We start from the raw sequence: 69,838 nt of genomic DNA, 5'->3' as shown, positions 1-69,838 counted from the left end.
GCATCGGGCCATCACGTCAAGGGCATCATTGGGGTGGCCTGGGGTGGAAATGTACAGCTGAGTATCATCAGCGTACTGATGGAAGTCCACCCCAAAGCCACGAATGATCTCCCCCAGTGGCTTCACATAAATATTGAACAAAAGGGGAGAGAGGACCGACCCTTGTGGCACCCCACAAGTTAGGGGCCTTGGGGTCGACATCTGTCCCCCTGCCAATACAGACTGCGTACGGTCGGTGAGGAAGGAGGAGAACCACCGCATAACAGTGCCTCCCACTCCCAACTCCCCCAGACGCCGCAGCATGATACCGTGGTCCACGGTATCAAAAGCCGCTGAGAGGTTCAAAAGAACTAGGACAGAGGAATAACCCCTGCCCGGGCCCTCCAGAGATCATTCACCAGCGTGACCAATGCCGTTTCCGTGCTGTATCCCGGCCTGAAGCCCAACTGGAGCGGGTCCAGATAGACCACAGTTGGAATACTGCACCCAGTTTTGGTCACCTTGACACAAAAAAGATGTTGAGACCCTAGAAAAAGTGCAGAGAAGATTTAACAAAGATGAGTAGGGGTTGGGAGGCTAAACATATAAGAACAATTGAAGGAACTGGAAATGTCTGATCAAATTAAGAGAAGGACTAGGACTGACATGATGGTAGTCTTCCAATATATAAGGAGCTGTCACAAGGAAGAAGAGGTTAACCTATTCTCCAAAGCACCTGTAGGCAGGACAAGAAGTAAGGATGGAAACTTACCAAGGAGAGATCTAATCTAGAACTAAGAAATTTCCTGACAGTGAAAATAATTAATTAGTGGGAAGGCTTGTCCCCAGAAGTTGCAGTAGGTAGGTACTCCATTACTGGAGGCTTTTAAGAAGAGATTGGATATCCATTTGTCTGGAATGGTATTCTGTCTCCTGCTTGAGCAGGGGGTTGGACTAGAAGACCTCTAGGTTTTCTTCTAACTCTGTTATTCTGTTATGCTGTAGCTGGATCATGTTCTGCTTGCTCTTAAGATCTATAGCTAAAAGCCAGCTCATAAAAGCCCATATTTGTAATTTGATGATATAAAAACTGAGAGGAGGGAGGGATAGGACACCATATTTCATTAAAAATTCGATCTCTGTTAGTGGATCCATACAAGCAAATCTCCACTTAATGCAGAGCCATCTAGTGATGAATGGATGTCTACAGCATTTACTTGATAACATGTCTTCATACTGTAATCTTTCTCTATTTTGAAGCAGTAAAACAAATATTAATTCTACAAAGTGGAAAGAGTGATTGTGTGAATTTCCTCTTACAACTACATCAATCCATCAAAGATTCTTGGGGAAAGAATATTTTTGTTCTTTTTTTTTTGCCTGTCTCAAACCGCTCTTTATACTATTCATTTTTAAAGTTTCAGTAGGTTGAGAGGATGACTTCTGGGAAACATCTAGTTCAGGTTGTCAGCTGCTTTGACTCCATTCTGCCATCACATATAAACTACAAATGCTGATATAGCAGAAGAACACAACACTGCATCCACATATGCATTTGCGTAGGGGGGAGAAGTATATTATGTTGTAACCTTTCATAGACCTAGAAGCATTACCTAAATTTCTATACAAATAATAAGAGCACCAGCACTTTGTGATAGCCCACCACTGATACCTGTTTTGGATTCACCTGTCCTAGGGAACCTTGAGTAGCACCTTGGTTTTTCAGCCTAATTGCCACTAAAATTACTTGACTGTAATTATACTGAGAGTTTCAGGCAGTCATTAGACTGCCAAGTTGCTCCTGCTGATCTATACTATGAAAAATGGAACTGAAATAAATGCTTGTGCTCTGAACATAGTAGACATTCAATAGGAGAAGCCAGCTTCTTAGTTCGTTCTTTATTGCCATTGCTATCCTTTGGAAACCAATATAGGCACCCTAGATCCTATGCAATACATGTTGAACGCTTCATTGGCTTACAGCAACCTACCTCATTCTGGGGCACTTCAGATGCAGTGAATTACAACTCTGATTGTGCAAGCTCTAATCCAAACAACTGAAACACAGCAGATTGATGAAGATCAGAAAAAGGGAAATGCAGTATAATGATTTATACTATTTTTGACCATGTGCTTACAGAAATATCAAAGTAAGGCAAGCAAGTTACTGACTGTGGTAAGGACACCAAAATATGCCTTAGTATTTGCCAAACCTTTTAGCAGTTTTACTTTAATGAATTCTAAATGAGAATCTTCAAAGTAAATGAACAATAACAATGTGATTAGCAGCCAGATGTTTCTACTGGCAAATTCCTCAGCTGTGAGATAACTTGCTCATAATTAAAGTACTTCTTAAATGCTCCTCAAATTGGTTCTTTTAGAACTACATTAGAGAAACTAAACTCAGATGCTTCCAGATGGAGGATTGTATTATTTAACTTTCATCATTAACTTTATCATTAACTCAAGTTTCCCTCTGTAGAAGCTGGGTATGAAAAACTGTTCAGAAAGTACAAGTGGGTTACAAATACAAGAGGGTTACAAAAAAAAGGCATAACATCAAATATTATCACTAAAGCCACATGAAGAATCCCTATTAATCTTAAATATAACTCTTGAGACTTTATTAATGCCTGCACTTTACTCTTGTATACAATATGTATCAGAAGATGTGTACATATTCCAAACATCATAGGAAGAACCAACATATGAATTTAGAATGCTTTCTTTTCAGTATAAAGAAATGAAGTTGGGCTGCAGATGTGATTGATTGCTTGATTATGTGGCATCAAGTCATTTTTGACTCCTAGCAACCACAAAGATGGATTTTCTCCATAACAACATATCCCTAATCTGTTCTTTCAAGTCTCCTAGCTGTGCATCTATCACCATTTTAACTGAACTCATCACATTGATTACATATTAACTAACTTTTTATATGGTAATGTTTTATTTCATTTAGGTATTAGTTATACCACTGCTGCAATCATTTAGTTATTAATTACACTACTGCTGCAATCAAAACAACTCTTCGTGGCTTATTGTCTCAGTTTTGAGGAAACCAATAAAAGCTGGTCAGGGAACATTGACTAAAATGTAAATACTTATTTTGAGATGTATATCCCTGAAAAATACATGTATCCATATATTTAAGTTATATCCTATCAAATAGATGTGTACAAATTGGAAAAGGGAGCTCTTATTTGATTTGGAAATATGAGTCCCTGAGCTCCTGAGTCATGTCAGACAAATGCTTATTTATCTCAATGAAGAACAAAACTACTCTATGGGATGATTTCACTTAAGGTACTTTGAAAATTGAAAGGTGAAAACATCTCTCTCTGTGTTATGGAAAACTGGATACTGGAATTGGAAACTGTCCCTCTGTTATTTGTTTGTTTGTTTGTTCATATTCTATGCGTCCCATCTCAGTGAATGACTCTGGGTAGCTAACAGTTCAGAAAATATATTATGATATTACTTGTTAAGATGTCACCCATAAAAGAAACAGACACTGTGTAGACCTAAAACTACTTTTATTAGAATAGCTATAATAGAATCTTGCAAGCCTGAATGTGCTTCCCTTCCTTCTTTTCTCATCCTCATGTGAAATGGGAGGGAAGGCTGTATGAGGCATTTTCATAAACTGTTTTCTTGCCTGGGCTCATGCCTCATTTCTCTGAATGTTGCCTTGGCCATGGACCTTATCTATGTCCTTCAAGGCTATCCTCTATATTTGTTACACCCTCCAAGAGACTTGTGAAAGAGAGTAATGGACAAACAGAAACATTGGATCTGGTTGTGGTTCATAGGTACTGTACTCTCTCTCCCATTCTGAGGAGCAATTTGCAGAAATCTCTGTGGTGCTACCACTGTTTGCTACAAGCGGCATTATATGTTTTCTTGTGAAATTCTATTTCTCAGTTATTATATATTAATCACAGGAGACTTAGCCGATTGACTGGCAGAAAGAGAAGTACTTTTCAGGCAACGACTACCATTTCATTACCTTTTACTGAAAGAAATCTGTATGCCCTCCATCTTTGAAAATTTATCTTTCATGCAATGTTTCATTTAGTGGTTTCGCATATTTGCTTCATGTTGTTTTAAGTATTGCTTTAATCTCATAATTAAAATACTTCATTTCTGTTTCTTACAGTTTTAAAAAAAATGTTTTGGTGATACTTGGGGTATTATTTTCTTTTCATTAAGGTATCATTTTAATCTCATAATTCAACTATTTCATTTTTATTTTTATAGTTTTTAAGCAAAATTTAGGTGGTGTTTGTGTGAAAAATAGTATAGAAATAATATCAGCAAATTTACGAATACACATCCAGGCATGCCATTAAGAGAGAAACACTATGGGAGATTTAGAGACCATTATCATGTGGCACCAATATCCTATTATTTGAACGTATATTGTAATTTTTTGATCAACTAAGGCAGGGGTGTCAAACTGCCGGCCCATGGGCTGGATGCGTCATGGCAAAACCACGCCCACTCCATTGCCAGCAATGGAAAAAAAGTCACAATATGTCAGGACACATCATGTGATGTTGCGAGTTTGACACCCCTGAACTAAGGATACTTAGCTAAATTAGTCTTTATTCCAATTCAGCTGGATTCATAGTTTATCTGAAAATAATTATGTACAAATGAAATTCTCCAAATCAGGGCATTCAAACTGGTATCCTCTCCTATTAACTTCAACTTACATCAACCCCAGCATGGCACTTGGCAAATGATTCCTGCACAATATTCATTAATGTTTATCATGTTTGGATAGTGTTATCTCTCTAAGAAGAAGCATCAGAGAACAAAACTCACAATAAGATCACATCATATTTATGTATGCAAACATATCTATAATCTTTATTTTCTAGACACCAAAGACAGAACCCACAATAATTACAAATCCGAGTGACTAAGAGATTCACATTTTGTGCATTTCTTCAGTCCACCTTGAAGCAGACAAGCTTATTCTTCCGCTGGTGTCTGTTTTCCAACTTCTCGAGACTTCACTCTCAATTTGTTCACTTGTGATTCTGCAATATCAGCCCTTTCTTCAGCTTCTTCCAGCTCATGCTGAATTTTGCGGAATTTGCTGAGGTTAAGATTGGATTGCTCCTCCTGAGAATGAAAAAGGTATGGTTAAAAAACAAGTCTACTTGTGATGTATACGGCATGCAAAAAGGTAATAGCTTCTGTGGTGAAGATGAAAGAATGGAATCTCCACTGTGCAATTTTAGCTAAATGAAAAGTTCACTTTGCCTTTCACAAATTGGGAACATTTAGTATACAAATTCTTGGTGAATCAACTGAATCTAATCTGTGTTTAATTCTATAAAAAAATTCGTTTACAAAGCTTTTAAGGTGTATTCTAGGCAGATGATTTTTTAAAAAAAAATGCCATACATTATCTTATTGGCAATTAATCTTGATTAGCATTTATTTAGCAGATTTATATAGCTGCCCATCTCACAAAGTGCTGAGCAATACGCAAACATAATGATTATTTAATGACATATTCAAATGTAAGTAAAAAAGAAAACATTAAAACTCAAGATTGCGGGAGAACAATGGTCACTTGATGTTATACAGCCCCTTTGCTGGCTCACCATGAGATTCCCCAAGGCTTCTGGAAAAGCTGCTTTTTCAGAGCCTTCTGAAAGGCTAAACAGGGATTGGGCCAACTTCACCTCAGAACACAATTATGTTCCTGAGGGCAGGGGGCACAGCTGAAAAGGCACACTGTCTGGGTCCTGCCAGATGGAATTCCTTAGTAGAAAGGACCCACAGCATATCTCTCCTACTTGACCTGAACAACACCTGGAAGAGGTAAACCCTGTGATGGAAAGTGCAGCGGAAGAAGGAGTGGTGGGAATGTCGGCAATAGCTCCACAGCTTCCCAGGGACGAGGCAGCACATTTCAGAGAGGGGCCCAAAACAAGAGACTGCACAGTCCTTAACTGGATGAGGGAGGGAGGAAAAGATTCAGAGTAGCCACAGCCTACAATGTCCCAGAGTATATACTGTATATATCAGTTTAGAAGATTATAGCTTAAGTCTGGCAGGTTCCTCTCTATTAGGTGTAAGCAAATAAAGAATTGGACTCAATAGAATCTCACTGTGTCATTAGGCCCGAGAGTAACTCACTGACCTGGTCCATGCCAAGTGGGGTTTTAAAGGTCAGAACCAGCACCTTGAATTGTACCTGGAAGCAGACTGATAGACAGTGTAGCTTGTGGAACAGAGGTTGTAATGTGCACTATTATAGGGGTGCACATAGCTGTCTGTGCAGCTACATTCTGCCCAGTTGAAGCTTCTGGATGCTCTTCAAGTGCAGCCCCATGTTCTAGAGATGACCAGGGCATGAGTAACTGTGAGTAAAGCCTCATGATCCAGGAAGGGACATAACTTGTGCAAAGACCCTCCAGGCCGCAATTGCCACCTATTCCTTGAGCAGGAGTTGTGAGTCTAGAAAATTTTCCAGATGGTGCACCGGGTCTGCCTGGGGCAGTGCCACCCCATTCAGTACCAAAGATGATAAAATCCCAGATATCAAAGGCCCAAACACCCAGAACTACTCAAATTCATTGGAAATACAATTATTGCTCCATTACAAATGCATTACGTACAGCTTCTTCATATTGCCTCTTGTATGCTTTCACTTTCATTTGCAGCTTGTCCACGAGATCCTGGAGCCTCAGAACATTCTTCCGATCTTCCTCAGACTAAACAGAATTATGGCAACAAGTGAGTTTCTATCATTTGAATCCTTTTAAATGATTTATAGCAAAACACTTCTGCAAATGTTGCCAACAAAACTGTAAGGACTTGTCAGCTAGTGGTCAGCAGTCAACAATGATTTATATCATCTCCCCTCCAAAAATGTCTAAGGTGATGATTAAAACAACATTATCAACCAGATAGGAGTCAATATGATGTACAAGGAGTTACTATTTAGTGTCTTTGTTGTATTGTAAATGGGGAAAGGAGAAGGTAAAAGGGTGAATTAAATCTTATATATTTCAAAATATTCAGGGATTTCAAAATTTTCAACTAAAATTATGTTCCAGTTTTGGAAAGATTAAATTATAAATAAACATATCAAATATAAATCATGAGAAAAGCCACTTCTCTTTTCCAAATATTCTTTGTTTTCAGGTGGGTTAATAAATAACCTCACTCCATAGTTATCACCCTTACCTGGTAACTTAGTTCCTTCACTCGTCTCTCATATTTACGTACACCCTTGATGGCCTCAACTCCACGCTTCTGCTCATTCTCGACCTCAGCTTCGAGTTCACGTACCTAAAGAAAAACAGGTTAAAATTAATCATCAACTATGACCTATACATGCAACCTTATATACAAGTCTATAAATATATACAGAGATGAATACACACTCTTTGCTCTAATTTCTGAAGTTGCTTTTTGCCTCCTCTCATTGCCAATTGTTCTGCCTCATCAAGGCGGTGCTGCAGATCTTTTACAGTCTGTTCTAGATTCTTCTTCATTCTCTCTAGATGGGCACTGGTGTCTTGCTCTTTCTTAAGTTCTTCTGCCATCATGGCTGCCTGTTAATAAAGATACTATGTTCCAGACTTACTGCTATAAGTGCATATGGGGGCAGATTTCAGAAGAAGGCTTCGATTAACTCACATCAGTAATGGATTTTTTTGCTTTCTCTTCAGCATTGCGGGCCTCCTGAATAGTGTCGTCCATTTCACCCTGGATCTGGGAAATATCTGTTTCCAGCTTCTTCTTGGTGTTGATCAGGCTGGTGTTCTATTTAGGCAAAAAATACTGATAGTTTCCAATAAATATGAAATGATTAATTTATTTTAAAAAACCATGAAAATATTCCACTTTTCCCCTTTACAATAGAGAAATGCTTATGCAGTCTTGTCTGGTGGTTGCAGGAGGATACAAATAATTAGATTCTTACTTGTGTGTGGAGGAGCTGCACACGTTCACTGGCATCCAGAAGCTCCTGTTCAGCCACTTTTCTGGACCTCTCTGTCTGTTCCAGAGCTGCCCGGAGCTCCTCAATCTCAGCCTGCATCAGGTTTGCTCTGCGTTCAATCATGGATACTTGTTCCTTCAAATCTTCTTGGCCTCTCAAAGCATCATCCAAATGCAGTTGTGTGTCCTATGAAATGAATTATTTTAAGGTATAACTCTTGAAATCTTAACAATTGCAGTGATTTCCTGAACCTGCTTTCTTGAACCTGCATGGAATATACCTTGAGCAGTCCTTGTGTGTTCCTGAGGTTCTTTAGTGCTTCAGCACCTTGGCGGTTGGCATGGCTCAGTTGAATCTCCATTTCATTCAGATCTCCCTCCATCTTCTTCTTAAGCCGCAGGGCATCATTCCTGCTCCTAATCTCAGCATCCAGCGTGCTCTGCATGGACTCTACCACTCTCAGGTGATTCCTCTTCATTTGATCAATTTCTTCATCTTTCTCTGCAATTCTTCTGTCGATGTCAGATTTCACCTGGTTGAGCTCCATTTGGATACGGAGGAGTTTGCCTTCTTCGTGTTCCAGAGAAGCCTTAATAAAATCAAGTTTATCAGCTGTTATTAAAGAGTCATCTGAATACCTGCATTGTCCATATTTGTCTAACTTTGGTTTTCTAAAACATATTTTAGAGTGCTTTAAAATGCATTAAAGAATTTGAGATTTTGTTTTCTATAAGCATAATAACATGATTACCTCAGCCTCCTCCAGGGCTGCCTGGAGTTCACATTTCTCTTGCTCAATCTGCTTCTTCACTTTTTCCAGTTCATGGATGGCCTTTCCTCCCTCAGCAATCTGTTCCGTTAGGTCAGATATCTCCTCTGTTAATTTCACACAAAATAAAGAGGGGAAGACGGGCACCGTTTATTAACAGTTTTAGGCTAAATGTTTGGGGAAAGAATATTTCCTTGGCTCTTCCAAACTCATCCATTTGCAACTGATCTGTTAATACTGCATGAGCAGACAACATTTCTACATATGTATATCCTAATAATGAGGATAATGCCTATATGAGATTATCTTATCATGCTTGTCACTTGTTCTTCCATCGAAGGTGGTAGAACCATTACATAATCAATTTTTCTCACTTTTGTATCTTCAGTGTCCTAAACTGAAGGTTACAGTAAGAAGCTTATAGACTTATGCTGAAGCTTATAGACTTACGCTGGAGGTTCTTATTTTCACGCTTCAGAGTTTCCAGGTGATCCAAGGATTCTTCATACGCGTTCTTCATCTTGAAGAGCTCTGTGCTCAGCGATCGAGATTCCTTCTGGGAAGCTTCCAGTTCAGACTGAGCTTCCTCAAATTTCTGTTTCCAGTCTGCCAGAATCTGTAAAGGGTCAATGAGTCATCAGTGTCATACAAATTTGATAAATAAAATAATAAATTTAATTGGCCCAACATCTTGGTGCGAAGTGTTCTTTTTTAATCATCAGGAGCAAAATACCTTATCAAAGTTCTTCTGCTTCTTATCTAGAGCTGCACAAGCTGCATTGGACCTTTCCACATCAATCATCAGGTCCTCTACTTCATTCTGCAACCTCTGCTTGGTCTTCTCCAGGGAAGCACATTTGGAATTCACAGCTTCTACATGTTCCTCAGCTTCCTGCAGACGCTGAGCAAGCTTTTTCCTGGAGCAATGAAGGACTAAATATTAGTAACGAATTTGCTTAGAAAATATGAGAGGAAGAAAAGTTCGCAGTCACAGGATATGCACAAAGAAGACACACACTTCTCTATTATCAGCATGGAAACTATTTCATTTTCTACCTTTTTAAGAGTTTTGAAAATCAATTCTGTAGTATGCAAATCATCTCATGAAGCACTAATTTGTCATGCAGGACAGATTGAAAAACTTTTGAAAATGAGAATGGTTATTACTGAATGGTGAACTTTAAAATAGTTTAAATAATTAAGATTATTTTTTATTTTTTATATTGTATTATTGTTAACATTATTTCAGACGTAAGTATCTTATGCAGATATGCAACATTTGAATTCCCAATGATTGATAGCAAATTATAAAATATTTGAGCTGTTTCCATGAAATGTATTGTTTTAATGAGATATAAGATAATAATTGTGATTATCATTTATACTTCCATATTCTCATTTGATGTCTCATGAATCCACATAGAAATCCCTCACCAGATCCAAATACCAAATCATATGCTGTTTAAACTTTAATTATAGGAATAAATTAAAACTAAAGACATTTTGTTCTAAATAGATAATCAGCATAAAACTTGGATTTGGATTTCTTATTAAATTTTCAAAAAGTAAATTATATTTATATGGGTTTTTGCAATGAATTACTATTTTAATTTACAGAAAGGTCATGAAATTATTGCATAAAACGTTTTACAGAGATTTGCTCACTCTATACAGATAGTTTTTCTTGTTTAAATACAATGCTTGAAAAAATGGGAAATGAGAGATACAAATGACTTCTTTCCATAAGAAGTATTATTTGGATTAATTATTTTCCAAGATTTTGAGTGGTTTACAACAATCCTGCAGTCTCAGCCATTATTTTTTCTTGCATTGTTGCAATTTAAGCTAAGAGAATATCTGCAAAAATACTGGAGTGTCACTTCTTGTTTTCTTTTTGCTACAAGCTGAGCCTCCTCTGTAGAGAGAAAATAGCTTATGTTTCCTGCGCAATGTAATCCACTCTCAGAGATATGGCTAAAATTACTTTCTCATATGGTAATTGTAGCTCATTTGTCCTTGTAATTTATTTTTACTACAAAACTACTCCACGTACTTGGCCTCCTCTAACTCTTCAGTGCGCTGAATTGCATCAGTCTCATATTTGGTTCTCCACTGGGCAACTTCGCTGTTGGCTTTGGACATGGCACGCTGTAGCTCAGCTTTGGCTTCCTGCTCTTCCTCAAATTGTTCCCGGAGTAAATCACAGTCATGACGAGCCGATTGCAAACCATGAGCCAGTGCATTTTTAGCCTAGAGATATGAAGATAACTTAAAAACTTTTCCAAAATCTAATGGTGGCATTATTAACAGCTCCCACCTGTACCGCTTTTCTTTTCAGGATTGTTTTTTGTTTTTTAGCTTTTAGAATGTAAATCTTTCAATTGTTCATTTTTTAAAATATGGAGTTGCACCTATTACTAGCAATTCTGGTATGTAACAGAGAAATAGAAAAAGAGCACCTTTATCAAGGTGTTGGAAGCTGCTGAAGGATGCGAATAGTGCATATTTCTAATCTGTAAATCTTGACCTAATACACACCTTTATTTCCTCTTCAAGTTGCCTCTTCAATTCTTCAATCTGCTGGGTGAAGCCTTGCTTGCCTCTTGAGAATTGGGAAATGAGAGAGTCTTTTTCTTCCACTTGGCGGGCAAGTTCACCTGAAAAGCAGAAAACAGAAGGGAGGCAGTTGACATGACTGAGCTAACTGTTAAAGAAAGTATTGATGAATAGGAACAATTGAAAAATGTTAAATACATGACATTTTGATATTAGTTATGTTTTAGGTCAGTGGTGGCGAACCTATGGCATGGGTGCCAGAGGCGGCACTCAGAGCCCTCTCTGTGGGCACACGCACCGTCGCCCCAGTCCTAGGCCTTCAGCTGGGTTTTATAAAACCTTTTCGCTTTAGGCCTCCGCCACCGTGTACAAAAAAAAAGTCAGTCAATTTCAACTTCTCGCGGGAAAAAAAAAGATCTTGCAAAGTTGGAATTGATCGATTGAACTTTTTAGTCCCACCCAGTCTGCCATTACCACCACAGCCACACCCACCCAATGGGCCACATCCACCCAATGGGCCACACCCACCCGGCACCCGACGATGCATAGGTGGGTTTTGGGTTGCAGTTTGGGCACTCGGTCTCTAAAAGGTTTGCCATTACTGTTTTAGGTTATTTATAATATCTTACTAAATGACACACTTGTCACCTGAAATACAAATTGGGGGAGGGCGACATCTTGTATTTCCCAGATAATTTCTGTGATATCTCTGATGTTAGTAGAATTTCTCATCACAGATGAAGTTGTGAAACATATTATATTTCAAATTTCACTAGTCAATGTTGTATTCCTTGGATGTTAGCATTAGTTGCAAAGAAATGGTTCTTCTGAGCAGTTACAGGCAAACTCAAATATGATCAGTGGCATGTAGAATAAATCATTTCTAAAAGAGTTCACCCTTTCTTCTTACCTGCTTCTGTCTGCAAGCGAGCTTTCTGAGTAGAAAGGTCATTAATTGTACGCTGCTGCTCTTCTGCCTTTGCTTTAATCTCACTCAGCTGATCTTCCAAGGACCGGGCTAATTTCTCAAGAGTTGACTGAAATCAGAAAATGGAAATATACTGAAATATTTTGCAAACTAATAAATGAGAACTTTATCTGAGAATCTGGAAGGTAATGTGGAACTGCACTATGTAGGTACCATAGAATGTAGCAATTCATATGCTGATGGGTGAGAATTGCATATACTACATACAAATCATCATTCTTTTCTAGGCAGGATAGGCTGTCCTTCAAAAATGTAGGTGCCAAGTCATAATAGGCTTTATGGGTTGCAACTCACACTTTGAATTTTACTCAGAAGCCAATGCACTGCTTGTAAAACAGGTGCTAAGAGTGATACCCTTGAATGTGGTCAGGTATGGAGATGCATGAGTATGCTGCTTCTCAATATATGCCCCTTATTATGGAATACTCTGTATTTAGAGATGCCACACTTCCAAGAGGATACAATAATTCTTACATTTTTTTCTCTAATATAGGAAAATATCTATACCTTGGTTTTGGAGACAGATTCCATATTGCTTGCAAGATCATCAGTTTCCATCTTCAGTTCACTCTTCTCCTTCTCCAGCTTCTGCTTCACTCGCTGCAGGTTATCAATTTGTTCCCCAAGTTCAGCTGCACTGTCTGCGTGTTTCTTACGGAGGGCAGCTGCCGTGGCTTCATGCTGCAATGTGGCCTCTTCAAGGTCCCGGCGCATTTTCTGAAATTCTGACTCACGTTTCTTGTTCATCTCAATCTGAGCTGCAGTTGCCCCACCAGCTTCTTCCAGACGCTCACTGATCTCTTCAAGTTCCCTGGAGAGATCAGCCCGCTGTTTCTCTGCTTTGGCGCGAGATGCCCGTTCTGCCTCAATCTCCTCTTCCAGTTCCTCAATACGAGCCTAGAAAAAGAGAGGCAACCATGAGCCCTGAAACTGGCTTCCAGAGAGCTTAATTCTCCATTCATGAAGGAACCACTGTATGACAAACCTGCAGCTCCTTGATCTTCTTCTGAAGCTGGGAGCCCAGGGCCTGCTCATCTTCAATCCTGCTCTGGAGTTGACTGGTTTCAAAGTCTTTCCTTTTTATAACAAAAGATAATGATTAAACGTTAGTAAGACTCCACTTAGCACAAAGGTCCATCAAAATAGGCATTACTACTTACTTCTTCAGCTTTTCATCTAGCTGTTGCTTATCATTTTCCAAATCCATTGTAGTTTCCTGAGCTAGCTTCAAATCCCCTTCTAGCTTCCTCTTAGCTCTTTCAAGGTCCATGCGAAGCTTCTTTTCTTGCTCCAGAGACCCTTCAAGCTGAACACAAAGAGACCAGAGACCAGAGTGATTGTCCCATCAAAGCAGTACCTCCACCTCAGCCCAATTCTTCTCTGGAGATGATAGGGTACTTACATCATCCACCTGCTGCTCCAGCTTGGTCTTTGCTTTGGTCAGAGTGTTCACTTTGTCCTCCTCTGCCTGCAGATCATCCAAGGTCTGTTGATGGGCCTCTTGCAGGGCTTTCTTCTCCTTGGTCAGTTTGGCAATGGACTCGTCCAAGACCGCCATCTCTTCGGTAAGGTTTTTCACCTTTAGAAGTTGAACAGACAGGGTTAAGATGCTCTATGTATTCTGAAATGGCAATAGTAGGTAGCAATTTAATTTTGGTATATTTTTGGCCAGTACCTTGTTTTCTGTAGCATGCTTCTCCTTTTCCACCTTGGCCAGTGTCAGCTCAAGATCATCAATGTCTTTCTTCAGTTCTGAGCATTCGTCCTCCAGTTTCCTCTTCTTGGCTGTCAACTCAGCATTCATTTCTTCTTCATCTTCAGCCCGCTCAGTCAGCTCCTTAATTTTAGCTTCCAGCTGGATTTTGGTTTTGATTAGCTGGTCACATCTCTCCTCAGCATCCGCCAAGCCATCAGATTCCTGTAAATACCAAAAAAAAGGGTTAGTAAAAATATTTTGTCTTTTCATTTCCTTAATGATCAAAGCAAGAGTTCTAAATCATGACATATATGTTCCTACTGACAAGGAAAATGCCCTGTAACTAATACTAGCTTGTTGTTACATAAGTGAATACACATTTTTTTAATAAAAAAACTGTGAGTATTTCAAATGAATAACCCCAATATACATTCTTGGTTTCAGCTCTCTTTGAGTTTTATAATGTTTATAGGCTTGGAATCCCTTATTGAAAAACTATCTACATGATTCCTACTTTCTTTCTGAGATCAACCCTCCTGACTAAATCATTGTGGGATGAAAGTTCAGATTTTCATCTCCTGTACAAATATAATAAAAGGCTATCATCTTAGACATATCCAGGACACTACAAAAAAAATGGTTGATTCGGTTTTCCGAGCAGTGCCTCATTTAATCTTTTATGTTTAACTAACTGGGTGCTAGGAGATATAGTAGGAAGTAATAAAATATGGATATCTGTACAGGTTTCAGATATGTTCTGATTATTATTGCTTTGACCTTTACTAACAAAACTATTCACAAAATGGAATGATGCAGGTGAGCAAAAGTAGATCACTAAAATGGAACATGATGAAGGTGGAACATGAGAAAAGTCTTGAAGTATGGCTGGAGAGGAGAGGAAGGAAGATATGCATGGAAGCAGGAGGCATTATTGAGAAGCAATGGAGAGAACAATGAAACCAAAAAGAAGGGTGAGGCAAAAGTTTTTAAAACTTTTTTTTTTAAAAAAATAGTGCTTTCTTCTTAGTTTCTATTTGTAGCTTAATATCCATTAGCTAAATTCTGTATAAAAATAACTGAATAATTTTCTGCAGTTTTATCTCATAGGTAATCTGTACAAACAGACCTCAGAATAAGATTATTAGTACAAAAGGTTCTAATATCATCAACATTCTTACAGATTGGACTTGGAGCTGCAAGTCGTTTTTTTCCTGCATCAGGGCCACCATTTTTTCTTCCAATTCCTTCCGCTTAGCTTCCGATTTCACAAGGTCTTCCTGTGTTTTTTCAAATTCTTCCTTCATGTTGGCCATTTCCTTCTCTGACTCCGCGCTCTTCAGCAGGGGCTTGATCTTGAAGTACAATTTCATCCAAGGCCAGTGCTTCACATTCATGAATGAACGAACATTGTACTGAATACTGAAGATGGATTCTCTGGAAGGAGGGCAAAGAAAAATTTAAGCATGATTCTACTATCAGCTTGAGGTAGTGCTGATGCATTTGTGATATATTGTCATGTTGTGCACATGTAGCCTCTTCAAAGTAATGTCACTGTGAGCCTTATTATAGAAAAACTCTACCTCCTTTCCATCATTTTTGTGAACTCTGTTCTCATCAGATAGCCACGGCACACAGCTTGAGTACGTGTAATAAGCTGAGCCAACTTGTCATCTCTCATTTCTTCTAGAAGACCAAGAAGGCCAGCTTTGAAGAACACCTTGAGGGGGAAGAAAATGCAAAGTTGTGGTCTTTTCATATAAACCCAATTTTCAGACTTTTGGGGACAGACAGTAACTTTACCTTGGTGTGACCAAACTTATATTGAGTATGGTCCACATCAATAGATCCAAGAAGTTTCTCAGAAGCCTTCTTGCTGTCAATGAATTGTCCCTCTGGGATAGCACTTGCATTTAATATTCTATATCTGTTGGAAGAAGCATAGTTTATATTTTTAAAAACATTAAAAGATTCTAGCTTCAAGGAAAATGAGAGATACAAATATGGGAGGCACAAAATATAGGCTAACATTTAGCAGACTGACCTCTGTTTAAAGTCACCATAAATGAGCCTGCTAGGGAATCCCTTTCTGCAAATTCTGATGCCTTCCAGCACTCCATTACATCTCAGTTGGTGCAAGACAAGCTCGTGTTCCATGGCACCTTAAACAACATTGGATGTATTGGCACTATAGAATTGAACTCAAATATACTAATGCTGCTTCATGCATAATTGAACTATCTAATGCTTACCAGGAGTTTTAGTTTCATTGGGGATGAGGCACCGCACAAAGTGAGGGTGAGTGCTCTTCAGATTGCTCATCAGCTTGTTTAAATTCTCCTGTAGGATCAGAAATATTTGTGACATCTGAAGTAGATCTCATGACTCCCAATCCCAAAGAGCCAACTTTAAATGATCTATTAGATTTCTATTTCAGAGAAGAGCAACTAAGATGATCAAAGGCCTGCAGACTAAAACATATGAAGAACAGCTTCAGGACTTGGGTTTGGCTAGTCTGAAGAAAAGAAGAAATAGGGGAGACATGATAGCAGTATTCCAGTATTTCAGGGGCTGCCATAAAGAAGAAGGGGTCACATTATTCACCAAAGCACCAGAGGGCAGGACAAGAAACAATGGTTGGAAACTGATCAAAGAGAGAAGCAACCTGGAATTAATGAGAAACTTCCTAACAGTGAGGACAATTAACCAGTGGAACAGCTTGGCTTCAGAAATCATGGGTGCTCCATCACTGAAGGTTTTTAAGAAGAGACTAGACAGTCACCTGTTCTATTCTATTCTATTCTTCTATTCTATTCCATTCCATTCCATTCCATTCTTCGATGCCATCTTTCTCCTACAGCTTAACTAGGTTCATAGCAGTTTTGCCTCAGGTTTGATCACCATAATAATCCCTATGAAGTAGATTAGGTTGAGAAACTAGAGACCAGCTCCAATCCACCAATGAATTGGAACCTGGTTCTTTCTATAGTTCAACATCTTAACAATCATATGGGACTCCGTGATTTGAGGGAACGATGAAAGGGAAAATTTGAAACAAAATCAAGCAATATTGACTATCCCTTTTCATGCTTTGATACTGTGTAGTTTTGGATCTCTGAATCATTCTTTCAGAGAAAGGAACTCAGGAATAATTTTTTTAAAAAATATTTAAAATAGGTTTTTATCAGATTGTGCAAGTAATAAAATTGTCCTTACCCTAAACAGAGCAGAGACAGTCTGGAAAGAAGACCCCTTCTTCTTTCCAGCTTTCTTACTGCCACCCTCTAAGGAAGAAAATGTAAATATATATTATGCAATTAAGATGTTGTTGACAAAATACAGCATGTTTATTTATTTAGACTTGAAAGGTATGCTCTTTGGATAAGTACTTACCGGCATCTGCAGGGCGATCAGCAAAGAGTAACGCTAAAGTCTTCATGGATGATTTCTGGTACAGCTGAATGACACTTTCATTCAATGGGTCCTTGTTTTTTTCCAGCCAGCCGGTAATGTTGTAGTCCACAGTGCCAGCATAGTGCACAAGGGAGAAATGAGCTTCTGCTTTACCTTTCCCAGGCTTAGGCTTTTCAAAGTTCTTGCATTTGCCAAGGTGCTGGTCATAGAGCTTGTTCTTGAAAGAGACATCTGTTGCCTTAGGGAACATGCACTCTTCTTCCAGGATGGAGAAAATGCCCATGGGCTGGAGAGAGCAAGGCAGATAGATCACTGCAAAAAATACTCTTCATTGTAACAGAAATTAAACTTTTCATACTCAGCATTAAGGAATTGTTACCGTAGCAAGATGGAATTAACCATTCATTAATTTTACAGATGTGTGTTCTATTTCAGGTTTAGAAAACATATAATCTTTATTTTTTTTAAAGACCTTTTCTATGAGTTCGATGCAGGCAGCCAGGTCCATCCCAAAGTCAATGAACTCCCATTCAATTCCTTCTTTCTTGTACTCCTCTTGCTCCAGGACAAACATGTGGTGGTTGAAAAACTGTTGCAGTTTCTCATTGGTGAAGTTGATGCAGAGCTGCTCCAAGCTGTTGTACTTAGGAGAGAGAAAAAGGAAGAATTTGTTTCAAAATCACACAATGTATTGGATAATGTTGGTGTCCAAATATTTAATTGTAAAGTATTTTTCATCTGATTGTCTAGATAATACCAAACTGTTGCAATTTCTCATTGGTGAAGTTGATGCAGAGCTGCTCCAAGCTGTTAAACTAGACAATGCAAAGTATTTTGAAAATAACAATTACCTTTACCTGTGTTCCTTTCTCTAGACTTTCTTAAATATTTAAGGTTTGTGTGAATGTACAAATATCTAAGCTCCTTCTTGAATCAGTTCTGCTCATAATATTCTTCACTGTTCAATCCATTATTCCCAATATACTCTAACATCCCTGCCTTCAGTATTTTGAAATACTATATCTTTGCCATAGCTGACTTGAATTTATGATCCACACTCTTCCTGCCAAAAACTTCTACAGTTTCTTCTCTGTGCCAGATATTTCTATTTAAATCATCCTTCCAATCAACAACTCAGAAATTATTTGTCTGCTTAAGTGCCTTTGCATTCAGAAAATTTCACTGTACTTCATTCATTAACCGCTCAAATATTTTACAATATAAACATCACATCTCTACTCTCCAACACTATGCCATCAAGGCCCAGTTTCCTTACATCAAAGATCTCAAATCCAGCAATGTCCAACACTCCTATGAAATGCTGTCTAGATTGTTTCGTGTCCAACTGCTGGTTGATTCGAATAACCATCCATAGAAACATCTTCTCAAAAACAGACTTAGCCAAAGCACCAACGCTATTGTACACCTGTATAGAACAAAAGGGACTATATCAGCATACAGTTGGGCCAGTGATCCATTGTCTATGAATCCTTTTTCTTGCTAATCCTTACCTGCTGAACAGTTTGACCTTTGGTGACAAATTCATTGCCAACTTTGACTCGGGGATAGCACAGAGCTTTCAGCAAATCTGCTGAGTTGAGGTTCATGAGATAGGCAGCCTTATCCGCAACTGAGCACAAAAATAAGAGGAAAGATTTGCAAGCAAATTGTATGCTCTCTACCGTATATTGGAAAAGCTATGTGCAAACAAACACTGTTCATATATTGTTGTATACTTGAACTATATATATATATATACACACACACACACTTGAAAAAATAATCGAACACCAGGATAAATACAAACAAACTTTTTTAATAAACTTAGCTTTCATTGGCTAACTGTCAACATCATCAGTTGTATGAAGTTATTAGAGATGCAAAAGGATGTTTCACTTAAATGACTAACAACACAAATATATACTGCTCAAAATATAGCTTCCTCCATAGCCTTAGGAACATATTCTTATGCATTAAACTTCAGCTGTTCGAATTAAAACAGCTGAACTTCAAGAGAGGTTTTTTGTTTGATTTGGTTTGGGCAGGTAATTCCATCACCAACTGTGAAAATACCTTCCGTGCCGTCAGGTTCAGCCTGTTCCTCTCTCTGCTTCTGCTTGAACTTCATGTTCCCGTAGTGCATGACGGCACCCGTCAGCTTATAAATGGCTGTCTTTTCCTCAGCATTGAATCCCAGGATATCAATGGCACTCTGGCGATTGAATGAAGATAAGTAACTATTCTTCATATTACTTCAGCCTAGAGTACACAAATAGATTTTTAAATATTTATATTTACATCTGTAGCCATCAGCTCTTCTTGATCATTTATGCTGGCAACAGAGATTTCTCCTTGGCTTACAAACTGAAAGTCATACGGGTTCGTGCTGATCAGGAGCATCTCTGAATGAAAAATAAAACTTGCTTTATTCAATACAGAAATCATTTATGGCAACAATAACGTCAAAGGTAGCGTATTGTCACAGGAAGAGTAAAAGATGCTTTTTACCGATCAGTTCTGGCTTCTGGTTGGACATGATCTGATAAAAGATATGGTAGCTCCTTTCAGCCTTGAGCTGGAAGGTAACCCTGGACTTCTCCAGCAGATCTGGCAAGAAAGGAGAAACAAGCAAGCAATAAAGAATGTGAGAAAAAAAGAGGGGAAGAGAAGAGAAAAAAAAGAGATGGGGTGGTAAAAACCCTTTACATGCAAGCACAATCTCTTACATGTCTCAATGTCAGCAGAAGCCAGCTTGCCTGTGGCACCAAAATGGATTCTAATGAATTTGCCCTTTGAAGAAGAAAAGGGATATCATCAAAAATTGAAGACTGCATCTTCTGTGTATTTCTACATAATGCCAAGAGTCAACATGAAACTTACAAAACGTGAGGAATTGTCATTCCTGACGGTTTTAGCATTTCCAAAAGCCTCCAGTAAGGGGTTGGCACTAATGATTTGATCTTCAAGGGTGCCCTGAAAAATAGTATTACTGTCAGATTCTGTATCATCAATCCTTCAAAAACGTCATGTAATCTCAGGTCATTCTTTTCTGGCAGACAAGCTACCTGTATTTTGCCTGGTTGGGCTGCTTCTTCTTTTTTCTTGTCAGGAGCAGCTGCAACTGTTGCAAAGTACTGGATTACACGTTTTGTGTTCACAGTCTTTCCAGCACCAGATTCTCCACTGTTGACCAAAGGGGTAAACAAAGTGTAAAGAGGCAGTTCATCCTCTCCACAACTGAAATTTGAGCTCCCATAACTGAAGAGTAAGAAAGCTAGGAGATCAAAGGAATATATAACCCATGTGACATGGCCACCCTTTTGACACTTATGAGGTTTATCTATAGAAATATGTTGTATATTTACTGGTATAACAGTAAAAGCATAAAACAAGATATTTGTAGGAGCAAGCAACCAAGATCAAGCTCTATGCTCTGGAAGTCTACAAGTATCCTAAGAAATTGTTTAACAATTTGGAGTACTCTGCCATAATGCCAATACAGAGCTTAGTAAGGAAATGAACTTACGTGATCAGGACGGACTGATTCTCACGATCTGGAAAGAACCATAAAAAAATCATTATAGTTCCCTGTGAACTTCCATGAATTGAGTGGGAGTTCATGTGACATTAAAACTGTCCTCTTAAGCACTACATCACCTAAAGAAAAAATAGCCTGGAAAAATCAAACATCTATTTGTTGAATATTGTAAATGTGCAATGATGATAAAATATGTGAATATTATGCAATGAAAAATGTCATGAATGAAAGTTAACTGTACAGATGGAATATTTCCTAATCAGCCAAGTTGGGGAATTTCTATAAAGCATTCCTTTTTCTCTGCAGTTATAGAGAAATAGAATATGAAGCTATAGACCATAGGCTTTATTATTCTCTATAAAGTGGCAGTTTCATGAGTTTTCTTGTACATAATTCCGCATACATGTACAAAGAATATCACGTGTAAACAGTGCTTTTTTTGTTAAAAAAAAAAAAAAGGTGCCAGAACTCACACATATCATACAACCCGCCTTGCCTACCCTACAAGGTTCCATCCCAAAAAGGTGCCGGAACTCCGTTCTGGGCGTTCTATGACAAAAAAAAGCCCTGTGTGTGAATATTACACTTTGGGTGCACAAGATATTATATTCAAGACTTATCCCTATATGCAAATGATTGAATCAATTAATCTTTTGAAATCATAAATATAATAAACCACAAATTAATAAAACTGGCTGTAATTTTAAAAAACAGAATGCCACAGAAAAAGCAAAAAGTTTGTTAAAATTAATCAAGCATTAGCATCTTGTCTGTCTGTACCCCAAGGGTATTTAACTGATGCTGGGGAAAAATTAAGAACTGGACATATAAAAGCTGCATATGTTCAGAGATCTGGCAGAAACATCAAGCCTCAGCTTCATCTTTAAGGTTTTCAGAAAGTGAAATACCTTAGGAAAAAAACTTGTTGCACAAACTAATGGTAAAGCAGAAAACGGAATCCAAGTCTAAAATTTGCTCTTAGCTTCAGAGGAGAAATTTAACCCATCCTGTTTTCATTGGCATATACATTCAGTATTGTTTATCTTTTTTCTTTTTTTCCACAACGTATTTCATATTTTTTTCTCTTAAAAAAAATAAAGGAAGCAGTTAAGCTGAAAGAAATGATTAATTTGTATAACTCCAAATGATTAAGCACATTAAGCGTCTGACCTAAAAATTACATTGTGTAAGAAGGCCACTGACGTTTTTCATAAAAATATACTCCTTCTTTCTAAACTACTCATTTACTCACCAGTTAACATGAACTGATATGCATTATCAGAGATGGAGAAGATGTGAGGAGGAGCCTCTTGACGCTTTTTGCCTCTGTAGGCAGTTACCACTTCTGGATTGTACACTGGAAGCCACTTGTAGGGATTAACAGTGACACAGAAGAGACCTGAGTAAGTCTGCAAAAAGTAAAACATAATTTGCTTAATCTACTTTAACTTTTGCTGACAATTTCTTCAAAAGTGTCTTCAATAAAATATTTATTTAAAAATCTATAACATAAATAAATATATAAATATATAACATCTGTTTCCTTGAAACATCAGGAAAAGAAGACATAATTTAGAAACAAGCACTGTGGTTACTTTAAATTTAAAGAGCAGGTTTACTAATGAATTAATTAACAGTAAACAGGAGAACTTAACATAAGTTATTTGATGTAAGGAGATAAATCAGGGGTCCTCAATCCCCGATCCGTGGACTGGTACCGGGCCGCGGCATGCCAGCAACTGTCCCACACAAATAAGCAAAGCCCATCCTTGGGATGCAGGCAGCACACAAAACTATACATTCTCTGGTCCATGGAAAAACCTTTCTCCATGGAACCGGTCCCTGGTGCCCAAAAGGTTGGGGACCTCTGAGATAAAGGATTCTTAGGACGTCTTAAAACCAGTCCCAACATAAAAGGATAGAAAACTACCACCACAGAATATGCTTACGTAGATCATCCAGGCTGCATAACGCTCTTTGAGATTATACAGGACAGCAGGTTCATGGAGATGAGTCATCATGGCCATGTCCTCAATTTTGTCATATTTGGGAGGATTCATGGAAAAGGTCTGATCCTCTTTCACAGTTACAGACTAGGAAGAAAAGAACAGACCTACCTATATCAACTTAGAAAATGGAAAGAAGGAAACTGTGGTAATTGCACTTTATTGCCTCTGTTCAACCCACAAGATCTTGCACAATGAACGTGCTTTGGGTCCTTTCTATGAAACAATGTCATCTAGTGGGACCTTTTGTCACAGTGCCTGTCCTATGGAACTTAATTCCCCCTGAGTTTCAGACTTTGCTTTAGGGTTCTGGCTGTGGGCCAGAACTCAAGATGAACCCATCAGAAATGGAAGTGTTTCGAAGGAATTAAACACTGAACTATATAATTTCCTTTCTGGATGTTGATGAGGGTTTGCTTATAAGAGTTGAGAAACTATAACAATTAGTCAAAAAAACAAACAGATGTAGATATTTTACTTACTTCCCCAGCTTCAGTCTTGACGGTAGCTTTCCCTCCTTCCCTGCTCTGGACAGTGCCTTTGACATAAGCGACCTTAGGATCCACCACAAAAACTGCATTCTTGGCATCAAAGGGCTTATTTTGGGCCTCAATTCTTTCCTTTTCTGGCTTTCGAAGAAAAGGGGCAGCTGGCCCAAATGTTGCCATTTCAGCGTCTGAAGACATAGCTGCGATTTATGTTGTGCAGTTCAACAAGGAAGAAAACTAAAGAAAAGAAACACACAAACCAATTCATGAAAATGTGGAAATCCTTATTAACTTTCCTTGTGGACATTTTTCACAACATGGAATTTGTATCTGTTCTTCCTTTGATGTGAACCAAGGCATCTTATTATATGGAAGTTGAAGATTTTACTGTTTATACAAATATTGAATTTCATATCATAAATCTTTTCATGACCATGAGATAGGTTCCATTATCCATGACACTGGATTATGTAAACCACTGGTGCTGAAAGAGCAGCTAGAATTCATCCAACAAATTATTTGATGAATGTAAATTTTGCTTGTAATTTTGAATTGCCAAGGTAATTGAAAGACAGAATATAAATTAATCAAATAAATATATACTTGAAACATTTAGGTAAGAAAAATATGGAAACATATTAAAACAGAGATACTAAATTTAAGAAATAAGCATACTGTAATCTATCTTGACAATGCTCATTTGGACAGAGTTTTATTTTATTTTTTAAAAAAATGAAATGTCCTAATTGTTACAAAAGTTTATTTTATTTTATTAGTCTCCATATTTAGATTATTATTAAATTATTTACTGTTTTCCATTGGTGTTATGCCTAAACAATTGGACTTTGAAATTTATTAAAGTCCAATTCAATAACTTAAGTTTCTGTCTCTGGAAGTTCACTTAAATTTGGGTGTTGCAGCCTGCTTGGCTAAAGTAGAATGTCTGAACTATTGGAATTTGAAACATATTTGAATTATTATTATTGCACTATTACTTCCATCTGGTGGGTCAATAGTAGTCCAACACTGGAAAACACTTTAAAACAATTCTGTGTTTCCTCTTGAGATGTTATTGCTCACCATAGTTAATTTTCAGCACAAATAGGATCTTAAGGGAAATTTCATGTCAAAATCTTTTGTACATTCCATATCCTTCAAATGATTTCATGCATCCGCGTGTTAAATCTTATCAAGATCCAGACTTTGGACCTCCATCATAGAGGTGCTTTGTGGATTTGATCAATGGCTTTGTAGAAATTCAGATAACCCTTTAGAAAGTTTGGTACCAGTATCTTTGAGGTCACTACCTTACTTGACTTGTAATGGAATGCAGCCTCAATGCAATCTATGACATAGTATACACAGTACACAACCCAAAGGAAGCATTTTCCTCCCTGAATTGCATGCATATCAGTCCCTAGTATTTATTTATCATGAATCTGGCTGTCCCCAGCAATGTAATCAATCGATATCTTACCTTGTGTGGTACTATGGATTTAAATGCAGACTCAAGCTGGCCAGTTACTGCAAAGTAAAAATGATAGATCCTTTACAAAATGTCCAGTATGTAGCTTAAATGGATGAAGTAGATTTTAATTCCCTAGTGACATAGGCAGCTCTGTTCAGTTGTGCCAAAACCAACAGGAATGAGTTGAGATGTGAAGAATTAGGGTGAGTTCCTATTCCTTTTACACCCTCTTACCTTTAAGCTGTTGGTTCAAGGACCTAAGAGGCTGGTCCCAAGTCTTCTTATATATGAAGTGATTTGCATGCACAGAACCCTCCTCTTCTTTTTAAGGTCAAAACTGTTTCAGTAATCTTAGCAACTCTTAGCAAGATTCTCATACATATTTGACGCAAATAGATATAATTAGACATATCAACACCATCAGTCTATAAATAATTTGACAAGGGGAGTGGATTCTGGATATTGTGCTTTGATTCTGTTATCAGTTGAAACATTGCAAGAAATCATTCCTGATCTTTATAAAGTGTAATTTAGAGACAAGAGACTGAATTGACGGACCTCCAGCACTGGATTGGAAGTGTATGTTCCTAGAAAAGGAGCAGGCGACTAGCAAAAATATTAAACATTAAAAAGATGGACCTTGTTATAAATATAGGTAGAAGGGAACATGAAGGCAGGACACATGAAATGAAGATAAAAGAAAGACTGGCCCTACAGCAAAGTTATAGTGACAGATTAAAGAACACTGGCATTAAAATAGTAAGTGTGAATGGCCTACAAAAGCATGTGGAAAAAATAAAGGAAACACCAGAAAAAGTGTCTTGAACTAATACAAAAATATTTTGCTTCATTTATGAAAGAAAGAAAGAAAGAAAGAAAGAAAGAGAGAGAGAGAGAGAGAGAGAGAGAGAGAGAGAGAGAGAGAGAGAGAGAGAGAGAGAAAGAAAGAAAGAAAGAAAGAAAGAAAGAAAGAAAGAAAGAAAGAAAGAAAGAAAGAAAGAAAGAAAGCAGACTAAGTGAAAATGCTATGTAAAAAGAAGAGAGTAAATTTTGATGGACGTTAATGTATTCCATAAGTCTGATGTTTCTCAATGAGCAGCTATAGCTATAGTCTCAAAATTAAAGAAGGTAACCTGGTACACGTTTGAGATTATGTATTTTTTGAAAAAATTCCCCATCTTCAGATTTCCTTCATGTCTGCAGTAAACATAGCGAACCGTAAAAGTTCTGGGTTCTAGAAAAACTTCAGAAATAAATTTCTTTAACTAGGGGCCATTACGTTTGACCCAGTTAAGGACAGAAAAGAAGTCCAAGATTTCTCTCTAGCTGTCATCCAAAGTAACTGCCCCTTTTGGCAGGGTAATTCTGACTTTGACTGATGGGACCTTAGGGGAAATTTGTGGAATCACATTTCATATTTGGCACAAACTTAATTTACAGAAGTGTTTGGCATTCCAAGAATCTGAAAGCTGAGGACCAGAAATTCAGCTGGTGTAGGACAGTATTACACTAATGGCCTTCTCAGGTGTGATCTCTTTATAATTAATAACAAAGGGATTTTTGATTGTTCAAATATATATGGAGCACCATACAAATTGCATCCCTTTTGTTTTCCTCAGAAAACTAGCCTTTTCACCCTAAACTATTTATTACTCAAAATGGTTTGCTAAATGGCAGTCTTGAAAATACAACTTTACATTTTCACCATAAGAGAATGGCCTTGATAGAGATGAGAAACTATCCCTTTTGCAAACTACAATTTGGCATTCAAAAAAGAAATAGAAGTTCTTTCTTCTCATCCAACAGGGTTAGGACTTTGATAACACCATTGCAGCTGCCATCTTCTTCTTCTTTTTTTTATACACATATATACCTCAGCACATGCCCATGGTTGCTAGTTCAAAACCCATCAAAAACTTTATGTGTGTGTGTGTGTATGTATGTATGTGTGTGTGTGTATATGTGTATATATGTATGTATGTATGTATGTATGTATGTATGTATGTATGTATGTATGTATATTCAATAATATACTGTCCTCGAACTCCGGGAGGAATATAAACCAATGGTAACAACACCAGGGAGGAGAAGATGGACAAGGAAGGGAGGGAGAGAAGTTGTGGAATTGGAGTGCAAACAAGGGGAGGCGGGACAATGATGGCAATTACGGTCGGTCAGGACGAATGGCCCTATCACATGGTGAATGAGTAAGAAACTAGGTTAGCAAGGTTTATAAGAGATCTCTCCACCCCCAACACTTTACTCTGAAGACGCTGACAGTGGATCAGTGAAAGCTAAGTTTGTTTTAGTATTGTAAATAGTTGCTTTTATTGTTTTAAATTTTTTAACATAAACAGCTGATTTATATTCCTCCCGTAGTTCGAGGACAGTATATTATTGAACAGATATGCTCGGGATTCGGATTTTTACAGTCATTAAGGATATATATATATATATATACTATTCATTTCTTTCACCTACTTAACTTTTTCTAGCTAGTTAATGCCTTTTTTTAAAAAAAAAAATTAAGTGCAGGGTTTCAGCATTTCAACATTTCTCCTGTCCCCTGTCACCCTGCACTTCTTCAAAGGCCTTAGCTAGCATGAGTAAGCCAAGTGAATGAAGGGAATAGTAATTTAAACAAAATATATTTTGCTGGTTTTGAACTAACAACCTCGGTTAGCCACAGTGCTTTTCAAAATACTAATAGGAAAAGAAAGATCTTAGGAGCTCTTAGACAAAAGAAAGTATTATACTGTCTCAAGTATATTCTCCTCCCTGCAAAAAAGTCAATGAACTGCTAACTTTAGCTTGTAAAGAAGTGATCCAGCTAAAATAGAAGATTTTCATGGTGACCTAGATGGGGGAAGGAGTAGAGCAGGCATGTCAAACTGCCGGCCTGCAGGCCGGATGCATCATACTGAAACCACGCCTACCCCATTGCCAGGAATGGGGAAAAAGTCGTGATATGTCGCACGACATCACATGATGTCGCACATTTGACATGCCTGGAGTAGAGAATTGATAGAAGGGAATATTTGTAGCACAGTGTTAAACTGAGGGACCCTTGGTGCTCTCTGAACTTGGGTGTTTTCTTGCAGATGTTTCATTCATTAACTAGTTGGATAATGAAATGTCTGCAAGAAAACAACCAAGCACAGAGAGCACTAAGGATCCCACAAGTAGAGAATTGTTGTAGGAGCCCCTAAAAATGATCTCCAACATGAGCCTGAAAACTCTGAAGACTAAATCTCTGGTCCCAGTGACCAAACCAGATTGGATCCTGCAGCATTATCCTGGGACATGTATATTTCCCTTCATTCATGAGAATTGTTTCTCTTATATTTGAGTATGTATGAGAGAGACTTGCCACTAGAAATAAGTAAGGCATTTTCTGAATTTCTGGTATGCCAAGCCCAAAAGGTTTGCCATAACTGGGATAGGGCAACAGGCAAGATGGATAAGCCCAGTATTGGCAGTGTTGCCTATTGGACTCCTGTATAATGCACTTTTCATGGGACTGCCCTTGAAGAATATTCTTCTGAGTGTGCTTCTGGGTGCAATTCAAGGTCCTGGATGTCACCATTAAAATCCTTTATGACTTAGGAGTGGGCTACTTACAGGACTGTCTCTCCCCAGTTGTTTCCACCCATCCTATCCAATCTGGCAGGAACTGGATGCTGACAGCTAGGATACTGTCAGCTAGGGAGTGTCAGCTGAGGGGCACTCCAGAGGGACAGCCTTTTCTGTCATGGCACTTGCCCTTTGGGAACATCCTTCCCCCTGAGATTAGATTGGCCCCATCCCTATTGGCCTTGCATAAGGCCTTGAGAACTTGACTTAGTGCACAAGCTGAGGACCTTGGATGCGGGTCACAGCCTGTCTCCTGGTTGTATGGATGACAGATTAGATTGTACCTAGCTGCTATGTGTTTTTATTCTTGGTTTTTTTACAATATGTTTCTTGCATTTTTATTTGTGTTATGAATATTTTGAATGTAAACTTTAAACGAACTCTTTGAGTATATATTCTCAGTCAATTCATTCTTGATTAAGCCACAATGTCTCCAGTATTGCAGCACCACCTGTGATAGTTCATATAAACAAAAGTGAGGAGGAATTTGGTAGCGTCTCTTCAGACTAAATTTAATTGAAATCAGAAGATTTCATGAATTGCAGCTCACTTCATCAGATCCATGGAATGAATAAACTGATGTAAGATTTAAACTGGGATGGGACAGAGTGGGAAGGGAGGAAAAGTTAGGGTGATTATGCAGATTATATGTGAGACATACAGGTAGTCCTCAACTTAGGACAACAATTGAGCCCAAAATTGCTAAGTGAGAAATTTGTTAGGTGAATTTTGCCCCATTTTACATATGTTCTTGCCACATTTGTAAAGTGAATCACTGCAGATTTTAAATTAGTAAAAAGGTTGTTAAGTGAATCTGGTTTCCCCATTGACTTTTCTGGTCAATGCAGGGATCACCGCCGCCGCCTCCTACTTCCCTGTGTGGTTGGGCGATCAAGGGGCTCGGAGTAGCAGGAGCCACCATGTAGACAGGGCCCGCACCAGGTGAGGGCTCCTTTCCAGCCATCCCAGGGCCGTCTCCACCCACGCCAATGGGGCTGCCGTGATGCAGGACAGCCAACAGGCTGTGGCTGCTGATGGACACTGTCGGCCCCCATGCGCTCGCTGGTGTCTTTGTGTGGGAGCCGATGGTGTCAGGCAGAAGCTGCTCTGGCCCCTGCCTTGCCTTGCCCTGCAGCAATTGGCACACCCGCCCTGCCTCACCTCGCCTTACCCCTGCAGGACGAGCCTCTGGCCCACCGCCCCACCCGCCAGAAGCCCCCAACCCTGTCCGGCCCCCACAGGCATCCCCACAAGCATCATCGAGGTGGCCACACCCACCGTGGCCACGCCCACCTAGTCGGCTATGCCCACCCGGCACCCAGCAATAAATAAATGGGTTTTGGGTTGCAGTTTGGGCACTCGGTCTCTAAAATGTTCGCCATCACTGACCTAATTGGATAATTGTCTCATTGTTCTGGATTTTTTAAAAAATGCTTCAGCCTCTTTTGCTTAGGTAAAGTTCTCTGCATATCTTTATCAAAGCCATCTTCTTTACTGTCTGTAGTCTTAAAGCACATTTTTCCCTTCTATGTGGTTGGGAAATTCATTTTTATTAAGAAGGGACATGAAAAAGATGTATCCACAGACTTAATAATAGGAAAATAAATCACAGAAAGTGGTTTTTCCAATTGCTGTAATCTTTATTTTCTATAAATTGAGGCAAAATAAATAGTAATTACAAGGAGTGACAAAGAGCTTCACATTTTGCGCTTCTCTTTCGTCACTTTGCCGTTTTCAGGTGAGTTTATTCTTCGCTTACAACCACCTTCTTATGCACTTCTCTGGTCTTCACCCTGAGTTTGTTCACCTGAGACTCAGCAATGTCAGCCCGTTCCTCAGCTTCTTCCAGCTCATGCTGAATCTTGCGGAACTTGGAAAGGTTCACGTTGGAAATTTCCTCCTAAAAATCATTATTAAAATTAATAATTATTATTTTCCATTTCTTGACAAACATTGACAAAAATTTAGATATTTAGATAGTACAATTGTGTTTTTTTAAAGAGGAAGGAAATGTAGGTATAACCAAAATAGCTCCTCTTTCTATCTCTCTAACAGAATATCTCCTCAGATTTTCTTCGTGTCACATCCAAATAATTTTTACTTCAAATCTACAAGTGAATCTTTTTCTTCTGTTCCTTGCCAAATAGCAGCAGGAAGTTGTTCCCTTGTATCCCATCAGGATGAAAAGCTCATAAAGCTACCAATCCAAAAATGCTATGTAGATATTTTAACCCTCTCCCTCAATAATAGATTATTTTAAAGGTAAGGTAAAAAGCAAGGATTGGAAAACATAGGAGGGTTTAAAATGATGGAAAATATTTTCCCATTTAGATATATTTTTAGAATACCTTTTTTATATGGGAGTTAAATAAACATTCTTAAAAAAATGGTCCTTCAGAATGTATTAATCTTTGTCTAATTATAGTGTTTCTTGGATTTTGTTAGCATTAAAGATATACTGGAATTATAAACTGGATTTTTGCTGCCTATAAGGAGGTAGCTAGTTTATATAAATGCAAAAATTAGAAGACATCCAATGTCCCTTTCAATCATAAAAGGTCTATGATTACTTATTTTTCATTTTTTTAATTGCCAAAAAAAGCAGCGCATACATTGAGAGCCCTTTCTCACATACACACCAGGATTAAGGAGAAGATGCCAAGTTAGGCATTTCCTATAACAGGGGCTTACTACCAATGGCAAAATTTAGACATATTTTGGCTTAATGGAGCAATTTGTAAGCTTGTGAGTGAAAGGTCCATTTTGGAACTGCCCCTGCTGGAACACTTGTGTAAAGCAACACAGTCTGTTTTCTGTGGGGGAGGGGGGGAGGGGGAAACAACATTATTCAAAACTGGGAAGAAAGTAATTGTGTCAAACAGTTTTAGAACTGCTGCCCTAGTAGAGAGATGATGGTAGTCTAAGTTAGCAAACCATTGTCTTAACTGTCAGGAGGCAAGGCCAAGGCAAATGGCCCAAATGGTTCCTGAGAGATAAGATTTCAGATCTTTAGTCTTTATAGGCTAAACTATACTCTCCAAGAATCGTACTAGAAATATACTCCATGAGGGGTCCTTGGTGGTCTCTGAGCTTGCTTGTTTTTTTGCAGATGTTTCATTACCCATACTAGGTAGCATCATCAGTGCTAGTCTAGCACTGATAATGTTATCTAGTTTGGGTAATGAAACGTCTGCAAGAAAGCAAACAAACTCAGAGACCACCAAGGACCAAATATTCTCCTCTATTAATATACTCCATCCTGATCGGGATTAATATCCTTAATATTTAGTGAAAAACATGCATGTTCATATAAAAATTAGAATTTAAAAATAACACACACACACACACATATAATTTCATATAAAATTAGTTATTGATGCAAGTTTCCTTTGCCTTCTACATCCCCTTCTTCAATCAGTGATAATAACCTTCGTTTGTTTCTATGCTTTATGTCCCTCAATTCACTGTGCCATATGAAGATTAATTTGGTTTGTAATAACCAATTCAAAAACTTTAGTCCTTCTTTAGTATTCTCCTTCACAATTCTAGTTCAAGCAACTCCAACTTCAGAAAAATACTTACAGCTTCTTCAGATTGCCTCTTATATGCTTTCACTTTCAGTTGCAATTTGTCCACCAGATCCTGGAGTCTCAGAACATTCTTCCTGTCTTCCTCAGACTGAACAAAGTAGAAAAAAACATAACATGAGAATATAGATGATGATGATGATGATGATGATGATGAAGAAGATAGATAGATAGATAGATAGATAGATAGATAGATAGATAGATAGATAGATAGATAGGTAGGTAGGTAGGTAGGTAGGTAGGTAGGTAGGTAAGTAGAAAGGTAGAAAGGTAGGTAGGTAGGTAGGGAGAGAGAGAGAGAGAGGGAGAGAGAGAGAGAGAGAGAGAGAGAGAGAGAGAGAGAGAGAGAGAGAGAGAGAGATGAATACTGATTATCCTTCAAAGGTAAGTCACCTGGTAAGACAGCTCCTTCACTCGTCTCTCATATTTACGAACACCTTTGATGGCATCAGCACTACGCTTCTGCTCATTCTCAACTTCAGCTTCCAATTCACGCACCTGGAATACAATAAACATTTAGCCCTTCCATCAATAAGCTTTATTATAGGGTTAGAAATGCATGAAGGTGCATACAAGGAATACTTACTCTGTGCTCCAATTTTTGGAGCTGCTTCTTGCCACCCTTCATTGCCAGCTGTTCTGCCTCATCAAGACGGTGCTGCAGATCCTTCACACTCTGCTCTAGATTTTTCTTCATCCTCTCCAAGTGGGCACTGGTGTCTTGTTCCTTCTTCAGTTCTTCTGCCATCATAGCTGCCTGTTTACAGAGAAATAACTACCATTCAGAAGCCCATTCAGGCCAATTTTAAGCAGTTTTAAAAGAAAAACATTCCAACTCACATCTGTGATGGCTTTCTTGGCCTTGTCTTCTGCATTGCGTGCCTCCTGAATAGATTCCTCCATTTCAGATTGGAATTGTGAAATATCTGTTTCCAGCTTCTTCTTGGTATTGATCAAACTGGTATTCTGTTTGAAGGGGAAAAACAGACTTTTTGTAAACCAACAAGGCCGATTTTATCATTTGGATTCTATTCTTTTGTAAAAAAAATATTGCTGAACATATTTACAGTTATTAAAAATACACTACACAAACTATGCTATTATGATGAGACTAGCCTGCTTTATTGTCTCCTCCCTGTAATCAAGTTGCAGAAGAACCTGACGTGGCAGAACAGTGCCTCCACTGATTCTGCTGTGGGTAGAACCAACTACGCTCAGTCTGGCAGGGCTGAGATTTATTATATAAATATTAAGAACTGGTGCCAAATTTGCCTAATTTCTTGTTTTATTTTCACCGATTATCTTCTTTAGTTATTCTTTTTAAAATGCAAGCTTTGATGCGGAGATGCTTTTCGCTCTTTACTACTACACTGTGTTTTTCAATTAAAGAGCAACATGGAAAAGTTTCAGATAAATAGCAAATGTATATATGAAGCTCTCATGGGAATCTACATCACATCATTCTTTTTTTTAAAAGCATAAACCTCTGCTAGTTCATATCTAGTTTGCATGATTGCCTTCTTACATTAATAAATTCATCAATGTTATGATTGCTTACTTACCTGGGTATGGAGGAGCTGCACACGTTCACTGGCATCCAGAAGCTCCTGTTCAGCCACTTTTCTGGCCCTCTCTGTCTGTTCCAGAGCTGCCCGGAGCTCCTCAATCTCAGCCTGCATCAGGTTTGCTCTGCGCTCAATCATGGCCACTTGCTCCTTCAGATCATCCTGGCTTCTCAAAGCATCATCCAAATGTATTTGAGTATCCTAAAACAGGATATGGCAATATTTGTCTTGGGAAATGTTAGCAATACAAGAAAAAAAATGCAACTTTTTCTTGAATATCATGCTGGAGGTGCTTGATGGACTAATAGTTGATTCCCCACTCCCCACTCCATGCATCCCGCTCCATGCCTCCCCATCTTTTAATTAAAATTACAATTTGTATTTCCATTAGAAATAGTTATTTTTGTGGTCTTATTGTTTTTAATGTGGTAAGTCACCCAGAGTGGCCCTTTGGTGAGATCGATGGCAAACAAATGTAATAAATAAATACATAAAACATAGAAGTAATTATGTACCTTGAGCTGTCCTTGTGTGTTCCTGAGGTTCTTTTGTGCTTCAGCAGCTTGACGGTTGGCATGGCTCAGTTGAATCTCCATTTCATTCAGATCTCCCTCCATCTTCTTCTTAAGCCGCAGGGCATCATTCCTGCTCCTAATCTCAGCGTCCAGCGTGCTCTGCATGGACTCTACCACTCTCAGGTGATTCCTCTTCAGCTGATCAATTTCTTCATCCTTCTCTGCAATTCTTCTGTCGATGTCAGATTTCACCTGGTTGAGCTCAAGTTGGATGCGCAGGAGTTTGCCCTCTTCGTGTTCCAGTGAGGCCTTAAAGCATAAAAGATAAATTTATATAGTCATACAATAGGAACTTCCAAAAGTTCATGTTCCCTGGAGAAAAATGGATTCAGACGGTTGTTTTTGCATGATCCTGAACAGAATTAAGATTCATCCAATTAATCTATTTTCAGAAAATTTAAAAAAAAATTAAAAATGAAATTTTTATTCTTAGAAAAAAAATAACAATGAGCATATGGATGCATGCTACTAAATACTGTGATAACAGACCAATTACTGTCTGCTTGTCATGATGTTTCCAGATTGGGAGTCAGTATCATACTGCATAGATTTTTTGGGAAGCCAAGAAGTGCAAAGGACTTTCATGATCTGATTAGACTTCCTGCTGGTCAACAAACTAGTAGGGCAAATGGGCTTTTGTGCTGATCTGGTAAGTGTCCAGTTATTTTCTTACAGTCTTTTAAGTAGCCTGTTTAATTATTTAAAATGTTTGTTGCTTTTCTGTGAATGATGACATGATTACCTCAGCCTCTTCTAAGGAAGCCTGGAGTTCACCCTTCTCCTGTTCAATCTGCTTCTTCACTTTTTCCAGTTCATGGATGGCCTTTCCTCCCTCAGCAACCTGTTCCGTTAGGTCAGATATCTCCTCTGTTAATTTCACACAAGAGAAAAAAAAATAAGAAATTATGGACAGAGTTGGCAATTTTCATGAATCATCCTTGCTCTTCAGTTTATGGGGTAAATATAATTAATATTTGAATTGTTCAGCATTGTTGGATCATTGGCATAAAGCAAAGTTTATATTTGCTTTCTTATAACAACTAATTATCAAAAGAGTTTTATAAGTTAAACAAGACAAAAACAATGACTCTGCATTTTGCCACATCAACCAAGAGCATACATAATAATAATATATGTTCATGCTTATTCCAGTCTTGGGTTAAAGGACAGTATGAAGACGTTTCAACCATATGGGACATGTTTATTTCAATATTGTAAAACATCAGCTAATTGCTGTTGCTATGGTCTTTTTTACTACTTTAGAGAAGAAAAACACTTGAAGGGATTTTCTGCATTCGGTGCTAAAATAATATGACCATCCATGGTCACCTCAAATGAGGTACATTATTTGCCTCAAACAACACAATAACTCAGAGGCAGTTCTGCATCATCTGATTTCTTTTCTTAGCTCTCCCAGTTAATAGATTCATAGTTCTATCCATGACTAGAAGAAAAACAGCTTACGCTGGAGATTCTTATTCTCGCGCCTCAGAGTTTCCAGGTGATCCAAGGATTCTTCATATGCGTTCTTCATCTTGAAGAGCTCTGTGCTCAGAGACCGAGATTCCTTCTGGGAAGCTTCCAGTTCAGACTGTGTCTCCTCGTATTTTTGTTTCCAGTCTGCCAGAATCTAAAAAACAAAAACAGCAAGAAATAAGTTAACTAAATTTAAAGCTTGTGTGCAGTGCATTCCACTTTTAAAACAACAGTAATGATAATAGCAGCTCAAATTACCTTATCAAAGTTCTTCTGTTTCTTATCTAGAGCTGCACAAGCTGCATTGGACCTTTCCACATCAATCATCAGGTCCTCCACTTCATTCTGCAACCTCTGCTTGGTCTTCTCCAGGGAAGCACATTTGGAATTCACAGCTTCTACATGTTCCTCAGCGTCCTGCAGACGCTGAGCAAGTTTTTTCCTGATAGAATTTAATTATAGACAATATTTAGGGAGGCCTGGGATCATAATATCTCAACACACTGGTGTAAGAGCCTTCTTTCATGTTATCATGTGCAATAATACCATTTGTACCCATCACTCTGACAGAAGCACAAAACCTGACCTCAGTACTTACATACAGACCCATTTTATAATCAAATGTATATATAGACAAATTCCCCTCACATCTACAAGATGTATTTTGATGTTTTAATGTTTACATATTAATGATGTCATTAATTTCTGTTTCACAGACACATTTGTGCCACACACAAACACACTTTCACTTACTTGGCTTCTTCTAACTCTTCTGTGCGCTGAATAGCATCTGTTTCATATTTGGTCCTCCATTGAGCAACTTCACTATTGGCTTTAGACAATGACCGTTGAAGCTCAGCCTTGGCTTCTTGCTCCTCTTCAAACTGCTCCCGGAGCAAATCACAGTCATGGCGAGCTGACTGCAAGCCATGTGCCAGGGCATTTTTGGCCTGAGATAAAAAAAATTAATAACAGTGATTTTCAGAATTCTGTTTTTACCTTCTCTGCGCTTTACATTTACTATGTGTCTGATTTTTTTTTAATCTATTTACTTAATATGTCTGAAATATATTTACATTGTCTAGTTTACTTTATTGACAAAATTGCTGAAGAGGAAATGTCAATTTAAAATATAAAACAAATATATTAAATTCTCATGGGTCATAGTTCATTCCATATCTGAACTTATCTAATACCCAACTTACAGAGCTGTTCTATCTCTCCATCTCTCCATCTCTCCATCTATCTATCTATCTATCTATCTATCTATCTATCTATCTATCTATCTATCTATCTATCTATCTATCTATCTATCTATCTATCTATCTATCTATCTATCTATCATCTACTTGGCCACCCATCTCAAATTCATGATGCTGGATGTCTAACAACAGTTTAAAATGTAAAAAAACATAATTATAAAATCAAGGCACACATTATTCACAACAGTGCTGCAGTACCAAAAGATTGGGCTAAGATTTATGCAATACATAGACAAATTTCACACCTTCACTTCTTCCTCAAGCTGCCTCTTCAGTTCCTCAATCTGCTGTGTGAAGGCTTGTTTGCCTCTTGTAAGTTGAGAAATCAATGCATCTTTTTCCTCTACTTGGCGGGACAGTTCACCTAATAAAAGACATTTGATTATAGTTAGTTTTATAATAGTCACAAAAGCAAGAATAACTAATATTATAAATTATCTTGAAATTAGTAGATTTATTTTCAATTTCAAGCAGGTATAGAAACAAGAGGGGAACTAGTTTGGTGTGGTGATTAAAGACAACTAGGCTAGAAATTGGATAATTGTGAGTTCTAGTTCTGCCTTAGGCATGAACCCAGCTGGGTGATTTTCAGCCACACTCTCAGTCCTGGAAAGAAAAGGTAAAATGAGGCCAAGAAAATTTCTCTAGGCGGAAGGAAAGAAGGAAGGGAGGGAGGGAGGGAGGGAAGGAAGGAAGGAAGGAAGGAAGGAAGGAAGGAATCAGGAGGATTCAAGTACTATAAATGAAATAATGTTTATAATGGGAAAATGTTACAGAATAACACAATTTGTTCTTCTGTATTACCTGTTTCTGTCTGCAAACGTGCTCTTTGAGCATTGAGGTCATTAATTGTGCGCACATGTTCTTCCTCCTTTGATTTAAGCTCACTGAGCTGGTCTTCTAATGTACGACTTATCTTCTCAAGATTTGCCTAAATGTAAAATGTCAAAAAAAAAAAAAAAAAGGAAAGTAGCCTTTCATATATTGAGCACACAGTTCCCAGCAGAGACTTTTAATGTTTCTTTAAAGATAAAATGTTTATCTGTATAAAATAGGCTGCCCCCCCCCATGTACTTTGGCTTCCTCGGATGCTAGCAGTATTACACTAGAATCAAAAAGGAAAGGGGAAGATGGAGGAAATGTATTCATCTTATAATTCACAATAGTACTAAAATAGTTCTTTCTGTTTTAGAATATCTCTAGATAACCTTTTGTCTTTTAGAATTTTAACAGTATACAAAGAGTATAGTGCCAGAATTTGCTTCAGAAAGATGATTAATTACAAAGCAGTTTTTAAAAATCAAGTGCCAAGCTCTTAACAATCAATAGATAGTGAGAGATGTATAAAATTGAGATGTGTAAATTTTATACACAATGGCTTAAAAATTATCCAGATAAGCATATCGTCTGTTGTAACACACACAAATATGAATTGTATGTAAAATGTTTATGGGTATCTTTTAAAATTATTTTAGAATCTGGAGATTCAATGTACGTGTTAATTGCTTATTTATGGCACCTTATTTTTTATATATGCAAATGCTTACATATGCATAAGAATTATTGAAAACTGTTTTGCCCACATTTTTAAATCAAATGATTTGAATTGTATCCTGACTGCGCCTAACAGAGACATTGTCTACACTTCTATAGGATACCTTAGCTTTAGAGACAGATTCCATATTGCTTGCAAGATCATCAATCTCCATCTTCAGTTCACTCTTTTCTTTCTCCAGCTTCTGCTTCACTCGCTGCAGATTATCAATTTGTTCCCCAAGTTCAGCTGCACTGTCTGCGTGCTTCTTGCGGAGGGCAGCTGCCGTGGCTTCATGCTGCAATGTGGCCTCTTCAAGGTCCCGACGCATTTTCTGAAATTCTGCCTCACGTTTCTTGTTCATCTCAATCTGAGCTGAAGTTGCTCCACCAGCTTCTTCCAGACGCTCACTGATCTCTTCAAGTTCCCTGGAGAGATCACCCCTCTGTTTCTCTGCTTTGGCGCGAGATGCCCGTTCTGCCTCAATCTCCTCTTCCAGTTCCTCAATACGAGCCTAGAAAAAGAGAGGCAACCATGAACCCTGAAACTGGCACCCAGAGAGCTTAATTCTCCATTCATGAAGATTATATGACAGACCTGCAGCTCCTTGATCTTCTTCTGAAGCTGGGCGCCCAGGGCCTGCTCATCTTCAATCCTGCTCTGGAGTTGACTGACTTCAAAGTCTTTCCTTTTTATAACAAAATATAATAGTTAGCCTCAAAATCAGAAAACTCCATTTAGCACAAAAGTCCATCAAAATAGGCATTACTACTTACTTCTTCAGCTTTTCATCCAGCTGCTGCTTATCATTTTCCAAATCCATTGTAGATTCCTGAGCTAGCTTCAAATCCCCTTCTAGCTTCCTCTTAGCTCTTTCAAGGTCCATGCGAAGCTTCTTTTCTTGCTCCAGAGACCCTTCAAGCTGAACACAAAGAGACCAGAGTGATTGTCCCATCAAAGCAGTACCTCCACCTCAGCCCAATTCTTCTCCGGAGATGATAGGGTACTTACGTCATCCACCTGCTGCTCCAGCTTGGTCTTTGCTTTGGTCAGAGTGTTCACTTTGTCCTCCTCTGCCTGCAGATCATCCAAGGTCTGTTGATGGGCCTCTTGCAGGGCTTTCTTCTCCTTGGTCAGTTTGGCAATGTTCTCGTCCAAGACCGCCATCTCTTCGGTAAGGTTTTTCACCTTTAGAAGTTGAACAGACAGGGTTAAGATGCTCTATGTATTGTGAAATGGCAACAGTAGGTAGCGATTTAATTTTGATATATTTTTGGCCAGTACCTTGTTTTCTGTAGCATGCTTCTCCTTTTCCACCTTGGCCAGTGTCAGCTCAAGATCATCAATGTCTTTCTTCAGTTCTGAGCATTCGTCCTCCAGTTTCCTCTTCTTGGCTGTCAACTCAGCATTCATTTCTTCTTCATCTTCAGCCCGCTCAGTCAGCTCCTTAATTTTAGCTTCCAGCTGGATTTTGGTTTTGATGAGCTGATCACATCTCTCCTCAGCATCCGCCAAGCCATCAGACTCCTATGTAAGGAAAGTATAGGTTATTTTAAAAAAATGATTCCTAATTAAAATATTCACATATATACAAAATTCCCTACTCTAATTGAGCAAGTCACATTTTACTAAAAAAATATGCACAGGGATCAACTCTCTTTATATTAATTGGAACAATAATCAAAGGTAAATTGTTCTTGTACAGTATGTTGGGCAAGTCAATATGATGCAGAAAATATATTCAGTATTTATTGATTTGTGATGCTGCCCATCTGTAACTGTCTCTTTAATGAATATTAATAGTTTGTTAGTTAAATATAAAAGCAAAAATAGTTTACCTATTACAATACAGTTCTTACATATCTTTATGTGTTAGGCCAGGGGTGTCAAACTCAATTTCATTGAGGGCCGCATCAGCATTGTGGTTGCCCTCAGGGGGCCGGGTGGGTATGGCCAGGGTGGGTGTGGCCTACTGGATGGGCGTGGATGGAGTGAGTGTGGCCTACTGGGTGGGTGTGGCCAGCTCTACATCGTTCGCGTCAAGGGTGCCTGTGGGGGCCTGGGCAGGAGTGGGATAGATCTGAGGGTCTCTGGGGGTGGGACCAGGGCAAGTGCCAAGGGGGTGGGACCAGGGCAAGTGCCAAGGCATGGTCCACTGGAGGAGCCTCACTGTTCCTCTCAGGCCATGCGGCGGGGGCTTATGGAGCTAAGACTGAATGTGTTTCAGCATAGAGGGCCACCACAAAATTGTACATTGGCTCCCAGCTGGCCTGGGCCAGGGCCAAGGCAGTGGGGGCCGTTCCCTCACTGTTTCCAGGATGGCTTTGCGGGCCACATGAAACCACTTTGCGGGCCACATCCGGCCCCCGAGCCTTGTGTTTGACATGTCTGTGTTAAGCCATTTACTTCTTAATTACAACACTGTGTAACAGTATTGCAGACATAGAATAAGTAAATATGAATTTGAATGCAGATAGCAATATGAGGAAATCTCTTAATAATCCCAACCAAAAACTGCAATGAAGTTTCATCTGCAAGCTTTGAAGTACTGCTTGCTAAACTATATTGGACTGTTTAATCAAACAACAATATTTAAAATCTAACATGCTTACAGCTTGGACTTGAAGTTGCAAGTCATTTTTCTCCTGCGTTAGGGACACCATTTTTTCCTCTAGTTCCTTCACTTTGGCCTCTGCCTTGGCAAGGTTTTCCTTTGCTTGTTCAAACTCTTCCTTCATGTTGGCCATTTCCTTCTCTGACTCCGCGCTCTTCAGCAGGGGCTTGATCTTGAAGTACAATTTCATCCAAGGCCAGTGCTTCACATTCATGAATGAACGAACATTGTACTGAATAGTAAAGATGGATTCTCTGGAAGGAGGGCAAAATAAAACTGATAAAGTTTAGAAGAAATTTGGTATATACATATATAATATAAAATCAAGCTCTCTGCTTAATCACCAATCTAATCAGTTGCAAGATTTGAAAATATTTTAAAATCTGATGACTGTGGACCAATATGTTGTACAATATATCTAATTAATGCAAGATAAAGCATTAGTTGGATATATTGTACAATATATTGGGCAACTGTCATTTCATCAGATTTTAAATAATGCCAAATTTATTTCTCTTGGAGTAAATACAAAAATAAAGACTTAAAAATGGGATAGGCACAAATAAATCTTACATTCAACACTTGGATTTGCCCAAATAGAATTCTGCTTTCTTGACAAAAATACTACATTGCATTTATATAATTTTTCACTAATGTAAGTTAAAGAATATAAGATGTAAGAAATAGAGATTAATGCTACTTCACAAATCTTTTCAAGTGCATTTTTAGAAAAAGGTCTACACAGATAAATATGAGGTAAATATATACTGCTCACAAAAAGAAAGGGAACGCAAACCCCTTCAGTTCCATGGTAAAATGTTCCCTTTATTTTTTTGAGCAATATATTTTTTGAATGCATAATTTCTGCCATGTTGTACAATGAACTGTCCTGAGGACTTGAGATTTTTCATGGCTACTTACATCATGCATACATGACTTCTCAAATCTATTATTGCTAAATGTTCCTAAATGTTCTATACTATATATTATAGTCTGCTGTGCATGCTACAGTGGTTTTCCAACCATCAGTATGGTCCATAGTTCATAAGTTGTCTCTTTGGGTATTGAAGGTGATCCCTATATGTGTCTCTTTATGTATGTCTCATTTTATTTGTAATAGCAAAACTTTACCTTCGTTCCATCATTTTCTTGAACTCAAACCTTGCTAAGAATCCACGACACATAGCTTGGGTACGTGTAATCAGTTGTGCCAGCTTATCATCTCTCATCTCCTCTAGAAGACCCAGAAGCCCAGCTTTGAAGAACACCTCGGGTGTGGAAGAGAAAGTATAATAAATAAATAAATAAATAATTGTCCCCATAATCAATGTTGTCTTTCTGAGTCAAACAGTCACCTTACCTTGGTGTGGCCAAATTTATACTGGGTATGATCGACATCAATTGATCCAAGAAGTTTCTCAGAAGCCTTCTTGCTATCTATGAATTGTCCCTCTGGGATGGCACTTGCATTCAGAACTTTGTATCTATTAAAGAAAGCAGAGATTACAGTTGCCTAACATTGAAAACCATGATATTAAGAAGACCCATAGGGATGAAACTCATTTTCATAAACATCCAAAGAAAAATTTATCAACATTCAGACTACCTCCTGCTCTCCACCCTATATAGAAACATACAGTCTGATTCTCTAATGTGAACCCGTAATGTCTATGGGGAAGACCAAAACTTGTATACAACACTGAAGTATGTACAAAAGAGCATGAGTGTTGCATTTTGATACATTTTTATTAACTTGCCAATTTTGCACACATACACACACCTAGCCCCTCAGGTGACATTGTTGATAACCTAGCAACTCTGAATAATGGTATCTATTACTAGGAAAGTTTAGGTCATACTCAAAAATTCTACTAAGCATCCTGCTTTCAATTCTGATGACAGCAGAACTGTTTACTGTTTCTTCCTGGGTTTTCAGTTTAGAGGACTAGAAATTTGTGTTTAGTAAAGAGAAAGTGTACACATATTTGCCGTTTAATAAAGTCTTTCCAATCAGCATGAGAACAAACTCTCAGACCTACCAGCTATGACTACTTCCTTAAAGCAAAGAGATTGGCCAATATGATTGACTTTTCTAGAGATTTATCAGTGTCAACTTGTCATCATGCTTCTAAATACTTTGTTAGCACAAAATAATACATACTGTACAGATATGTTGAATTATTCAAGTCTGTACAAATAAACATCTGAAACTCCTGAACCAAATGTGTAATTCTTCATCATATCCCCAATTCTATTCTATATAATGATGAGTTATGAATGGAAGTAATAAGATTTTGATGTTTTCTCCCTTAAATTCTTAATATAAATTATATGATTTTATTTAATAAACAATATGCAGTACTCCTGACAACTATATGGACCTGTCCCTGAAGCTTTCTTGGCAACATTTTCTCAAATAGTTTGCCATTGCCTTTTTAGGAATGAGAATTATTGGCCCAAATTCACCCAACTGGCTTCCATGCCCAAGGTAGGATCAGAAAACCTAGGTCTCTCTGCTCCTCCCTAGACCGTATGGCACTATTTATATTCAATAATTCAAGTCACTAAAATGTAAATTGCTCTAAGATGGAGACATTAAAACAGCTAGAAACCAAACAAGTCGGTAGCTAGAAACCAGTCTGACCTCTGTTTGAAATCAGCATAAATAATCCTGCTGGGAAAGCCTTTCCTGCAAATTCGGATACCTTCAAGTACACCATTACATCTCAGTTGGTGCAATACAAGCTCATGTTCCATGGCACCTTAGAAAAACCACGGGGAAAAAAAGATGTTGCTATGCATACAAAACGTAGATTACATTTTTCTTTTTAAAATCAAACACAGTTCTATATCTTACCGGGAGTTTTAGTTTCATTGGGGATGAGGCAGCGCACAAAATGTGGATGAGTGCTCCTCAGATTGGTCATCAGCTTGTTTAAGTTTTCCTGTAGGATTTGAAGGCAAAATTTACTTTTTTTAAAAAAGCAACTTTATATGTTAAGAAAAAAACTAAAGAGCAAACTCCACATTTTGCCATAGGTAGCCAGAAAAAAATTTTTACTGTGAACTTTCCCCACATTCTCACAAACCACCATTGTCATAATTTAACACTTTTGCTCTATTCTGTGTCAGATGACATTTATGTTGTAGTATATTGATTGACTTTTTTAGGACAGTGCATGTTCTTTACCTTTTGAGAGCATGGGTGATATTTTAATTAAATGCTGTTATGATTAAGAACTGTTTAATAACAGGGCTTAAAAGAAAAAGAGCTGAGCTGTGCACTGGATTCAGTCTCTATAATCTTTACTGTGATGTATTCTCTTAAGGACCATTGGTGGGACTTCTATTGTTCTAGAATACTATAGCCTAATATTCAACTGTTCTTATCTTGCTTTTCTTCCTCTGAGGGGGCTAAATATGTTTATTGGTCTATCAGTTTATGGATATTGAAAGCTGCTTTATGCAAAGTTAATTTATGTAGAAAAGTCAACTGGCAAAAGCTTTGCAGTTGGACTCTTGTCCTATGTTCAACTTTGGTGGACTCTTCCATCTTCTCCCTTGGAAAACCACTGTCAATCAAGAATCAGACAATGGCTCTCCCATCTTCAATTCTGCAATTGCCAAAAATGTGTTTTGTGTGTGTGTGACAGTAAAGCATGTATTCTATCACAGAGGTACATCTTTCCTTTTATTCTAGATATCCCCCCCCCCCTCAGATATCCTCAGTTTATACAGAGAGGCACATCGTTCCTGCAAGGAATAAAGGATAAGACATCTGAGTTCAATACCCTGAAAAGGGCAGACACAGTCTGGAAGGAAGAGCCCTTCTTCTTGGCAGCCTTCTTGCCCTCTGGAAAAAAAAAAAAGAAAAGGTGGGGGGACCACAATTAGACAGTTATCTGGGGCTTAATAATTTATCCTACAGCACAGTAACTAACAATAGGTATATCACATTGTTGTGTTACAGTTTGTTGAACAAGACATACAAGGGCAATTTGGAAATAAACCTCCATTTGGTTATCAATAACAGACACTCACAGATATAGAACTTTTATTATACACATTAGAAAACTACAACATTACTTTACTTTTCGACATAATCACCATTCAAATTGAGGCACTTATCATAACATCTTATAAGGTTTGAAATTCCTTAGTAGTAGTTGCTCAGTGCCAAATCTGGGCTATGGGAGGGGTGATCAAAAACATCACAACGGAACTGCTTCAAAAGTTCTTGGGTGCATCTAGCAGTGTGCTAGACGCACCCAACACCCACACCGGAAGTGGTGCCATAGAAAGTCCCGCCAAATGTGAAGATGCCAAAGGAGTACTGCTAGTGAAGTTTATGGAGTGTGATTCGACCATCAGTTCAGACGTGTACTGTGAAACGTTACGAAAACTCAGACAAGCCATCCATAACAAGCGTCAGGGCATGCTGACTTCCGGTGTGGTGTTGGTTCACGATAATGCTTGCCTGCACACTGCTAGACACACCTAAGAACTTTTGAAGCAGTTCCATTGGGATGTTTTTGATCAACCACCCCCCCAGAGCCCAGATTTGGCGCCAAGCGACTACTACTAAGGAATTTCAAAACTTGTAAGACGTTATGACAAGTGCCTCAATCTGAATGGTGATTAGGTCAAAAAGTAATGTAATGTTGTAGCTTTCTAATGTATAATAAAAGTTCTGTATCTGCAAGTGATTTTTGGTCAGTGTGGGTCACTTGGCTAGTCTTGGTCTGTCATCCTAATCAATCTCATAGGGTTGTCATGAGGATAAAACTCTCAGAGAAAAGGTGAAACGTAAGTACTTTAGCTAATATTAATGTTAGAATTATTTATAGAACATGGGGCAAGGATGTGCCAAGGGTCTTTAGGAAAAGCTAAAAAACTATAAAGCATTACTGTACATATATATGTAATGTTACTTGTTAAGCAAGTATTAGGAAATATCTGTTTTAAACATGTTAAGGCAGTCTGCACCTTTTGGAGCTGATGGGCACATTTAAAATATCGAGAATGTGGTCATTTGCAAAATGGCTGTTGAGGGTTTGCCCATTCACAAAATGGTTGCCATTTGGGACATCATCATTTACAAAACAGCAATTTATTTTAATGGTGTCTTTTGGACATCAAGTGCAAATTATCTGATTTTCCCATTTTTAGGTTTACGGAAATGAGTTCCTATGCTGAGGGTTCCCTAACCTGTAAAAAAAAATATCATCTAGGGATAGCACTGAACTATTCCTTCCATGGGCAGTTGTTTTGACTCTGATGTTTATGAATCTGTTTCAAATGTTAAGAATTACCTTCCGCTGGACGGTCAGCAAACAGTAAGGCCAAGGTCTTCATGGAAGACTTCTGAAACAGACCCACCACGGTTTCATTCAGGGGGTCCTTGTTCTTGTCTAGCCAGCCGCTAATGTTGTAATCAACAGTGCCAGCATAGTGCACAAGGGAGAAATGAGCTTCAGCTTTCCCTTTGGCAGGCTTGGGTTTCTGGAAATTGTTGCTCTTGCCAAGGTGCTGGTCATAGAGCTTGTTCTTGAAAGATGTGTCTGTTGCCTTGGGGAACATGCACTCTTCTTCCAGGATGGAGAAAATGCCCATGGGCTGTAAAACAAAGTGAAAGAGAGTTGGCCACTACATGGACTAACTAAGTTATTATGTACTACTTCAAATAATGTCATAGTTAGTCATTTTCAGCCAAAAACAATGGCTTTCTTGTGATAGTCTATGAAGCAATATCATTAACAGCACAACAAGCATTTAAAATATCTTGAGTAGGGAAACATTGTTACAAATATAGCTGCACCATAAAAGATATATCCAAACTGTAGCTTTAACTAGGGGTACAGCTCACTTATGCCAAGGCAGTTAAGAATCATTAGTTGAAATTACTGCAAAATTAAATATAACTTTTGATCAAAACCTTCTCAATGAGTTCAATGCAGGCAGCCAAGTCCATTCCAAAATCAATGAACTCCCATTCAATTCCTTCTTTCTTGTACTCTTCTTGCTCCAGGACAAACATATGATGGTTGAAAAACTGTTGCAGTTTCTCATTGGTGAAGTTGATGCAGAGCTGCTCCAAGCTGTTGTACTTAGGAGAGAGAAAAAGGAAGAATTTGTTTCAAAATCACATAATGTATTGGATAATGTTGGTGTCCAAATATTTAATTGTAAAGTATTTTTCATCTGTTTGTCTAGATAATACCAGTATAAAAAATTCTGAGTTATAACAAAAATTGTTCTAAGTTTCTGCATTAAACCCATCACCCATAAATCCTGAAGGATAATTGTAGATACTATAAACAGAATGATACTAAATTTTGACTAAATAAAATTGCTATAGGTTTATTTTCTCTTTTGCATATAGAACTGCTAATTAAATTACTTTCTTTCTTGGTCATGTACATTGCAGAGCTTCCCCAAACTGGCTAACTGTTCAATTCTGAATATAGGTGTATATATACAAAATGAAGCAGGGCAGAGGCTGATAGAATTTTGTCAAGAGAATACGATGGTCATAGCAAACACTCTTTTCCAACAACTCAAGAGACGGCTCTACACATGGACATCACCAGATGGTCAACACAGAAATCAGATTGACTATGTGCTCTGCAGCCAAAGATGGAGAAGCTCTATACAGTCAGTAAAAACAAGACCAGGAGCTGACTGTGGCTCAGATCATAAGCTTCTCGTTGCAAAATTTAGGCTTAAATTGAAGAAAGTAGGGAAAAACACTAGGCCACTCAGGTATGAACTAAATCATATCCCTGATGAATATACAGTAGAGGTGACAAATAGATTTAAGGAATTAGATCTGATAGACAGAGTGCCTGAAGAACTATGGGCAGAGGTTCGTAACATTGTACAAGAGGTAGCAATTAAGAAGAGGTGGCAAAATTACACAGAATAATTATACAAGAATGAGCTTAATGTCCCTGATAACCACGATGGGGTGGTCACTGACCTCGAGCCAGACATCCTAGAATATGAAGTGAAATGGGCCTTAGGAAAGCTGAGCAACAACAAAGCTAGTGGAGGTGACAGTATTTCAGCTGAGCTATTCAAAATCTTAAAAGACGATGCAGTAAAAGTGCTACACTCAATTTGCCAGCAAATTTGGAAAACTCAACAGTGGCCACAGGATTGGGAAAGGTCAGTTTACATTCCAATTCCAAAGAAAGGCAATGCCAAAGAATGTTCAAACTATCACACCATTGCACTCATTTCACATGCAAGTAAAGTTATGCTTAAAATCCTACAAGCTAGACTCCAGCAGTATGTGGATTGAGAACTTCCAGAAGTACAGGAAGGATTTTGAAGAGGCAGAGGAACTAGAGATCAAATTCCCAACATACGCTGGATCATGGAGAAAGCTAGGGAGTTCCAGAAAAGCATCTACTTCTGCTTCATTGACTATGCTAAAGCCTTTGATTGTGTGGATCACAACAAATTGTGGCAAGTTCTTAAAGAGATGGGAGTACCAGACCATCTTATTTGTCTCCTGAGAAACCTATATGCAGGTCAAGAAGCAACAGTAAGAACTGGACACGGAACCACTGATTGGTTCAAAATTGAGAAAGGAATCCGGCAAGGCTGTATACTGTCACCCTGCCTATTTAACTTATATGCAGAGCACATCATGAAAAAGGCAGGGCTAGATGAATCAAAAGTTGGAATTAAGATTGCCGGGAGAAATATCAACAACCTAAGGTATGGAGATGATACCACTCTAATGGCAGAAAGTGAAGAGGAACTAAAGAGCCTCTTGATGCGGGTGAAGAAGGAGAATGCAAAAGTTGGCTTGAAACTCAACATTAAGAAAACCAAGATCATGGCATCCGGCCCTCTCAATTCCTGGCAAATAGATGGCCAAGAAATGGAGGTCGTGACAGATTTTATCTTCCTGGGCTGAGCGCAAAAGAATTGAGGCCTTTGAACTATGGTGCTGGAGAAGACTCCTGCGAGTCCCCTGGACTGCAAGGCATTCAAACCGGTCAGTCCTAGAGGAGATCAATCCTGATTGCTCTTTAGAAGGCCAATCCTGAAGTTGAAACTCAAGTACTTTGGCCACCTAATGAGAAGGAAGGACTCACTGGAGAAGAGCCTAATGCTGGGAAAGATTGAGGGCAATAGAAGAAGGGGACGACAGAGAATGAGGTGGCTGGATGGAGTCACTGAAGCAGTAGGCATGAGCTTAAATGGACTCCAGAAGATGGTAGAGGACAGGAAAGCCTGGAGGAACATTGTCCATGGGGTCGCGATGGGTTGGACACGACTTCGCAACTAACAATAATAACAACAATATTATTATATGTGTATGCATATTGACACATTCTTTTCAGAAGTCTGTTGCAATGTTCTTTCAGTTGAAAATTACAAATAAAAAAATCTAGCCTATGTTATGACATTTAATAATAATAATAGAGTTGGAAGGGACCTTGGAGGTCTTCTAGTCCAACCCCCCTGCTCAGGCAGGAAACCCTATACTATTTCAGACAAATCGTTGTCCAATCTCTTCTTAAAAACTTCCAGAGTTGGAACATTCACATTTCTGGAGGCAAGTTGTTCCACTGATTAATTGTTCCAACTTTCAGGAAATTTCTCCTTAGTTCTAGGTTGCTTCTCTCCTTGATTAGTTTCCATCCATTCCTTGTCTTGCCTTCAGTGATTTGGAGAGTAGCTTGACTCCCTCTTCTCTGTGGCAGCCCCTGAGATATTGGAATACTGATATCATGTCACCCCTAGCCCTTCTCAGAACAAACGTAGTAGAACAAAACTGAAATAGGAAAACTGGATAACAAAAACCATCTGCTTGGTCCCAAGGTTTCATTTCCTTACATCAAAGATCTCAAAGCCAGCAATGTCCAGCACACCGATGAAATATTGCCTGGGTTGTTTGGTATCCAATTGTTGGTTGATGCGGACGACCATCCACAAGAACATCTTCTCAAATACAGCTTTAGCCAGAGCACCAACATTATTGTAGACCTAGAAGAACAGACAAATTGGTGACCTATAAAAGAATGTAATTTAATATTGAAGCTTTCCCTTTAATTTTAGAAATACTTACCTGCTGGACAGTTTGGCCTTTGGTGACATATTCATTGCCAACCTTGACCCGGGGATAGCACAGAGCTTTTAGAAGATCCGCTGAGTTGAGATTCATGAGGTAGGAAGCCTTATCAGCAACTTAGCACAGTCAAGAAAGGAAGATATGATGAGTGTGCATTAGAAACACTGTAATTTCCAACTCTTCTGGAAGACCAAAACAGATTCTAATTTTGACAAGTATGCCACCCAGAATTTTTTTAACCAACTTCTAATTAGCATTTTAACAATTGAATTTTTTGGGGGGGGGGGAATCCTAAAGCAGATGTGTACAGTTTTTCAGTCAGCTTTATATGGAGTGGAGATGACCACACTCCCAAAGTTTGCAGGAGGTATATCTAGCAAATAGCAAAATAGCAATTTAAAATACATTTACATTTTCCTATGTGTTTGCTTCTAAAGCTAAACTTTTAAAAAGCACCGTTTCTTTGTCTTGTAAGGAAAATACTTATAATAAAATGCAATATCCTAGCAGTTCTGTAAACGATATGTTGTACTGCATGCTCCATATCATATTCTGGGTCTTAGCATATCATGTTTGTCATTCCATAGTTAAATACCTTCAGTGCCATCTGGCTCAGCCTGTTCCTCTCTCTGCTTCTGCTTGAATTTCATATTCCCATAGTGCATAACAGCTCCGGTCAGCTTGTAAATGGCTGTTTTTTCCTCAGCTGTGAAGCCCAGGATGTCAATGGCACTCTGGCAAAGGAAATCTATAGTCAGTATGCTGCCTGATATGCTGGATGCTGCCTGATATGCTCAACCCTATTTGGAGTTGGAAAACTGAATACATTCTAGTAATTAGTGGCCTGTCATTTTTTTTTAACTGTCCTTGAAATACTGCATCTAGATATAAGATCCTTCTGGAAAAGGAGATAGCAAATCCTGTATGTTCCCATAACATGCCCACAGGGCCTCATCAAGAATGTTTTTGAGCAGCACTAAACTATAATGTATCGTTATAAAAAGAGAACAATCTGAAAGGGGGAATATCAAAACATTTTTTGTAGCAGTGGCAGCAATATGTTTTGTTTAAAAGAAAGATGGAAGAAGGGAATTTCCTTCCCCTATTGCTATTCCCTGAAGCACTCTGACTGAAACACCAAAGTTGTTTCTACTGGGACATTTAAAAATATTTTCATCCCTAACATAATTTGGCCAAAAAAATAATATACCAAAAATGGATATGTAATCAAGTTAATATTTCATACCCTCAATTTTGCAAATGACTTACATCAGTTGCCATCAACTCTTCTTGATCATCAATGCTGGCAACAGTGATCTCACCCTGGCTCACAAAATGGAAGTCATATGGGTTGGTAGTAATCAGAAGCATCTCTGCATAAAAAGAAGCACAAACATGATTTCATTTTCAACCTTTGGCACACTTGCAATGTTTAATAGTTGAAATAGTCCTCCAAATGGATGATTCTCTTTACCGATCAGTTCTGGCCTCTTGTTGGACATGATCTGATAAAAGATATGGTAGCTCCTTTCAGCCTTGAGCTGGAAGGTAACTCTGGACTTCTCCAGCAGATCTGACGAAGCAATGAAGTTGAATTAGTTAAGGAAGAAAGGAAACGGTCAAATAAACACACAAAGAAAAATCCCTTACATGTCTCAATGTCTGCAGAAGCCAGTTTGCCAGTGGCACCAAAATGGATTCTGATGAATTTGCCCTTTAAAGAAGAGAAGGCATAATATTAAAAAAATTGGGAGACATAATTTTCATCTGCTTTAGAGATTAACTTGCAAACAGAGACGGCATTCAGTTTTTCACAAGTGAAAGTACTTGGCTCTATTTTGCACAAGACTTACAAAGCGTGAAGAGTTGTCATTCCTCACAGTCTTGGCATTTCCAAACGCCTCCAGCAAGGGATTGGCACTGATGATTTGATCTTCAAGGGTGCCCTTCAGTGAAAATATCATGATTAATTTCAATTTGTTTCATCACAGAAAATATCTAGGTATGCACTTTTCATTTTTTACAAAAAAAAACCCCACATACATGCATTTTGCCTTGTTGGGCTGATTCTTCCTTTTTCTTTTCACCAGAAGTTGCAATGGTTGCAAAGTACTGGATGACACGTTTCGTGTTCACAGTTTTTCCAGCACCAGATTCTCCGCTGTTAATTCAAAGAAGACTTCCATTAATGTGTTAGCAATCATTTCATTGTGATTCCAACTCCAGCTAACTAAGAAAATAGGGATAGGGGATAACCTCATCTGCCCTCAAGCCTGGAAAATCAGAAAGGCATTGTAAGCCTGACTGAACTATAGGAAATTGCAGCTTTCATTCCAATATCTGCCTACCAACAAAATTTATATTGACTCTGGCTCTGCAAGATATAGTAAAAATTCAAAGTTTAAGTCTGCCTGCCACGGAGATGAGTTAATTCTTCTCTGTAACTCTCTCATCTGCCCCATGCTGTAGTTTTGATGGGTTTTTTCCCCAAATCTAGTTGCATCATAAAGTGTGGAGGCTGATTGGATGAATCTCAGTTTCAAATCTTATGGTAGAATGGAGATGAGGATTCAGTCCTTCATTTGTGCATGTATATATGCGTAAAAGATTGTATGACAGTTCATGCAAACTTATGTTGTTATACCCACTCCTGGTTCTAGCTAAAATAATTTCCCCATCCTTGTTGTAAATACTTCTCTGTTCTACCAATTTAACTACAATCATCTCCACTGCAGTTTAGAGAAAAATCCTAGGAACTGCCAATTGTTGTTGAGGAATCATTATTGTTACGGCATTCAAACTGACCAGTGATACACAGGAGTCCTGCAGTTTCTTTTGGAACAATTGTCCTAATTTTATTTCAGAGAAGTCAACAGAACAAAAGTGGACCAGTTTAGAAGCCTTACTTACGTGATCAAAATGGATTGATTCTCGCGATCTGAAAAGATTTTTTGAAAAGTTACTTGTAACTTTTTACAATTATATGGTATGTTAGAAAAAAAAAACCTACATCATTCTAAATATAAATGAGCAGAACATCCGCTATATCATGGGTGTCAAACTTGCTGTGTCATGTGATGTGTCATGACGTGTCACAACTTTTTTTGCATTGCCAGAGCTGCGGTGGATGCAACCAGCCCACGGGCCGGCAGTTTGACACCCCTGCACTACATTATTCCTTAAAGGAAAAATGTGTTTGGTACTCATTGTTTTTGGTACTGATCATGCCTCCCAGCCCATGGGCCTGCAGTTTGACACCCCTGTTCTATGTGCATACAAACACACATATACGCATATATGTATATGTATGTGTGTGTGTGTGTGTCATAAATCCTAAATAAGTAGCATTCATCTATTTGTTTTTCACTAATAACCATTTTTATTTGCAGAACAATGTAATTGTTTTAAGACACCTTGACCAATAGAATTAATTCAGTATTTCACTGTCATTTAAAGGAGAAAGATTCTAAGGAGGCATGTCTTTCTTTCTTTCTTTCTTTTTCTTTCTCTTTCTTTCTTTCTTTCTTTCTTTCTTTCTTTCTTTCTTTCTTTCTTTCTTTCTTTCTTTCTTTCTTTCTTTCTTTCTTTCTTTCTTTCTTTCTTTCTTTCTTTGTCCTACTTAAAAGATTTGGAAACAATTATGCAAAGGGGCTCTGAACTCAATCTCTTTTACTCCATCAGCATGTTAATTGATTTGGTGTGGTAAGAGAAGTCAACAGAAGAAACATCTTCTTTGAAAAAAGGGCAGATCAGGCTGTGGTTATGGAGAAAAAAAAATCCTCAAAACATGCTTCAGTGAATCTGTATGGGCAAGCCGTTGGGCAACAGCTCAAGAACTTGGTCACTTCTCCCTTCCTTTTCCAAGATTCAGAGCAGAGCTATTCTTATAATCACATTCTAATTACATTCAATCACTGCTCATGAGGGGAATTTTTTAAAATCCCCGATGTATGAAGCCTTTGCCATTCAATGTATGGTTTGCATTTATTGCTTTGTGTATAAAGCTGTTTAGATGCATTGTGTAATGTTTTCAATGTCATTTAGATGTCTTATAAATATCATTCTGTTTCTTTGAATATGGCAATATTATATTTTATTGCCTATAGATAGTCCTCAACTTATGACAAGTTGCTTAGCGACCATTCAAGGTCACCATACAGCCCTCCAAAGGTACTTACAACCTCCTGTGGTCACCTGACTGCATTTCAGGAGCTCGGCAACCGGCCCTCATTTTATGGGCCTTTGCAGCATACCTCAGTCATGTGAGCACAATTTACAACATTTTTACTGAAAACAGCATTTATTTCCAATTTTCAGGAAAAATGCCCCGTAGCAAACAGTGGATTTGCTTTACAAACATGATATCCCTTTAATGATTAAGATGTTTGCTTAATGACTCCATATTTGCTTAATGACTGCTGCAAAAATGGTTGTAAAAGCAGGTCTGGTCACATATGACCCACTTTATGAGCATCATGACCTACAACCATAATAGGCCTTATAGTTGATTTGATTGCTGTTATTTGCTATTTGATTTTTGTCTGTAGTATTTATTTTATCATCTATTTGTGAAATTTTTCATCATTGATCATAATAAATATCTATTCTTAAGGTTGCCAAGCTCCTGAAATTCTTAAGTGTCTGAAAGGAATTCCAGAAGCCATGTTCTTCCTGTTTTTCCCATCTTTTTTTTTTTTTCAGAAACATTCATCTACTCACCAGTTAACATGGACTGATACGCATTGTCAGAAATGGAGAAGATGTGGGGAGGAGCCTCTTGACGCTTTTTCCCCCTGTATGCATTAACCACCTCTGGGTTGTACACTGGCAACCACTTGTAGGGATTAACAGTGACGCAGAAGAGACCTGAATAAGTCTGCAAAAAGTACAACACAAATATCACAATTTATTTTCTTTAAACCCTAAGGAAATTAATCATATATGAAATAGTTATATAGAAGGGGGAAAGGGTGGAAAGGGAAAATAAGTAAAGAAATAATAAAAATGATAAATATTTACTGTGTAGCATGAAAGGGGTAGTATCATATGTTCCATACTTTCTAAAGGTTTCTTTTAAAAAAGTATGCACACAGCACATTCTGTTGTGCAGAAACTGCTATATCAAGCCATAGAAGTGCAGAGGTCATGGACATTATTTATGTACATAATATACCCCACCTTTTATCTATATGAATATTTTGCACAGAAATATGTGATCACCAAACTGATTTATAGATTATTTTCACAATGCAAATGAGGGGCACTTCAACAGGCTTTTTGTTGGCCAGTGCTATCAAAACTGGACACTGTATTTTATGAACCTTACTTTGATCAGTTTATTCTTCTCTTAATACATGATGGTTATTCTAAATGTGTTCATTTCTAGACACCATGTAAAAACATGAAGTAATCAGTTGACTCTATTATCATTAAAATCTCTGTTGTGTATTTGTTTAGATTTTGCAGGATCCTTACTGGTCTTAAGAGATTACCCATGCATTATTTGAGTCTACAGTATTGCACTGGCAGAAAGCAGCAAACAGAAACCATGGCTGCACTCACGTAGATCATCCAGGCTGCATAACGCTCTTTGAGGTTATACAGGACAGCAGGTTCATTGAGGTGGGTCATCATGGCCATGTCCTCAATTTTGTCATATTTGGGAGGGTTCATAGGAAAGACTTGGTCATCCTTAACAGTCACACTCTAGAAAAGAAAAGAAGCCGGTAAGTTGACATTGTCTAATAAAGGCTAACTTTTGACAAAAAGTTTCTTGACCTTTACTCACTTCTCCTTTTTCAGTCTTGACTGTGGCTTTCCCTCCTTCTCTGCTTTGTACAATGCCTTTCACATAGGATTCCTTAGGATTCACCACATAAACGGCGGTCTTGGCATCAAAGGGCTTATTCTGGGATTCAATTCTCTCCTTTTCTGACTTCCGGAGAAAAGAGGCAGCTGGCCCGAAAACTGCCATTTCAGCGTCTGACGACATGGCTGCAGTTTACAGGGCACACCGCAGCAGAGAAAACTACATGGAGGAAAGATGGCCTATCAGGTTATAGGTACAATGAAAGCTTTTCTGAAAGGCTAAATTACTATTTTTTGTTTGTTTTGCAACCTTCCACCTTGTGGACTGAGCAACTGCTTATGACTACAAGACCCTTCTAGATAGCCTTCCTTTGATGGAAACAACATCCCCTGCAAGAAAACCAGTGTTTTGTAGAAGAAGAAAAATTGACCCAAGAAGTAGAAGACATGCCATTTCAGCTCAGTGAGGAACTTGTAGACATTAATAAATCAGCATGTGGTCTGAGTCCTTCCACTGTCATCATTATTATCTTCAACTTTTTACTCATGGTGTCCAAAAGAAGAAATTAAAAAATATAAACTATGGATGAATAGACAAATGGACAGGTGTAGGAGCTCAGACTAGATATAGTCTGAGGGAGGGGGGAGGGCGAAGGGGGAGAGGGAGGGCAGAGGAGAAAGAGAATGGGAGGAGGGAGAGCTGAACATCTATCCTCTGAAAGAAAAAATAATTCAGCATACAGCAGAACAGCATCCTATTTCTATATTGTAATCTGTAATCAATTACTTTGGTTAAGTATAGGAATCAAAGCAGGACTCTGCTGAGAACTCAGCACATATTTTACAAAAAAATAAAAATAAAAGAGTGAAGCAGAAAAGAAAGTGGAGCATATATGTGGATAAAAAATGTGATTTATGTATACAGAACAACTATAAAATATTATCATACATGTAAAACATGTAATTACTTTTTTATAATGTATATTATAATTATTACTTATTCCAACAGGGGAATGAGTTTTCTAATGAAGGTACTGTGAATTGTTTTATCAGCAACAGAAACTACTTCTATCTCCTGCCTCCAGGCTGTCTTTCTTTTGAAGTAGGCATATATGCCATTATATTTTTATTCTACTGTTTTGAAAAAGAAAAGTTCATGAGCATTTTATGTCTATGAAATTAAATACTGTCCATTTTATCCTTGGCATTAGAAATATTCCAGTCTCTTATCAGAAATTTGAAAGTGACAGTACAGAAGCCTGCTTTGTGATGCATCCTGCTGGATCTGAAAGTAAAGCATCTCCCAAAAGATTGTAACTAAGAAACCATGATCTTCATGGCCAGCAAAATGAAACATCTTTATTAGGGGATCACAGAGATCCAGCCCAAGATTTGTGCCTTGCTGATAAGTTCTGAAATAAAATCCAGTGTTCCATCGTCTTGTAGTTTTTACATTTCAATTTTTTAAATTATGAATTTCTGAATGGATTTGAGGATTCATTTATATTTAATGCTTATATATATATATATTACTTTTAAAATGTTTTGCTTACGTTCTTTTAATTCTTCCTAGGCTCTTGTGGCGAGATGGGTGGCAAACAATTTTAATAAATAAATAAAAATAAATAAAATCTCCATTTTTTAATTGTTCATATTTACCATGTGTTAGATGTTACACATTGATTACATTTTCAAATGCAGTTTTATCTATATTATGGGAATCATTAAATTATCCATATGATGAGAATTATAATACTATCTGTACAGTATTATGGGAACTAGTACTGTTATGCCTTACCTCACCTTCTGCAAGAAGTTACATGCAGCCTTGAGGCTGGCCAGAACTACCCAAACAATTAAAAAAAAATGAAGATGATGATGATGATTCTCTTTGTAATCCAAGATTTCCAAAGTTCCAAGAATATGTTGATATAAAGAATGGAAAATGTACAGACACATTCAAGAACAGGTTTGAATCTGCCCAGAGAAGTTAGTTCCAGAGGTGGCAAGATGGTCCTGGGATGTGTAGAATCCCAGGCCTACTTAGGATCCTTCCCTCCAACCCTAAGTTCATTCTTCACATGACTTACCTTGAAGCTGTAGGCAAAGCTCAGGCAGATCAAAGATAAGGCAGGTCCCAGAAACTCTTTTATAATATCCGCTTGGTCCTAGCACCTCCTCTGCCGCAGGTCAAATATTTCTGGCCAAGTATTGTTTTGGCAAAGTTGACTGCAAACATAATTCTTACTCATATTATCCCTGGATATATTTAGAGTTGAGCCACTGCATTCCTGCAAGTGCCTGTATCATTTCTAAATATATTTGATGGAAGTCATTAACTTGTAACATTTTCAACAAAAGCATCTTAACATAAAACTGCTACTGGTCACCCCACCCCTACTGAAAATCAGTTTTAAAAAGTGATTTAAATGACTTTTGTAACATTTAAACAGCTTCAGTAATATTTAAGTGACTTTTTTTCCTGAAACCATTTTCATCGATACCTTTGCAGGAGGGAAAGGACAACTGGCTTCTGTGCTACTGCCAGAAGAACATAAATACTATAATTGTCAAATATTTTATTCCAGTCTGATTGTGATATGTCCAAAACTTACTGTAGAATAAATCATTTTTGTTGGAATAGGAAAACCTGTCTACTATTTTCAGACAACGTATGATAAATAGTCATGATGACGAGTAAGGAATAGGAGACTTTGGGCTCTTGGCATACCTTCTATGATTACCAAGACAGTATTCGCACACCCTTTGGACCATGCTTAGAATTTGAGATATAAAGAGCATGTGTCCTGTAAGAGCGTGCAAGAGAAGAGGTCGGGAAGAGATTCTTGTGCCTTGCAATAGCAAGCCAAAGGTTATTGAGAAAGAGATATGATGATGATGGAAAAATAAAAGAGTCTAAGGAGCTTGAGGCTCTCCTAGGAGTCAATGTGGTTTGCCAAGTCCTGAGTGGCAAACTCAAACTTCCCTTCCTTGGGAGCAATTTTGGGGAAGCTCTGCATCAGGCTAATTTATTTCCTCTTCTCCTTCCAGGATCTATGCCATTCCTTTTGCAAGTTCTCCCCGCCTTTACCTAGGCATTGCTTGTTCGCTCTCCCTCAGTGTTGTGATGTTACTGTAGGAATGGGGGCTACTTGCACTATTCCTTCCTTTTCATTTGTTTAGGTGATGGAATGTAGTAAAGAGGCAGATTCCCAGGAGGGAGGGGGCACATTCCAGAGGAGTAAAAGGCAACTCAGTCCAAATGTTAGAGAAAGAGGATGAAGACAGCCCCTCCCTAATAATTCCTGGAGTATATGGTAGAATATATGATAGATGTAGATAGTAGAGTGTCAGTTTGGCAAGATTTTGTCTACTGCTCTGAAATAATAAAAGAACTCTACTTGGAAAAATCTCCATGTGTTGTTTTTGATTTGGGGCCTGGAAGTGTAGTGTGTTAAGTGCTGCTTCTATTGTTTCTCTAAGACAGTGGTTCCCAACCTTTTCTATACCCCGCACCCCTAGAACGTTTCTGATATATTCTCGCAACCCCTTACAAAACTTCAAAATAACAGCAACAAATTATGCATATACACTATAATTTTGAAAACCCAAGTTTTTGCACCCCCTGGAATATTGTCTTGCACCCCCAGGGGATGCGAGCACCCCTGGTTGGGAACCCCTGCTCTAAGAGATGTTTTGGCCATAGAATAGGTATGCAATGCGAGAATTTCATCTTCCTCTTCCTTGATCCTTAACACAACCAAATATAAAATTATACATTATATAGCCCTGATCTGCTTCACAAGGAGAGGAAATTATTGGTTAGACTTTAGAGCACTTTTCCATTTTCTGCTTAATCAGTTATTATTCATTCCTGGGAGACTAAAAACTCATAATTTTTTTTCAAAATCAGAAAAATCTACTTATAACTTGTAACAAATCATAGATATGAGAGAGAGAGAGAGAGAGAGATATGGAACATACAGTAAGTTATTAACTGCATACTTTTTAAGTCTACATGCAGTTAATATTTAATGTAATTTTCATTTGTGCTTAGCTGATTTTGATTCAAATTTAGGGACTTTTTTAGATTTAAGAACTGCATAAACAATGCAAAAAATAATCCAGGCTAAAGTAATATTACTTACATCAGGGATCTCCAAACTTGGCAACTTTAGGACTTCAACTCCCAGAATTCCTCAGCCAGCCATTTTGAGTTCACAAGTCTTCAAATTTGCTACATTTGGAGATCTCTGACTTACAGAATTATATTTGGTGTAAGACTGACACCAAAAATATCATTTCCCCAGGCTGGTTCCATATGTGAGTTCACAATTATGTATTTTTCTGCCCTCTTTTGTGTGCATTGGATATTTTAGTGGTACAATCCAATATATAAATTGTTTTCCCAACTGCTAAAATTTATTTTCTTATTAGAACCATATATACTTTTGTAACAGCAGGCCATCACAATCTACGTTCTGTTTGGTTGTTTATTAAATCACTATTCAAATTTCAGTTTTCCAAGATCTAATCATCAATTTGGAAAAAGACCAATACTGTTTGTATAAGAAAGCTTAGTTTCTTCATTTATAATATTCCCCTAACAAATATGAAATTTATTCTTATTTCCCCATGCTATTTTCATTTTAATTCATAATCAGTGTGTGTATTATTTCCATTGTATGTATATTTACTTTTATCATATAGCTAATTCCTTTAAAACTAGACAATCACCTGTCTGAGATGGTATAGGTTCTCCTGCTTGAGCAGGGGGCTAGACTAGAAGACCTCCAAGGTCCCTTCCAGCTCTATTCTATTCTAGTTAGATGTATGATTATGTACCAGGATAGTACTAAAAAGTATTTGGTTAGGAATATATGTTGGCTGTACATTGTATAACTATGAAGAAGAAACATACTACATTTTCTATAGTGCAAAAACAAATGAAAAATGAAAAATTGGATTACCTGGATGCTTCATACAATTCTAAAAAATATGGCTGAGTAATGAAAGTCTTATATGGGAGCATCCTTACTTCTTAATGTGTCCTCATTGGATTTAGTATAAAAATAAAAATGTTTTCTTTATGCCTATTTAAACTAGCAACATTTTACCCATTTCGTTTAAAAAATATAAATTGCCTTTCCATTAAAATCTGTGAAACCTAGATTGCAAAATTGAAAGGTCAAAGCTTCCCTAACTCAAGTTCAGTTTTTGATAACTACATCAATGCTTCCATGTAGTTTTCTTAATAACTTGTTATTAATAAGCCACTGTTTCTTCTACAGTTTTCCTTTTTTTACTTCCTAGTCTACCTTTCCTGGTACTCTGCCTCTAAACAAGCTCCAATCCTATGTAGTTTTTCTGAGCTCAGCTAAAGTGTCTATATTCTGTAACCCATTTAATTCTACTATCAAGCTAATTCCTTTACCAAAGGAAATCCAATTTTATGGAAATTATTTTAATCATTATGGAAATTATATTTTTGACATTATATAGATAATATATTTCTATATAGAAAAGAGTTAGATATTAATAAAGCTCATTTAAATATATACTTCATACCAGATAGAAAATAGACGTGTATAAAGCACCTCCAGTTTATAGCATTAAGTAGAATGTAAGGAAAGCCACAACTGTTTTTAGTATGCAAAGTTCTCTACCATCTTTATTTTCTAGATATTAAAGAAAGATAAACAGTAATTACAGGGAGTGACAAAGAGCTTCACATTTTGCGCTTCTCTCCGGTCACTTTGCCTTTTGTAGGTGAGTTTATTCTTCGCTTACAATCACCTTCTTATGCACTTCTCGGCTCTTCACCCTGAGTTTGTTCACCTGGGACTCAGCAATGTCAGCCCGTTCATCAGCTTCTTCCAGCTCATGCTGAATCTTGCGGAATTTGGAAAGGTTCACGTTGGATTGTTCCTCCTAGAAAAGCATATAATTATTCAAATTTAATCCCCAGTAACATAATTCTGAGAATCTTTTTAAGGGCATAAAATTAATCTGAAATCTCAAACTAGAAGCATATGAAGCATCTCATGAGGTTAAAAAGATGAACATGAATTCCACAAAGGTCTTCATTCATCTGAAGTGCATAACAATAGGATGACATTTTACAAGATTTCATATAAATAAAATGTTATATGCACAAGCAATAGAAAATGTGACTTTTTCAAGACTAACCCTCATTGTTTTATGTGCCATGCATAGCGTGTTTTAATTGTGCAGGGAGAATGTTTTGGACTAGGTCAGGGGTAGGCAACCTTGGCTCTTTTATGACTCGTGGACTTCAACACCCAGAATTCCTGAGCCAGCATGGCTACTCAGGAATTCTGGGAGTTGAAGTCCACGAGTCATAAAAGAGCCAAGGTTGCCTATCCCTGGACTAGGTCCTCCTGTGTACTTACCGCCTCTTCAGCTTGTCTCTTGTATGCTTTCACTTTAAGCTGTAGTTTATCTACCAGATCCTGGAGCCTCAGAACATTCTTCCGGTCTTCTTCAGACTATTTTTTTAAAAAAAGGATATAAAGAATAGAGAGAGTAAATGTGCAAATTATTTACTCCTTTATTCATTTTTCTAAAAGAGTCTGAAATAAATAACAGTTTCCATGCTCACCTGATAAGTTAGTTCCTTTACTCTTCTCTCATATTTCCGTACACCTTTGATAGCGTCTGCACTGCGCTTCTGCTCATTCTCAAACTCAGACTCCAGCTCACGAACCTGACATTAAAAAGAAAATTAAAACATATAATCCTAGCAGTAGAGTTGCCCACTAAATTGTGAAAATGCATGCTCTTTCTCCATAGCATCTTTATAGCGTTAAAGCAGGGTCATCTGCTGACATCCGATGGCCCATGCTTCTCTCAGACAAAGGCATTCCCATCTGGCTTGTGTCCAGGAAGTCTCCCAATGCCCTTTAGAAACTCCTCCCACTGACCCATTGATATGGGATAGCTAACTAGCTAAAACTACATTTCCCATAAGCCATCTCTTAAGGAGACAGCACTTACCCTAATAAATGCCAGATATTCTAACATACAGATACATGCTCTCTAGTTATGGTTACATAGAGTTATACGGTTATACAATCCAGAACATTGGCTATAAGGATTACATGAATGCTGTGTCCATAAAAGTGGCACAAGCATAATAATCCACATAAGAAGGGGAAAAATAGCATGAATCCAGCATGGATACATACAAAGAACTATAACATGGTGAAAATACTGAAACCACACATTTACTCATACTGATGATGTAATCTAGTTGGGAAATGAAATGGCTACAGCAGGGGTCTTCAAACTCGGCCCTTTTATGACTCATGGACTTCAACTCCCAGAATTCCTCAGCCAGGCACGCTGGCTGAGGAATTCTTGGAGTTGCAGTCCATGAGTCATAAAAGGGCCGAGTCTGAAGACCCCTGGTCTACAGTGAAGCAACCCAGCTCAGAAAACACCCAGAACTTCACATAGTGAAAAGAAAAGGGATAGGTTCAGGAAATGGAAGAATGCCAAATTCCCAAAGAACATAAGTCAGGGGTGTCAAACTGCCGGCCCACAGGCCGGATCCGTCATGCTGAAACCGTGCTGAAACCCCATTGCCGGGAATGGAAAAAAAATCGCGATACATCACGACACGTCATGTGACATTGCGAGTTTGACACCCCTGACATAAGTAGTCTAAAGAAACTGTGGCAGAAAGAGTGAAGCTCAGCAGGAGCAAAGGCTGGCCAGCAAGAAATATTAAAAAAAACAGTAAAAAGTTATTTGTGTATATTAGAAACCAAAAGGAAACCCAAAGAGTGATTTGTTGTAAGAGAAAGGGAAATGGATGGTCACCATTATGCCACTGGGGAAAAAAGAGAACAGTAAACCAGAAGTCCTTAAACCAGACAAGGAGAAGATAAGAGAGAAATTAAAGGAGGGCATAAAAGAAAACCATGCTGATTTGATTAATTCAGATCTCTAGGGCAGATAAATGACTTTCTAGGATATTGAAAGAACAAATGGAAGTGATCACAGAACTTCTCACAGTAATTTCCGAAAAAGGAATGGGTGAAGAGATTAAAATGTGAACAAAATTAAACATGATTAAATAATGTGGAGCAAACCTTGGGATATGTAGGGCAGCTGTATACTAGGGAGACTATGTGATTGAAGAGCATATTGTTGCTCTTCGATCTTTCTCTGAATTTTCAGCTAATACTACACACAAAGAAATTAAATCAAAGGTTCACAAATATATGCATGGCAGTTGCTCTTATATGAATCACACAAACCCTAGCTTCCAATTTCTGGATCTGTTTTTTCCCTCCTTTCAGGGCTAGTTGCTCTGCCTCATCAAGACGGTGTTGCAGATCCTTCACAGTCTGGTCCAGGTTCTTCTTCATCCTTTCAAGATGGGCACTGGTGTCTTGTTCCTTCTTCAGTTCTTCCGCCATCATGGCTGCCTAGTAATAAATGAACCAAGCAGTTCAGAATAAAGAATGCTTGATGTAAACCGGTTAATTTTTTCAGTGAAAACTCACTGTACTCACATCAGTGATGGCTTTCTTGGCCTTATCTTCAGCATTGCGTGCCTCCTGAATAGTCTCCTCCATTTCACTCTGAATCTGGGAAATATCTGTTTCCAGCTTCTTCTTGGTGTTGATCAGGCTGGTATTCTGTTTAAAAATAATGTGGTCAGTCATATTTCAGAAAAGACAGAAGCGACAAGCATGCATACATGCAGACAGCGTGCATACACGCAGACAGAGAGACTAAATAGTTGCCACCGAAGAACTGAAATTCCCTGTCCACTTCAGGAAGGGAAGAAAAATAAATGATCACTAGAACTGTTGGTTTGAGAATAATTGTTGCAGAATAGAGGCAACTATAAAGAGGAGTAGAGTTTAGCTCTAATTTCACAGGAAGTCTATAAAGTTTCCAGGGAGTAAATAAACATTAGGATTTGTTTTCTGATTATATATTGGCTTTTCTCCTTTTGCATTAAAACTTCTCACTTAGGATAAGTTCCTAAATAAACACTACCTAGCCATTTGAGATTTATCATAATTGTCCCAAAACAGTTAGAAAACACAAAAATATTTCTACTTTTGCTCAGGGAACTAAGGGCTCTGGAACTAAAATGAACAATAAAAGTCTACCCATCAGGAACAAGGCTCTTGAATTAGAAAAAAAATTCTCAAGCTAAAAACTTATCTACCTGTGTGTGGAGGAGCTGCACACGTTCACTGGCATCCAGAAGCTCCTGTTCAGCCACTTTTCTGGCCCTCTCTGTCTGTTCCAGAGCTGCCCGGAGCTCCTCAATCTCAGCCTGCATCAGGTTTGCTCTGCGCTCAATCATGGCCACTTGTTCCTTCAAATCTTCCTGGCTTCTCAAAGCATCATCCAAATGTATTTGTGTGTCCTAAAACAGGATATTGCAATATTTGTCTTTGAAAATAGCTGTGATACAATAAAAATATCAGCTGTTTCATGAATATAGAAGTAAATATGTACCTTGAGCAGTCCTTGTGTGTTCCGGAGATTCTTTAGTGTTTCAGCAGCTTGACGGTTGGCATGGTTGAGCTGGATCTCCATTTCATTCAGATCTCCCTCCATCTTCTTCTTAAGCCGCAGGGCATCATTCCTGCTCCTAATCTCAGCATCCAGTGTGCTCTGCATGGACTCTACCACTCTCAGGTGATTCCTCTTCAGCTGATCAATTTCTTCATCCTTCTCTGCAATTCTTCTGTCGATGTCAGATTTCACCTGGTTGAGCTCAAGTTGGATGCGCAGGAGTTTGCCCTCTTCGTGTTCCAGTGAGGCCTTAAAAGAAAAAAGACAATAAAGCAAACGTTATGGCACTATCATCTGAAAGGCTATTAAATAGGAATATCCTACTAATGGAAACATTTAGTTCACTGCCTTGGGTACATTTATGTTTGTTTTTTTATTTATCCTGTAAAATAATTACATAATTACCTCAGCTTCTTCTAGAGCACTCTGGATATCTCCTTTCTCTTGCTCAATCTGCTTCTTCACTTTCTCCAATTCATGAATAACTTTTCCGCCCTCAGCAACTTGCTCCGTGAGATCAGAAATCTCCTCTATTAGTTTGACACAAAATACAAAATGAAAAAGTGGGACATCAAAGAGAAATCTTGCTGTTTCAGTAAAGAACAGAGTACAAAATGTTATCCAGCTTTTGACACTAATACAAGTTCTACTGTTCATTTTAATGCCTTACATTTGATGGATTTAAGATATCAGAGAGCCTAAGACAACCCTGAGGAAGCTATTACTATCCACATGATGTTGAACAGCATCCCTCACCATTGCTTATCTTGGCTGGTGGTGCAGGAAGATGCAGTTCAGTAATACCTGGAGGAATATAACTTCCCCATCTTTCATCAAAGTAAATAGGACTAAATGGAAGTGAAGTAGAAACTTCCTACTATAAAATCATGATTAGGCTTGAGTGAGCACATATATGTACATGGACTTACGTTGCAAGTTTTTGTTTTCACGCTTCAGGGTTTCCAGGTGATCCAAGGATTCTTCATACGCATTCTTCATCTTGAAGAGCTCTGTGCTCAGAGACCGAGATTCCTTCTGGGAAGCTTCCAGTTCAGACTGTGTTTCTTCGTATTTTTGTTTCCAGTCTGCCAGAATCTAAAAAACAAAAACAGCAAGAAATAAGTTAGCTAAATTTAAAGCTTGTGTGCAGTGCATTCCACTTTTAAAACAACAGTAATGATAATAGCAACTCAAATTACCTTATCAAAGTTCTTCTGTTTCTTATCTAGAGCTGCACAAGCTGCATTGGACCTTTCCACATCAATCATCAGGTCCTCCACTTCATTCTGCAACCTCTGCTTGGTCTTCTCCAGGGAAGCACATTTGGAATTCACAGCTTCTACATGTTCCTCAGCTTCCTGCAGACGCTGAGCAAGCTTTTTCCTGAAAAAAACATAAACCCAATGCTCCATAGTAGTAAATATTTGATTTGGCTGAATAATCTGTCTAGTGAATCATCTCCTTTCAGTAATTCCGCTTTCGTCTTCAAGAAAATTGGCTTCAACAAAAATTAGGATAAATAGGACTGCAAAATACACAATATTATTTTAGACACTCATCCCAAGTCAAACGATAAAATACGGTTCCGTGAACAATGTTTGATTAATGAACCATTTTTCTCTTTATTATTGTAAATACCTCTCTCTAAAAAGCCACTCATCTAATCCTACTCACACTGCAATTTGATTAGAAAGGTGTAATCTTTTTATCGAGCATACTTAGCCTCCTCCAGTTCCTCAGTCCGCTGAATGGCATCAGTCTCATATTTTGTTCTCCATGTGGCAACTTCACTATTTGCCTTGGACAGGGCACGTTGTAGCTCTGACTTGGCTTCTTGCTCCTCTTCATACTGCTCTCGAAGGAGATCACAGTCATGTCGAGAAGATTGCAAGCCGTGAGCCAGGGCATTCTTGGCCTGTAGAGTTAACCAAATATTAGAGATTCTGCAAATTGCCAAGTGAACAGACATAATTAAGAATCATCTCCCATGGTAAGATTTCACAAGAAATGAGAGCAGAGAGAAAGAAACATATCAAAGTTCAATGAATACACAAGCAAAGGCAAGTGTTGTATTAGGAAAGCTTCTGAAGCACCCCTGGATGTTCTGGTAGCATGAAAGACAATAAAAGATATGATAATTCAGCTTCTGTACCTTTATCTCTTCCTCAAGTTGTCGCTTCAGTTCCTCAATTTGTTGAGTAAAAGCTTGCTTGCTTCTGGAGAGCTGGGAGATCAAAGAGTCTTTTTCTTCCACCTGTCGTGAGAGCTCACCTGAAGCAAGGAATACATGACATGTTTGGAATAAAAGTTGCATTAACATTTTCTCAGCTGGGGAAGCTTCAGGATTCAGCTCAATTCATTTCAAAAATCAATTTGGGTAATCCAATGTAGCAAGACTCTTCACATTAGGGACAAAAAAAATCATTTTCCCCAAATATAATTCATCATTTTACCTGCTTCTGTTTGTAGGCGAGCCCTTTGAGCATTCACGTCATTAATAGTACGCATATGCTCTTCGTCCTTTGTTTTAAATTCACTTAGCTGATCTTCTAGTGTGCGGCACAACTTTTCAAGATTGGCCTAAGCAACATGGATAAAGAAAAAACGGCAACCTTTTAAATGATTCCACAGGACCTAGCATTCATCTTCACTTCTAGATATTACAATGTATGATATTTAGTAAGGACACCTAAAGTGTTTAAGGAAACAGAATAGCCTCCAGAAATAAAGTGGAATAGATGGCACATCTAAATATTGAACTCTAGAGTCAGGATCTAATGTTTGCACACATTCTTATTTTACTAACTCTGAAGTGTCCATGAAATATTGGCAAGAAACACAATTTTAACTTCAATATATAACAAAAAAAAAGCCTAGGTATAAAACCAATATCTTTTCACTTATTTTTTAATGTACTACAGCATACCTTAGCTTTAGAGACAGATTCCATATTGCTTGCAAGATCATCAATCTCCATCTTCAGTTCACTCTTTTCCTTCTCCAGCTTCTGCTTCACTCGCTGCAGGTTATCAATTTGTTCCCCAAGTTCAGCTGCACTGTCTGCGTGCTTCTTGCGGAGGGCAGCAGCCGTGGCTTCATGCTGCAATGTGGCCTCTTCAAGGTCCCGACGCATTTTCTGAAATTCTGCCTCACGTTTCTTGTTCATCTCAATCTGAGCTACAGTTGCTCCACCAGCTTCTTCCAGACGCTCACTGATCTCTTCAAGTTCCCTGGAGAGATCACCCCTCTGTTTCTCTGCCTTGGCGCGAGATGCCCGTTCTGCCTCAATCTCCTCTTCCAGTTCCTCAATACGAGCCTAGAAAAAGAGGGGCAACCATGAACCCTGAAACTGGCATCCAGAGAGCTTAATTCTCCATTCATGAAGGAACCACTTCATGACAAACCTGCAACTCCTTGATTTTCTTCTGAAGCTGGGCGCCCAGGACCTGCTCATCTTCAATCCTGCTCTGGAGCTGATTGATTTCAAAGTCTTTCCTTATCACAACAAAATATAATGGATTAGTCTCCAAATTAAATGTTAAGAGAATTCCTTTTAACACTATGGTCCATCACAATATACATTATTACTTACTTCTTCAGCTTTTCATCCAGCTGCTGCCTATCATTTTCCAAATCCATTGTAGTTTCCTGAGCTAGCTTCAAATCCCCTTCTAGCTTCCTCTTAGCTCTTTCAAGGTCCATGCGAAGCTTCTTTTCTTGTTCCAGAGACCCTTCAAGCTGAACACAAAGAGACCAGAGTGATTGTCCCATCACAGCAATACCTCCACCTCAGCCCAATTCTTCTCTGGAGATGATGGGGTACTTACATCATCCACCTGCTGCTCCAGCTTGGTCTTTGCTTTGGTCAGAGTGTTCACTTTGTCCTCCTCTGCCTGCAGATCATCCAAGGTCTGTTGATGGGCCTCTTGCAGGGCTTTCTTCTCCTTGGTCAGTTTGGCAATGGTCTCATCCAAGACCGCCATCTCTTCGGTAAGGTTTTTCACCTTTAGAAGTTGAACAGACAGGGTTAAGATGCTCTATGTATTCTGAAATGGCAACAGTAGGTAGCGATTTAATTTTGGTATATTTTTGGCCAGTACCTTGTTTTCTGTAGCATGCTTCTCCTTTTCCACCTTGGCCAGTGTCAGCTCAAGATCATCAATGTCTTTCTTCAGTTCTGAGCATTCGTCCTCCAGTTTCCTCTTCTTGGCTGTCAACTCAGCATTCATTTCTTCTTCATCTTCAGCCCGCTCAGTCA

General features: G+C 38.2%; 3 protein-coding genes across 12 annotated transcripts in view; all 3 read right to left on the bottom strand.

Moving 5' to 3' along the window:
• Nucleotides 1-4,959: 4,959 nt before the first annotated feature.
• On the bottom strand, nt 4,960-23,601 carry LOC107282590 (myosin-1B-like). 3 transcript variants are annotated; one of them, XM_015810396.1, is made up of 38 exons: nt 23,398-23,601; nt 22,859-23,002; nt 22,162-22,318; nt 20,898-20,925; nt 20,437-20,554; nt 20,252-20,344; nt 20,098-20,161; nt 19,880-19,978; nt 19,670-19,773; nt 19,445-19,583; nt 18,883-19,001; nt 18,648-18,797; nt 17,844-18,014; nt 17,319-17,657; nt 17,174-17,239; nt 16,210-16,297; nt 16,002-16,119; nt 15,761-15,884; nt 15,541-15,677; nt 15,139-15,394; nt 13,940-14,182; nt 13,667-13,843; nt 13,425-13,570; nt 13,250-13,340; nt 12,772-13,161; nt 12,187-12,313; nt 11,259-11,377; nt 10,774-10,970; nt 9,454-9,637; nt 9,171-9,336; nt 8,703-8,827; nt 8,232-8,540; nt 7,934-8,137; nt 7,648-7,773; nt 7,392-7,562; nt 7,192-7,296; nt 6,621-6,716; nt 4,960-5,112 (listed from the first exon to the last, which is right to left on the bottom strand). In XM_015810396.1, the coding sequence occupies exons 1-38, from the start codon at nt 23,599-23,601 to the stop codon at nt 4,960-4,962; spliced, it is 5,847 nt and encodes a 1,948-aa protein (XP_015665882.1). The 3 variants fall into 3 exon arrangements, with proteins under 3 accessions (XP_015665882.1, XP_015665898.1, XP_015665890.1); XM_015810412.1 differs by having other exon boundaries at nt 17,174-17,231; nt 17,347-17,657; XM_015810404.1 differs by having other exon boundaries at nt 17,174-17,241; nt 17,351-17,657.
• Nucleotides 23,602-30,248: 6,647 nt separating this feature from the next.
• LOC107282542 (myosin-1B-like) lies at nt 30,249-56,197 on the bottom strand. Of its 8 annotated transcripts, none has more exons than XM_015810340.1 (39): nt 55,994-56,197; nt 55,768-55,911; nt 54,925-55,081; nt 53,116-53,143; nt 52,249-52,366; nt 52,059-52,151; nt 51,856-51,919; nt 51,680-51,778; nt 51,475-51,578; nt 50,801-50,939; nt 50,203-50,321; nt 49,971-50,120; nt 47,053-47,223; nt 46,445-46,733; nt 45,662-45,696; nt 44,909-44,968; nt 43,975-44,062; nt 43,762-43,879; nt 42,478-42,601; nt 42,249-42,385; nt 41,116-41,371; nt 39,788-40,030; nt 39,515-39,691; nt 39,280-39,425; nt 39,101-39,191; nt 38,628-39,017; nt 37,774-37,900; nt 37,215-37,333; nt 36,461-36,657; nt 35,966-36,149; nt 35,696-35,861; nt 34,974-35,098; nt 34,172-34,480; nt 33,654-33,857; nt 32,932-33,057; nt 32,678-32,848; nt 32,485-32,589; nt 32,087-32,182; nt 30,249-30,404 (listed from the first exon to the last, which is right to left on the bottom strand). In XM_015810340.1, the coding sequence occupies exons 1-39, from the start codon at nt 56,195-56,197 to the stop codon at nt 30,249-30,251; spliced, it is 5,829 nt and encodes a 1,942-aa protein (XP_015665826.1). The 8 variants fall into 8 exon arrangements, with proteins under 8 accessions (XP_015665826.1, XP_015665834.1, XP_015665840.1 ...); XM_015810348.1 differs by lacking the exon at nt 45,662-45,696 and adding an exon at nt 45,391-45,419; XM_015810354.1 differs by lacking the exon at nt 45,662-45,696 and having other exon boundaries at nt 44,909-44,970; nt 46,430-46,733; nt 52,240-52,366.
• A 5,591-nt stretch (nt 56,198-61,788) lies between these two features.
• Nucleotides 61,789-69,838, bottom strand: part of LOC107282532 (myosin-1B-like) — an 18,746-nt gene continuing 10,696 nt past the window's right edge. Inside the window, exons 22-39 of the mRNA XM_029283058.1 lie at nt 69,681-69,834; nt 69,408-69,584; nt 69,173-69,318; nt 68,985-69,075; nt 68,507-68,896; nt 68,034-68,160; nt 67,733-67,851; nt 67,299-67,495; nt 66,780-66,963; nt 66,510-66,675; nt 65,986-66,110; nt 65,521-65,829; nt 65,225-65,428; nt 64,557-64,682; nt 64,299-64,469; nt 62,636-62,740; nt 62,427-62,522; nt 61,789-61,944 (exon numbers count right to left, since the gene is read on the bottom strand). Coding sequence (XP_029138891.1) covers nt 61,789-61,944; nt 62,427-62,522; nt 62,636-62,740; nt 64,299-64,469; nt 64,557-64,682; nt 65,225-65,428; nt 65,521-65,829; nt 65,986-66,110; nt 66,510-66,675; nt 66,780-66,963; nt 67,299-67,495; nt 67,733-67,851; nt 68,034-68,160; nt 68,507-68,896; nt 68,985-69,075; nt 69,173-69,318; nt 69,408-69,584; nt 69,681-69,834 — 3,043 coding nt within the window. The remainder of the gene's footprint in view (nt 61,945-62,426; nt 62,523-62,635; nt 62,741-64,298; nt 64,470-64,556; nt 64,683-65,224; nt 65,429-65,520; nt 65,830-65,985; nt 66,111-66,509; nt 66,676-66,779; nt 66,964-67,298; nt 67,496-67,732; nt 67,852-68,033; nt 68,161-68,506; nt 68,897-68,984; nt 69,076-69,172; nt 69,319-69,407; nt 69,585-69,680; nt 69,835-69,838) is intronic.

The sequence above is a fragment of the Protobothrops mucrosquamatus genome, unplaced genomic scaffold, assembly GCF_001527695.2.
Source record: "Protobothrops mucrosquamatus isolate PMUCROS unplaced genomic scaffold, P.Mucros_1.0 scaffold_36, whole genome shotgun sequence".
In the NCBI taxonomy this organism is placed as follows: domain Eukaryota; kingdom Metazoa; phylum Chordata; class Lepidosauria; order Squamata; family Viperidae; genus Protobothrops; species Protobothrops mucrosquamatus.
Note: the sequence above shows the minus strand (reverse complement) of the source record. Positions and strands in the feature narration are given on the sequence as shown.

Coding starts and splice junctions, on each gene's coding strand:
- LOC107282542 (XM_015810340.1), bottom strand. CDS start 56,197: ATGTCGTCAGACGCTGAAATGGCAGTTTTCGGGCCAGCTGCCTCTTTT. Junction 44,063..44,908: donor CTGTGTCTGCCCTTTTCAGG/GTATTGAACTCA, acceptor CAAATCCTACAG/GAAAACTTAAACAAGCTGAT. Junction 30,405..32,086: donor AGAGGCAATCTGAAGAAGCT/GTAAGTATTTTT, acceptor AATGATTTTTAG/GAGGAAATTTCCAACGTGAA.
- LOC107282590 (XM_015810396.1), bottom strand. CDS start 23,601: ATGTCTTCAGACGCTGAAATGGCAACATTTGGGCCAGCTGCCCCTTTT. Junction 11,378..12,186: donor TCGCTTGCAGACAGAAGCAG/GTAAGAAGAAAG, acceptor TCTGCTTTTCAG/GTGAACTTGCCCGCCAAGTG. Junction 6,717..7,191: donor TGAAGGAACTAAGTTACCAG/GTAAGGGTGATA, acceptor AATTCTGTTTAG/TCTGAGGAAGATCGGAAGAA.